This window comes from Hyposmocoma kahamanoa, unplaced genomic scaffold, assembly GCF_003589595.1.
Source record: "Hyposmocoma kahamanoa isolate Upper Pololo Valley unplaced genomic scaffold, ASM358959v1 99879, whole genome shotgun sequence".
Classification (NCBI taxonomy): domain Eukaryota; kingdom Metazoa; phylum Arthropoda; class Insecta; order Lepidoptera; family Cosmopterigidae; genus Hyposmocoma; species Hyposmocoma kahamanoa.
In genome coordinates, this window is record NW_020656077.1 from 3303777 (window position 1) to 3375865 (window position 72089).

General features: G+C 36.5%; 6 protein-coding genes across 10 annotated transcripts; 3 read left to right on the forward strand and 3 right to left on the reverse strand.

The window, feature by feature from the left end:
• Positions 1-2886: 2886 nt before the first annotated feature.
• LOC113239504 (gustatory and odorant receptor 24) lies at positions 2887-6529 on the forward strand. Its single transcript, XM_026476540.1, has 5 exons — positions 2887-3423; positions 3491-3748; positions 4453-4731; positions 5141-5302; positions 6341-6529. Exons 1-5 carry the CDS (start codon positions 2887-2889, stop codon positions 6527-6529), a joined length of 1425 nt encoding a protein of 474 aa, XP_026332325.1.
• A 9466-nt stretch (positions 6530-15995) lies between these two features.
• Positions 15996-19118, forward strand: LOC113239418 (hsp90 co-chaperone Cdc37). Its single transcript, XM_026476420.1, has 5 exons — positions 15996-16143; positions 16307-16867; positions 17463-17578; positions 18112-18301; positions 18592-19118. Exons 1-5 carry the CDS (start codon positions 16111-16113, stop codon positions 18826-18828), a joined length of 1137 nt encoding a protein of 378 aa, XP_026332205.1. The 5' UTR covers positions 15996-16110; the 3' UTR covers positions 18829-19118.
• Positions 19119-20930: 1812 nt separating this feature from the next.
• On the reverse strand, positions 20931-32424 carry LOC113239350 (regulator of gene activity). 5 transcript variants are annotated; one of them, XM_026476316.1, is made up of 9 exons: positions 32377-32424; positions 25562-25667; positions 23391-23672; positions 23130-23313; positions 22852-23052; positions 22567-22771; positions 22327-22491; positions 21271-21406; positions 20931-21064 (listed from the first exon to the last, which is right to left on the reverse strand). In XM_026476316.1, the coding sequence occupies exons 3-9, from the start codon at positions 23667-23669 to the stop codon at positions 20990-20992; spliced, it is 1245 nt and encodes a 414-aa protein (XP_026332101.1). In that variant the 5' UTR covers positions 23670-23672; positions 25562-25667; positions 32377-32424; the 3' UTR covers positions 20931-20989. The 5 variants fall into 5 exon arrangements, with proteins under 5 accessions (XP_026332101.1, XP_026332098.1, XP_026332099.1 ...); XM_026476313.1 differs by having other exon boundaries at positions 20933-21064; positions 21265-21406; XM_026476314.1 differs by lacking the exon at positions 32377-32424 and adding an exon at positions 26840-27134 and having other exon boundaries at positions 20933-21064; positions 21265-21406.
• Positions 30880-38229, forward strand: LOC113239352 (V-type proton ATPase subunit E). Its single transcript, XM_026476318.1, has 5 exons — positions 30880-31020; positions 31187-31362; positions 33648-33816; positions 36901-37095; positions 37204-38229. Exons 1-5 carry the CDS (start codon positions 30988-30990, stop codon positions 37309-37311), a joined length of 681 nt encoding a protein of 226 aa, XP_026332103.1. The 5' UTR covers positions 30880-30987; the 3' UTR covers positions 37312-38229.
• A 4261-nt stretch (positions 38230-42490) lies between these two features.
• Positions 42491-57762, reverse strand: LOC113239364 (glutamate [NMDA] receptor subunit 1). Its single transcript, XM_026476342.1, has 16 exons — positions 57607-57762; positions 57167-57289; positions 56821-57092; positions 55977-56129; positions 54445-54618; positions 53674-53935; positions 52674-52775; positions 52195-52306; positions 51923-52090; positions 51287-51411; positions 50268-50502; positions 49016-49164; positions 47708-47865; positions 45424-45596; positions 44393-44646; positions 42491-43511 (listed from the first exon to the last, which is right to left on the reverse strand). The coding sequence occupies exons 1-16, from the start codon at positions 57760-57762 to the stop codon at positions 43332-43334; spliced, it is 2796 nt and encodes a 931-aa protein (XP_026332127.1). The 3' UTR covers positions 42491-43331.
• Positions 57763-67493: 9731 nt separating this feature from the next.
• On the reverse strand, positions 67494-71228 carry LOC113239491 (antifreeze protein Maxi-like). Its single transcript, XM_026476522.1, has 5 exons — positions 70782-71228; positions 70110-70236; positions 69682-69847; positions 68885-69078; positions 67494-68129 (listed from the first exon to the last, which is right to left on the reverse strand). Exons 1-5 carry the CDS (start codon positions 70797-70799, stop codon positions 67957-67959), a joined length of 678 nt encoding a protein of 225 aa, XP_026332307.1. The 5' UTR covers positions 70800-71228; the 3' UTR covers positions 67494-67956.
• Between the last annotated feature and the right edge of the window lie 861 nt (positions 71229-72089).

The window sequence follows — 72089 nt, forward strand, 5'->3', positions numbered from 1 at the left end:
GTGTGCGTGAAGTGGCAGAGTTACCCGTAGGTTACCCATCACTTTCTCGTACTATTACGTTACGCAGTCAGAGCGGCAACATAGCGAGAATTCTAACGCGAATTTGTTATCTATATTAATAGAATCCTAATATTTACACAATGTTCATTAGGTATTTATATCGATATAGTGCAACTACCTTCATCGGAACTAATTGCAGATAAATTAAACTCTAAACGTATGATTTAAGTTTTTGTCTACTTACATTATTTTTCTTAATACGCAGTGAATGGTGACGGTTGTATAGATTTTAGTGCGCTTTACTATTAAGTTTTGAAGTAAGATCTTAAATTTTCTCTGTAAGTGAATTTATATTCTTAAGAGAAATAAATACTCTTTAACAACATATAATATAGTATTTTTTATTAATTCACTAACTAGAATAATGTTGAAGATTTATTTTGTACTCTGTCAAAAGCGTCAATTATAAGAATTAATTTCTTTTATCTTTTAACATAATATCTTAAATTAAAGGAACATCATGTAATTTTACATTTAAGTTCATGAAAATAAATTATAATAGGTACGTATATTTTACTGTCGGTATTTGTATTTCAAGTTGATCCAGCTCATAATCGAATAATGGCAGAAACTTTTAATTACTCTTTCCCTTCATAGATCGGCTCTCAAGGACCGCTTAGATGGCCGGCGAGATCTTCAGACCTGGTACTATTACATTTCTTTTTCTGGAGATACGTGAAATATTTAATAAGCGCGACGTAACTTGACAATGTGGACGAGTTACAAAGGGAAATTGTGGCGTATTATTTCGAATATTCATCATAATAAGATAAGAAAATCTACGAACAACGAACTATGATAATGTTGAGCATTTGCATACAAACGTATGAATCACATTTTGAAAATTTGATAAATTAATTGCAAATACCGTACATACATTGGCAGTTCCAAGTTTTTTTTAAATAATAATAAGAAGCATTGTATTTGAACGGTGTTCTGTTTATTTAAGATACTATGTTTTAAACGAATTTGTAATAGTGCTGCTGGAGCTGGTGGCGTTCTGTTAACTGTAAAATAGCCTGTGTAGCAATAATATAGCTTGGTTCAAGGGTAGTAATAGCCCCCTCAGCCCCCGCAGCCTCCATACGTCTTACTTAGCAAGTTTTAGCAGTTGAAAAGACGAAAGTCCGGTTTATAGGAATTTATTCAGTACAACAACAATATTAATATCTTAAAATGTAAACGGCGTCCAAGAGATTTAAGTAAGTGGTAAACGGTTCAAAAATAAGAAAGGAGATGTTTTAGAGTGACGTTGGGAAGAAACAAAATCAGAATGCGAGATAAAATGGAACAATTCAAATTTTTTAATTTAAATATGAGCAGAAGAAGAAAAAACGATACGATACGAATGGAAAGAGGCGATACAAAAAGGCAAAAAGGTGGGATGACGGTGTAAGGAGGTCACACCGTCACAATTCTTATAATTAAAACTTTCGAAAGGCATCTTAAAAATTTAGGTTATCACATTTTCACATTGTTATCACATTTGGTCGGTTCTATTCCCAAGTGAGGCAAGCAACTTCTTAAAAACTTTGAATGCAGTATTACTTACTTCTAAAAATAAAATAATGTCTCCGTGAAGCAAACTAGATAAATGTACAATATTTAAAGTACTTTCCCTCCGTGTCGCATAACCGTGAGGCATCCTATATATCCTATATATATTATTATTATAAATGTAGGTCAATGTTATAAATTTATAAATATAATATTATAGGCTCTAAAATATGACTTTTTTATTATGGCAATAGTATAAATTCGGCCAATACTTGAAAATTCCTCGAGGAAATCTCAGTTAAGTAAAGTCAATCTTAAGCCACAGCTCCTGTTACAGTGCCTACCCTCGACCTTGCATACACTCATCCTTCAAGATATTTCAGTTGTTTTTTTTTTATTACATTGCTAAACATCCTCACGATTGTTAGATATAAATTACCCATATGTATGTAAAATCCACAATTTTAACAACGAGTTGTGCATTTTCGTAAGTATGTCATGTTTCTGCAATTTTCGCCTCTAATCGTTCCGAATATTACCCATGTATTTACCGCTTTTAGTAAACAATCTCTTCACAGCGTCTTCCTTCGCCGCAAAGTTTCTATGACGTCATACACAAGTTTATTGGAGAACGATATACTGCTGCTTCTGAAACTATAACTTCGGTTCAATCACTAATTGTATGCCCTAAATTCATATTGTCCACTACAGAAAACACCCTGGTGTTTTATTTATGGCTCACCTTAAGCTTTATGGACCATAAAAAGCCGTTCCTTAACGTTCGTTTCCTGGAACAAGTACCTAACGCCCTAGTTTATGTATTGTTGAGCAGGTGTCCCTATAAAAATTAAATGTCATATTTTATTTCTACTGTGGTGGTGCTCTTGCGATAAACTTTTTATAACTTCCAGATTTTATATTTTCGTAATTTTACAAAGACATGTCGTGTATTACAGTTAAGACTCTTTTGAAAATCGAAACATTGTTAAGTAGCATCATATTATATGGAACGCAGCTACATAGACGCCTACGTACGCTCATGGAAGTAAAATATTGAAATTCAGGTGAATTATAATGAGTCAAGGTAACAAATTCAAGGTGAAGAACGTATTAAAAGTTTATACTCCAAAGGCGACTAAATGATCATGTGCCTGCAATCAATTTGTCACGTCGAAATTGATGAAGTGTCAATTGACGTTATACGCCCGTTTTAACAGTAAATACAGCCTAATGACTTATTCCTTTCTGCATATTACTGAGCCAACAGTCATAGCTGTAACACGAAACCGTTAAGTCGAACGTAACGAGTCTATAGACTTTGTCGCCAAAATGTCTTACTTCACAGCTAATACCCTATTCCCTACATCAGTCGCCCCAATACCCAACGGCTTCGCAGCACAAATGCACGACAAGTCGAAACAGAAAAATATTTTTCTTGACGTCAGCCCTATGCGTACACCTTATCTGAAACCCTCTTCGACGAACGTAATTGATCCTATGAAGAATAACTTCATGACTCACACCATCTCAAAGGACGTCATCTACGAAAACATCAAGCCAGTGTTTATCTTACTTCGTATACTGGGCGTTTTGCCTTTGTCGAAGCCATCAGCAGCATTAAACCAGTTCAATTTATTATCTGCCGCCATGCTTTATTCCGTCATTGTCTTCAGCTCATTAATTGGCTACGTCATATACCTGTCCCTCTACAAAGTTCAAATCTTGCGCACTACTGATGGAAAATTCGAGGAAGCTGTGATCGAGTATCTTTTCACTGTGTATTTGTTTCCAATGATAGCGATTCCCATAATGTGGTTCGAGACGAACAAAATAGCTGGCGTGCTTAACAGCTGGATCGATTTCGAGGTAATATAAAAAGATATTCTTTGACTCAAATTGTAAAATGTACTAATGATGTATCGCTTAATTTCAGATTGCTTACAAGCAGCTGACTGGTCGTATGCTCATAATAAGGCTGTACAGAAAAGCGCTTATAATTGCGGTCGTTATCCCGGTTTTATCAACTACTTCGGTCATAATAACCCACGTGACCATGGTTCATTTCCAACTCATGCAGATCATCCCTTACGTTTTCTTAGAAATACTGACGTACATTTTAGGAGGTTATTGGTATTTGCTCTGCGAAACATTGAGTGTTTGCGCCAATATTGTGGCTGAGGATTTCCAAATAGTAAGTACAAAATACATAATAAGCGCTTCTGCATTTAACCTACAGCAATCCTGCTGTGATCCTTAACTATTATTTATACACAAAGCTTCATTTCGGACAAATATCCATATCGTGTTAGTAAAATATTTCTTACAAACTATGTTAATAACGAAAAGTATTTTTTTGACATAAATTACACCTACAAGCGCAGTGCTATAATACTCGTCATACCAGTGTATACGATTCATATGGGTCCATTCAGTATAGGGCCGTTCGTCCCGCTCGGCCACCACCTGGGTTCACCCTGTGCATCAGAGGCAATAAATACACTTCCGGAGTATACGGTATGAAAGCCGTCAATGCGCGCCACAGCGAACAATACAGAGGCACCACCAACGTACCGTACTGGACGCGCTGGGCGTGATACGATCTGTTTGTACTTGCCAAAATGCTTTAAAAATCATGAGCTTTAAGTCTTAATAAAACTGCACCTTACAACCTACGCCCTACGCGCTCCTTGTCAACACCAGTGCCCCAGGCACTTGATTGGACTGCGAAACTCAAGTCGGCTAGTAATACTTCAAAGACACTTATGCCCTGTATTGAAATTTAGCAACACGCTTTTCTTCACATTGTACATGAGTTCGTCAGTTTTTACGTTTTTTTCCTATTAGTACAGATTGAAAAGTTATTATATAATGTAATTCTGCCTTCAATGCATATAGGCACTTCGTAATATTGGACCTGCTGGAAAAGTAGCCGATTACCGTGCATTGTGGCTGCGATTAAGCAAACTAGCTCGAGACACCGGAATTGCGAATTGCTACACGTTTACATTCGTCAATCTCTACTTATTCCTGATCATCACTCTTTCTATCTACGGCCTACTCAGTCAGATCTCCGAAGGTTTTGGCACCAAAGATATTGGATTAGCGATGACAGCATTTTGCAGCATTTTCCTCTTATTTTTCATATGTGACGAAGCTCATTACGCTTCTCATAATGTAAGTTATCCTCAGTAGTTAACAGTGTTTTCTGAAAATCTATACCTGCATTTATTTACATCCATAATTTTACGGCAGAGCTATTATATATTGTCACTGTTCGTTCGAAACTCTTTAGTAACAAATGAGCCGAGATAATAACAGTCATTTAATAACACGTTTTTACCAATATCATGATTGATACTATAAATATCCCACATTTTTTTTGTACTAAAACTATAATAAAGAAACTTAATGTATTTTTACTTAATAACTTATTATTAACTTAATGTAATTTATAATCTATAAACACTATATCGATCAGATATTTTTCCAACTCTGAACTGTCAGACCTTTGGGAAAATTTCAATTTTGAACACAGATATTGCAATAGAACTAGAAACTCAATAACCAAGTTCTACAATTGCAGGTGAGAACGAACTTTCAGAAGAAATTGTTGATGGTAGAGCTGACGTGGATGAACGCTGATGCGCAAACAGAAGTGAACATGTTCCTTCGAGCAACTGAAATGAACCCTTCTCAGATCAGCCTGGGTGGTTTCTTTAACGTCAATCGCAACCTCTTCAAATCCGTACGTACCTGACTTGTTCTGTTATAGAACTTTATATTCTAGCATTATTCAATATCGAATCGAAGCTTATGTGACAGTCAGCCCCTCATGCCCTTTCACCAGCATGCTGGAAGACCAGTAAATAGACCAATAGTAGTATTAGAGCTCCTTGTGAAAGAGTTCGTCCAAGGTAGTACTGCCACCTTACCTATTTCTGCCGCCAAGCAGTAATGTCAATATTAGTGTGTTTCTGTTTTAAAGGGTAAGGGTTATGTCTCAGGGTATCGGGCGCAGTGGCAGTGCCCCTCAGATCTTTGCGAGTGAAAGCTTTGAGTGGCACTGCCACTGTTATGGACAGGCATGCAGCTTACCATCAGGCGCACGACTTGCTCGTCCCATCACTAGAAATCTTAAAAAAAAACCTTTTCAACGCCACATAAGCAACAATAGGTGTAACTAAATGCTGAGTCTGAAAAATGTAAAAACACAGTCACAGTTTTTCTAAAATAAAGCCCATGCCATAATGGCCGTAAATGTTTTCAACAGAAAACCTACTCCGAAGTCAAACCTACATATGTGCTTAAAAGGGTGCATAGGCAGCCGATGTAGAAAGTATATATATACGGTATAGTCTTTAAGTATGTATACCCATGCGATTATTCCGTCAATATAAGGGATATCAAAAACCTTTAAACTGATATCGAAAGTACGTTATCTAATGAGTAAAACGACATCAATAAGTTATTTTAAATAAAGTTAGTAGTATCAAAAATTAATAATAAATTAGTAGTAATAAAAATATTTAATATTATATTCACGGAATAATCGCCTGGGCACACTTAATGATTACACCCCGTAGACCTAAGTAAACCACATTTGTCAAACGTATGTAGTTCATGAGTGTCCGCCGCAGAAAAAAGATTTGACTATCTACCAATTATCGACCACATTCGTGGGTTGGCTTGTGGATCGAACGTCGCCTTCACTGACAATCACGAAAAATAAATAAACGATTAAGTACCAATCGAAAACATGACTAATTACCCGCACTGCTTTCAGCTACTAGCGACAATGGTGACCTATCTAGTGGTACTACTCCAATTCCAGATCAGCATCCCAGAAGAGGGTCGAGAACAATCGGATGAGACCTTCTCTAATGCAACGGAACCAGTCACAGAGACGACAACCACTTTTACCACTCTCACCTCTATGCTAACCACAATTGTGAAGAAGAAAAAGAAACATTAAGTTCAATTTGTACCACACGTTACTTTTTGATATACTTTTTGGCGGTTGATAAAATTTTGCTCTAATTTGACTGAAAATCCGCATGTGGGATTTTCTATGGGTGTTAATAATAGTTTGCAGGTCCAAAATTTACGTTTCGCCATTTTTCAATATGGCTGCCATTAACGAGCTATGATAATATTTTAAAACAAAGTCTATGTGCCGAGGCAGTAGGCCGAGGTCGGGCAGAAGGCGAAGCCCGACGCTCCCCCACACCACCGTAGATTCGTAAGTAATATATACAGGCTCTATTACAAGTACAAGATCGCACAATTATTGAAAATGTAAAGCATACTTCCCGATGTAGTGGAAATGAGATACATATTGCGTTGTTGTATCTCGACCGTCTCTCTGTTAGATCGCAAAAAGAAGTATTTAGGGGAAAAATCACACCAAATTTCTCATCACAAATAAGGACATTTCATTTTACATTTCAATTGTACAAATTACGTGGTCGTCCTTCCCAGTGGACTATTCAACTTTTGGTGGCCAAATTCGAGTCGACCGGTTCAGTGAAATCTTAGCCAACACCAGTTCGTCAACGAAACGCAAGATCTGCCGAAAACATCGATGCTGTTTGTGAGTGTTCTGGAGAACCCTAGGCAGTCTATTACGCGCATCGTTGCCTGAAAAATTTCATTGAAAGTTTAATTGAAAAATAAACAACAGATTTGACAAAAGCAGTCTCAACAACATGGCCGTTATTAATTGTCAATATCTACGCACCTTGATAGAAAACCCTTTATTAGGTGATATTTAACTTGTAGTAGGCACTCAGTTCTTCTCCTGCGTAGTAAGTTTCCCATTTCAGCTAAATATAACGCTATCCTCGTAAAAATAACGTACAGATTCTGAATGTAACAAACTAATCGGATTTATTAAAGTACTGGGCCCGTGAGATCTCAGCGCCCTTTCATATCCAAAATATTTACAAACAAGATTCGAACCCCAAGGATTGGCAGATATTTTGCTTAATGTTCAACACCCTACTACGTGGACCCAATTTAATCCTTTTAATCTAAACCTAGTATTTCCTTAAGTTAATCCTAACGTATTTTATTCCTTTGTTTCCTTTGTCGAATAGTTAACTACTTCCATTAACGACTTAGGTACCTAATACTTTCTCACGTGTTAAGCTGTTAAGTCATACAAAATATCCTTTTAAATAAAATAGAATGGAATAGAAATCATTTATCTGTAAAAGACACAGTACACAAACATTACTAAAAAAATGCACAACAGTTTGCAACTACAAAACTAGAAGCAAAAGTGAAAGCACAGCATGAGTAAATACAAACTATTTAACAATTTACAAGAATAAAGCTAAAGAAAAAAAAATAATATTAAAAAAAAACAGTAGAAAACTTAAATAAATAATTAAGAGGGAGCAGAGGAAATATTCCTAATCTTCGATTTAATTTTAGAGGGGTATATCCACTTTAAAGTTAAAAATAAAATATTGTATGAGTAACCACACAATATATTCAAGCATAGACATTAATCAGAAACATAAAACAATAAAGTTTCTTCGATAGATAAAAATCACGAAACGACCTCTAATTTTCAAATTTTTTCGATTTATTCTCGAATTGCTACAGGTTATTAGGACAAAAATTAGATAATTAATTATATTTATGCATGATCGACAACTGTCACTACGGATTTTTTTAATCCCTTTAGTTTTAGAGTTATTCCGCTAAAACGAATTTGGTACTTTTAATGCGCAAAATTCAACATCTCCTGTCGCATGTCACGCGAACTTCAGGCATATATTTGTTTCACAAATTTGGGCGGAGCCAACGTCAAAACTTTTTTGGCATGAGAGCTCTTAACGAATAATTATTAACAAAACTGGCAGCGTGTGCGCTGTGCCGTGACAGAATCCGTCATCCACACAGCCTACTATCGTCTCACTGAAGGTGCTACGAGGCTGCTATATAGTGGTTTCGATAACAGTAATGCGCATATCACATAGCAGATGTTTGCTTTCCATTTCCGACTTTTACATTCATTTACCTTTTTTATGAGAAAAGAGAATCCGCTTTAGTACGAACTGAGAACGAACCTTGATAACGCAGAAATAGAAAACTATTAGACCGCAAGTTTGGGGCATCAGTTGTCGTTTGGAACATAGACGCTACGCCGCCGCTAAACTTACTGACTTGTATGTGCAGCGGAAGCTTGTCCTGCGCGCAAGCGTACATTGCAAACGCCTTGAACTTGAACGCCCCGCTGAACGCACGACCTTTGCGAATTATGTCCGTTAAGGGTGGCCATATATGGCCTACTCGAGCAGTTAGTCAATGATCAACATACACGGACCGCTCTTGCAGTCATAGTCAACAGCTTGAGGCTGCCATTGATAACTACTGGAGTAATTGATACCAACTGCAGCAGTTGGTCTCAACTGCTCAACAAGTCACAATTTCAATTTCATTCAAAACAGTACTAACTTGGATTTTGGGGAAAATGTACTATACTACTGCTACTTTTTCTCAGACGACGAAGGCGGCGGCGTAGAAATTGCTGCTGCGAAAATGCGCGCGTGAAGTGGAATGAAGAGCGCGGGCGGAGGAAACTGTGCGAGAGCAGTCGACAGCTCGAGCAGTCAGTGTATGCCTGGCGACTGCTTGACTGCACGATGCGATTTCACCGCGCTGCAAATCGCCCGAAACAATCGCAACTGCTCGAGCGGTTTGGTGTATGTACATAGAAGACTGTAGTTCGCAATGTGGTCGCAGCTTGAAGCATTCGATACTAGCTGCTTCAAGCTGCCCGTGTATGGCCGGCCTAAGGCGTTTTCGACGCAGCGTTTGAATATTGGAGTGTTTTCGCATTTCGACGTTCATAAACAAGTGGAATTTCACTCAGTGTAACAAGATTTGCCAGTGGTAGAAGTTGCGTGTGGTTATAAGTATAGAATGGGAAGATATTGACATGTATTTAGAAGAAAACGCTTTTTAGATATGATTAGTTTAATTACAGAACTGACTGCACGATATGGCTTGTTTTATTTAATGAATGTTGATTTAATACTGATGATTTTAAATCCATGTCTCTGGCCGTGTGTTTGCACTTCTCTTATTATCATTTCGAACGACATTATGACAAGATACTTTTACTATACTACGCTCTAGCGAAAAATAGTTGCGCGCACGCTGCACGTCCCGTCCACGCTCAATGCGATCCGTCCCGTGCCGTACGCCCCACAGATGCGAATTTGCGACCTAATGCCGGGTGCACGAGTCTTTCACTTGCGTTTTTCGCTTGCTTGCGTGACTCGTTTTGCGCATACGCAAAGATCTGTCATGTGTGCGCAGGTAGGACTGTTCACGACTCGCTCGCTTGCGCCGGTCGCTTGCTTTGCGTTGGATTCCTTTGCGTTGCGTGTGTTTGATGTCTAGCATGTTTGATATTTTCACGCAAGCAACAGAGAACGTTTGCGGAGGACAGCACCACTGGCCAATCACAGAGCAGCAGCGTCCACGCGTCCAATAAAACCAAAACAGAGACAAGGCGAAGCGCATGCGCGCAAGTCTCTCCGCAACGCAAAGCGGAAGACTCGTGAACGCCTTTGCGCGGAAGGCAGATTTCTATGCTATGACCCAACGCTAACGTAAGCAGACGAAAAACGCAAGTGAAATACTCTTGCATAAGCGTGCGTGTCGCGGGCCGGCGAGTGCCAGAACCAAATTTGCTTAAAGTACTGAGGGCCTACCACAACCTCTTAAATTGGCGTCATACTACGAACTGAGTGATTGAATAGTCACAGTACAAGGCTGCCAATAAAACATCATAGTTTTAACATTGTAATAAGCTTACTTTAAACGCGTCATGGTACAAAAAGTCAATGTAAGGTTACAGTAATATTGTTTTATGAGGTTGTGGTAGGCCCCAAGTACTTTAAGCAAATAAATAAAAACGAATGTTTGTAAAAGATTAATGAATCAAAAAGTTATAGGATTTCCCATTGACCAGGTCAATGCTACAGAAATTACTCGAGTGTAAACTCAATAAATAGGCAAATACAATATGCACATATATTATAACATCTTATCAGAAGCGTTTACTGTGTGTACATACAAACAAAAAGGATGGTAATTACTTAGCCTGGTGTTGCGAGGAGGACAAGCGAAGTTGTAATAAAAGTTCCGGGCAATCAATTTGCCCCGAAATCAAACGGTATAGAGAAACTTGATCGGCAATCCAGCGACGACGTTGAAGGGTGCAATTTCAAAAGAATTTAGTCTGTTTTCGCATCTCTTCAATCAGCTTCCGTTGGTGGACCGTGACGAAAAAAATAAATCGCTTTTGTACAGTTTCTATGTGATTTATTCCATTTCGGTGCAGATGTTCACAAACGGGAGATGCATATTCTAAATTAGTACGAATTAGGGCGTAATAATACATTTTTAACATAGTGATACTTTTAAAGGACTTACAATCCCTTAGATTAGTGAGATTTATTAATGATTATGTGAACGTGATCATTAAACGAAAGTGAGCTGTCAAATGTCTCTGATATGGGTGACCTCAATAAGAATAGGAAAATGGAACTCTTTTTTGTAAATTTAATATGCCTACACTAAACTTTTTGATATTTTAGGGTAATATTAATATTTTAGGGTAACAAGTTTTGCTATCTCTAGTCCAGACTGAAGAGACCTTTTTGTAGCAAAGTTGTGACATATAAACCATCAATGGTTCTGTACATTTTTAAGTAACCTGCACAAAAGATAAATTTGGAATGTTTGATTCCACTACCGAGGTCATTAATAAAAATAAGGAAAGAAGAGGACCAAAGTGGAAACCCTGGGTAACCCCCGAGGACGCGAGAAAAGGGTATGATTCGTAACTACCAACCATCACTTTTAAAAACTTATTTACTTACTTAATTACTTTTGTGTTGCGTAGACCGAAGCAATCCAATTTCTTAAGAAGTAGTGCATGGTCCAGTCGATCAAAAGCCTTGCTAAAGTCCGTGTATCTAGCATCGACTTGTCGACTTTCATCTACGCCTTGACAGAGATCCAAGGTATAACAAGCCTAAACGATGGTAGTGGACATATTAGAACGAAAACTATCTTACGGATTAGGAAATCAAGACGGACAAGGTGATAATTTAAAACCAATTATAGCGTCCTAAAATCTATGAAATTGTTCAAGAATAAGAACTTTTGACGTTGATCTTGACATGTATAACACATATGTGTCAATTTAATTTATTACGATTGCTGACACTTTGTATGTGCCACGAATTTTTTATTGTTCCCTGTTGTGTTTTCTGTTACTTATTTGTTTTTGGTATTGTTTTTATTTGTTGACTTTTACTTTGTTTTGTTTACTTTGGCAGTTATTTAGCCATGCTGAAAAGACTCAAAAAGATAGTCCTCAGGAGTCAAGTGCGGTAAATTGTACTGCGTCTACGTGATTATATTGTCCGCGAGAATGAAAATAATGGACCCCTCCTAAATCATCGAAAACTTTTTATTGATTTACTTCATCTCTAGCAAATGCAGTCTAATGAAGTCACTTTGTACGTTGTCGTAAAGATAAATAAATTATTTTTTTTTTAATTGTTTCTCTGCACATTTCTCACTAGTTTGGTATTACTTTTACTTTAATTTGATGTATTTGCTTAAACAAAATTTATTTACTTAAAAGCGAGACTTATAAAAATAGTTTATGAAATACGTAAATTAGTGAGTGGATGTCGTTACAAGTTTATATTATGTAGAATTTTGTGAAGTGCCACAGGGATCATCTTAGAAAAATAGTAGTTATAATCCACATTATACTTGGGGATAATTAAAATCGCCAAAAAGGAGTACTTTATCATTGTCAACAGATGATAATGTGTTATACTTAAGGAATCCAAATATTTATCTAGAGAAGTTGCTGTAATAGAAGGAGAGATACATACTGCGTAGCTTAGCACAGCACAAAAATTAAGATACAAACACCCAAAGTTTTTCAACGCTACTCTCGAGATGTGGAAGACGGGTTGAGTTTAATTTATTAGAAACGCCCATCATTACGCCACCGCCATCAACTTTAACGCTTGTCCATTAGTCGCGATCTCTGGGATAATTTAAAACTTCAGCATCTAAGACACTATCCTTCAGCCAGGATACGAGCTTAGCCTAAAGTTCCCGATTCTTCAGTGACAGGTGTTCGGCAATGTAGATGCGTTGTTTGCCCCCACTGATACCCAGTGTAGCGGAGTTGAGTTTATCATCGTTGCCTTGTTATACTTAAGGCATTCAGCCAGCAGCTCGTCGCGTTTCCTAGGAGAGCACTGCTTTACAACCACCACTGATCGTGATCGTGATCAGTTTCTACTGTACTGTACTTCAGATCGTTGCTACTGTAATAAGTACATTAGAATAATATATTTTGTTTGAAAAAAAACAAATATCATTTGTAATTTAATTAGCAATTCTTTTAATTACCTACTTATATTTACAAGATGAACTATTGCGACACTTGCACATGGAAAAAGTATTCTTCTTAACACAGAAGCACTTCCTATTATCATAGATATTGCTTTGTCCACCTACATTCAACAAATTCTATTCATTTCCTCATGCACGTTCGGCGTTGTATAGAATACCTAGACGAAGTGTATATTATAATGCAGTTTATTTCATACATTGACTGACTGTTTTAAGCATCGCATTATTACATTGCCGATAACATACACGTTATTATCGGCAATGTATTTAACAAATGTTATAAAGTCTTTCACACGCTTTGATTATAGGAGCGTTAAGTGGCTTTTCCACCGGCGAGGCGACACGAGAATTGAAATTCTTATGGCAAACTGTCAATTCTCTCCTGGCGCATTTCCGGTGGAAATGGTCTGTATTGGATTGACGAGGACAGACGAGGCGAGAATTGCTGTCTACATAGTGTACTCTGCAACGGAAACACGATTTCTCGCGTAAGCTCGCGTTGGTTACTGATATCAATCACGAGATTATGGTGTACAATACACGTTGACACATTTTCGAATATAATGTAAATATTAGATATTTTAACCTTTTGTTACGTTCCGAAATATGTAATTATGACATAGTGTTAAAAAAATTATACATTTATTTCAGAGAAAAGTAAACAAACTACAATCAGTTAAAAATATACACTCCCGTTGATTCTTATATATGCATCAATATCATTTCATGAATATTTTTACAATACATTTTCATTATAATGTATATTTATAATTACGATTTATAATTAAAATATATTATAATTAGGATTGTGGTTTATCATAATTATGTAGCCACTTATTACAAGTTCAGAATTTCTTCGATTTTGTCGTTTTAATGGTATCGTTTTGAAAAATATGAATACACAATGTAGTTGCAATACAGGTAATGCATACATACTAGCGCCAGTTGTAAACTTTTTTGTGTGTATTTTGAAAGCTCGGGCGGCAACAAAGTCAGTTTTATTCTGTAAACTACCCTCAAATTTTTGTGTTGATAATCACAAGTGATCGGTAACTGGGTAAGGCCGTAAAATTGGGCTCACGTAATAAAAACATACGTAAATGTTTTAACATAATAGTGTTCTAAAGGCAGGTCTACAACAAAAACATCTATATTTTTAATTTGCAAATTACTTATTTGAAAATCTGCTAAATTTTAGGTGAATTTTTGTTATTAATTAGTATTCAATAAATCACATAACGTCGCCTTAGAATGGAAACCTCGCATACCTCGCGTACTGATTTTTCTTGAAGAAAAATTTATAAACTTCTTGCTCAAATATACAAAGAACATAATATCTGAAAGAGGTTTAATTAAAATGCTATAAATATTATTGCGTTTACTACATTTTCCACCACATTTTTATCTTCGTCTTGAAAAATTACGTAAAAATCACATTTGTTCTACACTTATGTTTGTTAGACATTTTGTTCTAGAATCATTGCGATCGCACTCTAAAAATATTTTATTTCAATTCAGAAACACAGTTTAACAGATGATTATAAATTCGAACTACTGGCAGAAGTGTCTTGTGTATTTTAACAGTAAAGTGTTCACGGTGAAAATAATCATTTTCAATCTTTTTAGAAAAAAAATCTGCTGGACGCTTAAACAAGACGAAAAAATGTCATTTTTGATGGCCTTACCAACCTAAGCTGTCCAATTCAGTGTCTTTATGGTGCAGCACAAATGAGATGAATCTTTAGTATTATCTTGATAAATTATTCTAATTGCAGACACAATTTATTTTTTAAATAGAAGGTTATTGAAACCATTATTACTTGGTATAGATAATAAATTATGTAAAAAAAACTACTTTTTCGAAAATGTCTCAGACCAAGAGTGTATGAGTGTAACTATAGTTTTCACTGATTGTACTTTGTTTGCTTTTGTCTGATATGTAAGTATGTGTATTTTTTTTTAAAAGGTTAAATACTTTTCAACGCGACCCAAGGTATATCCTACTTACTTATTTTTGAAATATCTAACATTTACATAATTATATTCGAAAATGTGTCAACATTTACATTTGTACGTAGGATTTAAGATTTAAAAAAATGATGACTTCATCTGATTCTTCTTATGTTAAGTAATATATTTCATAACAATAATAATAACTTAAGGAACATGTTACTTCAGAACCGAACAGCATTTAATCGAATCGTCACTGTACACAAGACCACAACGCGAGCTCGCGCGAGCTATTAATGCCAATTTTTACAAGAAATAGTCCTCTATTCTCGTCTCGTCTCGCCTCACCGGTGGAAAACCACCTTTATAACGAAAGAATTACATAATTACCTACTACGTTTAGTTAGATGATTAAGTTCACTGAAAGGTCAATATTTTTTTTCTATAATGGGGTCACAGCTTACAAAACTGCAAAGAGGCTTAAATACACCACCAACCTCAGTAATTATTTCCTTTGTATTTTACGGGCCAAAGGCAAAACTGCTTTCCAAAGAAGTTTCAGTTTGTCTCAAATTACATAATTCTGGTAATGACTGCAATGTTTTTGAATTAATCCCATTAGAAAATCATAGATTATATTAATACATAAAGTGCATAAAGCAAAAAATTAATATCGTGATACTAGGCGGAAATCTAGTATCCAAGCTTCATAATTCAAATTAAAAAATAATTAAAGCGTTCCATTGCACAAAATAATCGATTCTATGTTTTTCTTGTAAATGTACGTGCAGTGGTCTATTATATTATCGAAGCCCCACACTCACGATAAATTTTATACAAAAGATATCATGGTGGATTATCTCTTTCTCCTTTTTAACTACGGGTTAAACTAAGATGGAGACATAGAATGTCACACCGTTGCTAGTGAGTTAAGGGTTTCGTGCTAATATCGACGCTTTACAAAAATGTTTGTCTTATCTGAAATGGAACGAAAGGAACGTTAGCTTTATTTTATCTGTGCGTTTGTAAATCGTGATTCGTGAACGTTCCGGAGAATTTTCGTGGAATAGGAAATCATTATTTATTGTGAAAACAACAAGTGTCGCGTATGCAACTACGTTTTCCAGCTTTGCAACAATGGTGGATTACAGCAAGTGGAAGGATATTGAGGTTTATCTTTTAAAATTAAATTATTTCTGCTATGCGGCTCTAAATATTCTGTACTTACCCACTCCCGAATGAGATCCATCTTTGTATCCACGCTGTTTTGTATAAACGTAATGGCCGTGATCAATAATTTCACGAACATAAATGCTATGTTCTGAATTTTCAGATTTCAGACGACGAAGACGAAACCCATCCAAACATTGATACACCATCGCTGTTTCGATGGCGTCACCAAGCCCGCGTCGAACGCATGGAAGAACGTCGTCGTGAGAAAGAAAATCTTGAAAACCGCAAGAAAGACAACTTCCAAAAGCTGTCTGAAACCAGGAAGAAACTCGCCGAAGCTGGCTCCACCGACCTTACCGAGCTGAAAAAAGCTATTGCACAACTGGAGAAAGAAGAGAAAGAAATACTCAAGAAAGAAGATGAATTGAAAAAGAAAGAAAAGCAGACACCATGGAATGTTGACACTATCAGCGAGCCTGGTTTCACAAAGACTGTGATAAATACAAAGGCTCCAAGGCCCAGGGAAGAGAACTTGACTGAAGAGCAGAAGGAGGAAAAGATGAAAAAATTCATTAAGGAGAACGAAAAACTCCTGAAACAGTTTGGTATGCTGCGAAGGTATGACGACTCCCAGAGATTCCTGCAGCAGCATAGTCACCTGGTATGCGAAGAGACTGCCAACTACTTGGTCATTTGGTGCATCAACTTGGAGATGGAAGGGGTATGTTTTCTTGAGGACTGGAGAAGAGTAGTTTGGTACATTTAGTGCGCAAATACTTTGCTCCATTCCATTGCAGTACTCATAAATAATTGTAGCTTTTCTGCATTCAAGCAAGTGGGTACAGCCATAGTCAGTAATGAGAACAAGAAGCCCCAGGTTTTTATTTGGGGAATTACAGCCAAGTTAACCTGCATTCAATCACACTATTCATGTGCAAGTGTGATAAAAAATAATGCTTATGGGCCATTGACTTACAATTATATGGACGTCGGGTCCGCGCTAAAAAGTGTCCGCACTTGTAAGGCGCTAAAATCGTATACAGAGCGCGATACTGTGATGACATAACAATTTAAATTTCGAATAGGTTGACTTGGGACATTTTTTTCGTGGTTTTTGTATTAGACCCGTCGTCCATTTATTTGTAAGTCAATGTTATGGGCAATACAAATTTCAACCTTCGCAATACTATATGACAAGACATGGGCTCTGTGGCAGATTATATTACCATCTTGCTTGAGCCCTACTTGCAAGTAAGGTTTTATATAGTCAAACTTATGCTCTTTTTATAAAAATTTTAATGTTCTGTTGTTGACAGAAACATGATCTAATGAGTCACGTGGCTCACCAGACTATCTGCATGCAGTATATCCTAGAGCTCTCCAAGCAACTTGATGTTGACCCCAGAGCTTGCGTGGGTGCTTTCATTTCCAGGTCAGTATTAAAGCCGTATTTCTATCTCACAAATTACTTCAACCAATATCATTAACACAGTTGATATCTGTATCTAGTATACATTTTAAAATTTGCCAAGTTAGTTTAAGCATCATGAATATAGCAAGCAAGCATAGCAGCTAGACAAAAAAAAGTGATTGAGGACCTAAATTCCTCTTTCAGAAACCCTCTTCAAGACACCTTATATTGTATACCTTGCAGTAAACTTGAGAAATTTGCCCTCGGTGCGGTATTATTGAGAATCAATAACTGTTCATAATTATAATAATAACACTCAACATAGCCCCGCCTAAAGAAACCCCATGTCGCGGGTGCCATGGACACAAACATTGACAACCACAAATTACACCCAAACTCACAAGAGAAATAAATGTAGGCCAAACAAATATTCCTGCCAGGCTGGGAATCGAACCTGGGACCTCTGCGTGACAGTCAAATGGTAACCGTTCCATGGAGGCAGTTGATTTCACAGTTCATTGTATTTAATATACTAATATTTCTCTAATCCACAGGATTCAGGTATCTGAAAAAACCTACAAGGATTCCTTTGATGATGAGCTAGAGCAGTTCAAAGAGAGGATCAAAAAGAGGGCTCATGAAAAGCTGCAAGAGGCCATACGTGAGCAAGAGGAGGAAGAAAGAAAGGCCAGACTGGGACCTGGTGGTCTGGATCCTGTAGAAGTCTATGAAGAATTGCCTGATGTGTGTTTTACTAATTTTCATATTAAACCATAGCCACCCTAGCTTCAGTTTCAAATCCCAGATCAGATCTACTGCATTTGTCTTTCGTAAATAGAGATTAAATCGACATAGTATTATAACTTCAATAATATTTAAAACTGAATTTACATTTAAACCATGTTAAGGAATATTAAAGGGTTTTGATTTCATTTCATTTCCTTTGAAACGAAAGATAAGCACAATGTGGCATTATCATTATTAACTGTTATCTAGCTAGTGAAACAGTGATAACTAACAATTCATCATTACAGGAACTCAAAAAGTGCTTCGACGCTCAAGATGTGCCCATGCTACAAGCCACTATTGCAAAGATGCCAGAACAAGAAGCCATCTACTACATGAAAAGGTGTGTTGATGCTGGTCTCTGGGTGCCAGGAAAGAATGATGACGAGCCTACAATGATGGAAAATGCAGGTGCTGCTGCCACAGGGGCTGCTTCCAACGACCCCACCCCAGCCACCAACAGCACCACTGACAATGTTGATTGAATTGTCGTGAATACGGAATGCAAATCAACATTAACATTTTTACAAATCTATGTCAACAAGTATCGTAAAGTATCTTTTTTTTTAATCAACTTTTTGGCAACATTAAGTCGTATGTCAAGTGTAGTAACGAATGTATGTTTTAATGTGTATGTACCTACAGTTCTCATATTCGTATAATTTATTAGTTAAAGGTGATTGATTGCCCATATAAAAACCATGAGAAAAATGTACCCTGACAAAGTTACCTATGTGTAGGGACAGATTATGAAATCATTCTTGATATTAAGATTTTTTAGAATAAAAAGTTTATACTTATAACTTGGTATCTCTTATTAATATAAGTCTAGAAGAACCCTGCCTTTTATCTAAAGCGCACGCCACAACGCGAGCGAAGCTAGGTTAGCTTTAGCTCACGTAACCGCGGCATGTTTTCATACATCTATTCACACCGCGAACTAAGCTAACCGAGCTAAGGTCGCATAGTTTATTGCATGCAGCTACGTGAGCTGACTTCGCTCGCGGTGTGGCCTAACTTGGTCAGTCATCGCCACGTTGCTTGCAAACAGCACGCTACATAAGGGCACTTCGACACGAATTTCATCGCGCGGTCGAAGAGCGGAGTCAGCGTTGCCACCGCGCAGCGACCGGTGTGCGTCTAACTGTCACGGCAAAATACGTTCTATTCGTTTAGCTTTTACGTTTTAATTTAAATGAGCGTTCCGAACACGCGGGATACCCTGGCCTGAATTTAGTCTGCGCGGCGGCCGGGCGGTAATTTTATTGAGAGGAATTTAGATGTTGCATAACAAATAGAAATCAGATTCGCCATTAATGTACATGATGGCGTGGTAACTGGTCGGTCGCCGCGCGAAAATTTTCTTTCGTGCGCTCGCTCGCTCACGCTAACTGAGCAGCAAACCTATTCGCACTCGCTAGTAATTTCTTTATATTAGGAATTTGGTTATTACATTTTGTTTATTTTGAATCTCCATTCAAAACAAACGTGGTAAGATCCAGTCAATAATACAAATGACCTGTTAAATTATAAAAAAAGGCAACAACCCACTTCATGGCGTAATAACGCTGTTTGTTAGTGTAGTTTATTTTAATTTTAGCTATCCAGAATAATTTTTTTCTTCTCTTAATAATCTTAACGTGGTTTCTTAGAATGGCAGCAATTCCAGGTATTGATTTTAATAGAATACCTATAATGGCGTCAAACTGGATATTTTTAGACGACCTCCGTGGTCGAGTGGCTTGCACACCGGTTTTCAGGAGATCCTGGGTTCGATCCCCAGCCGGGTCAGTGTAGAAGCTAACTTTTCTATATTGTTTCGGGTCTGGATGTTCGTGGTACCGTCGTTGTTTCCGATTTCCATAACACAAGTGCTTTGGCTACTTACTTTGGGATCAGAACGATGTATGTGTTGTTTAATATTTATTAGAGTTAACGAAATGCGGACTAGTAGGATTTAGTCCTGTTAATTAACTATCTGTATATGTAATTAAATCGTAAAAAAGGCGAAAGAAATTTTAAAATTCAACACTTCCTATTGAGGACACGCAGCTAGGTCCAAAACAACAATAATTAGTTATACGATCTATGCGTTTGTATACTCTCATCTCCACAATAGCTGAACCAATTAGGATGTGCTTTTCGGTGATATAATTGGTATAAGTTTAGGCTGGCATTTAGAAATAAAACAAGTCTGAACAAAAAGCATGCGCTGACCAAATGGTTGAATATGTGAAAATAGATGTACAGTCCACAGCACATCAACAGTTTTGTTCTTCAGAGTAACGGGAGCAAAATCCGTCAATGCTTGATATGCAGCCATCTGTACTTAACCTAGTTTTTATATTTAAGTTACAATAACGTCCTTTAAGATTGAACTGAGAAATTAGAAGATTATGTTATGTGTACTAAAAGTAATCATTTTGTTATTTAGAAAATTTCATGAGGAAAAATTGTTACCCTTTATAACATGTTATTTGGTTACATAGTTTAGGAGGAAGGATAATAATGCAGGTGATATATTGTTTGTCTGTATGAAAATCGCGAGCACAGCTAGTAATAAAATAAAATGCAAAAATAAATTTTTTAAACTTGTACTTTTATATAACAAAACTACAATAGGAAGGGAGAATCAGGATAAGCACGCTACGTCAGCACGTGAGGCGGCAGTTGCGGTCGGGCCTCAAGCTTGCTGTAGTCCAGATGGAACTCCTTGGTGACCTGGAAATGTTGTTTCAGCATTACATCTCACTATGTCACATATAAAAGGAATGTCCTATCAAGCGTGTTTATGAGAATCATTACCAGTTGTAGTTAGATCAAATTAGCCGACAAGACTATTAGGGTTTTAAAAGTATTATTGAATATCAGCAATGCCTTTCATTAAATTCTTATCTAAAAAAAATAAGGAGTCGTCCGACCTTTACCTTGCGCCAATTGTGAGCGTCGAAAAAGTAGTAGGTGCCGCGCTCGTAAGTAGGGGTCTTCTCCAAGGTTGGCATGCCCGGGGCTTGAGAGATCCACACCTTCTCCTCCATATGATATCGCCATTCCCGGTTGTATCTGTTAAAATTATGTAAATTATTAGAAGATATGTAACAAACAGCAAGAAATGTTTAGTCTTAAGAGAATAATCTTATTCCGGCGCCAATGGCGTTGGATCATATTGGCCCGATTTACAACGGGCATGATTTTGTTTTACGCCGATTGCACAATTTCAACGTTTGAGATTTTCAACGCAGCCAAGTAATACGTGCGTCAAGTCAAAACGGGTCAATTTGACCCTGCGTCATCCCTGGCGTGGTATTTTTGTGACCGACATTATTGGTTTATTTACTGTTTCTAATTAATTAATCTTATTCCTGCTGCTTGTTGCGTGCTGACAGACATCAATTTAATCATTTGGCACTAATACGGGACCTTTCCAAAGCATTTCTTGAACAATGTCAATATGTACATTCAAAATGGACAAAAAAGCATCTCATACATGTAATGCACGCCAGATTTACATATACTACCTATATACCCGGATGATACGGTAAGTTACTGCAATAGTTGCAGCAATTGCATGTCTCTGATTGAGGACGTAGAAGACTAATAATAAGTTTGAGTGACCTTTCTTTTAGCATATTATATATTTAGTATATCTATTAATTCCTATTATTATTCAGAATAAATAATATTAAAAATAAAAGAAATATCAAAGTTATGTTTTCAATGCTGATTTTGCATGTTATTGAGAATGTTAATTAAATATTTATTTATACAATTTATTGTTATTTCTATTTCAGTATATGTCTTGAGAACCCTTACTTAATCCGTATTTGTTAAAATTTAGACAACTACTTTACTTTCTCGATGAAATTCGGTTCACAATGACCCGGTGTCATCGTCAGCGTAATTATTTTCGTCTTTGGCGCCAGGTTATAAACAATTTTGTTTTGTAATAATTAGGCGTTGTTTTCACATGATCGGAGACTTACAGTTCATGCGCAGCTGCGATCTGCAGTACGTCGCCCACGAAGCAGTAGAACAGGTAGAAGAGCAGATCTTCCTTATATCGACCAAGTCGTAATGGAGCCAATTTTTCTCTAATGGAACCGTTTATCAGATACTCCGGCGGTACATGATAATCCATGTCTTGAGGTCTGCAAATAAGCATTAATTGATTAATAAATATTGTAATTTATATATAGATAACTAACAGAAAATGTTTAAGTTACCTGCAAGGCGTATCCGCCCACGGCCCAGAGAAAGTGAGATAAAGGTTGTCAGGCGAGTTTAAGTTCAACCCTAGCGCGGTCAAGTCCTGGCCCAGTGCTAGCGATACCAAGCTGGGATCAGATTCCGCCGCGCGGATAAACGTCAGGAGTCCGACTATACCAAACTGATTTGGTATCATGGTCTCTGGTATATTCGTCACTTTTCCTAAAATTAAAACGATCCATTAAAAACATTGTCGTTACCATAGTGATGTTGCGATGTTTAGGAACGGAGCTTATGCTCACCATCAGGCGATGTCTGTATGCCTTTCCTGGGCTGTTGCTTCTCGCTACTGTGCGATTCCGCCGAATAGGCTGGCGGTACAGGAGGCGGCGGCTGCGGAGGCGGCGCGCCACTCGTATTCGACGTACCGGGCAGCGCAGGAAAGTCTTCAGAAGACATCGTAAACTCCGATTGCTCCGATGTAGGCTGCTTCACCATACCCACTTAAAAATAAACGTCGTATAGTACTGGGAACATGAAATCGTAACCTATGTTGTGTCCAAATGCGTTATATTCTCACCGTAGGGTTTAGAGCCAGGCGGCGGTGGCGCGGTTGTCGGGGCCTGGTCGCCAGCCCCGCGCGCCGTCAATGACGGAAACTCGCTGAGATCAAGCAGCGGGGGCGTCGACGTGTCGCCGCCCTCGCCAAACACCGAATGATAGTTGCTGCCAGTGTTGAATCGAGAGAGATTTCCCATATTCGACTGAAATAGTGATTATATTGAGTGATGTAGAATACTTATACAAATATTTTTAATTTTGCAAAAACTGCGATACTTACATAACTGACCATAGAATTAGAATTGGGCTGCGAGAGCGGCGTAGGCATCGGCACCCTGCGGTCAGCGAACGCGCGTTGCCCGAACAGCGTTGATCGCGATGCCATGGACGGCGGTGCGCCGCCAGGCATTGCGGTGCTACCCCGGCCGGGCGACAGTGCGCCCACGAACGTAGGAGTCACATGCCCTGACACGCCTCCCACCAGCCCGGAGCCTACGCGACTACCCACACCGCCGCTGGCTAGGCTTCTAGGCGCTTGCTGGAAATTCAAGTTTGCCATAACCTGCAAAGTGACAAAACAAAACAATACAACTCCTGTATATTTAGACAACTTAGGTTACCAGTGTGCTATAAATAAGCACTTTATTTTCAATAATGAGCAAATGAAAGTAAATGAATTCAAGAAAATAAAACCTATATATAATTCGCAATGCACAATTTTAAAACACATGTACTTGGCGCAAATTGATATCTATGAGAATGGTGATCAATGTCAATGCACACTATAAATACTCAGTGGTAAACCATCGTGAAAATGTCTGGTCTGCCCACTTTAAATTTATATTGATATTCAAAACTTTAATGCTATTCAATTAATGCAATTCTTTATCTACCCACAAAACTAGTAACTACATTTTGTTATGTTATAATACAAATTTATGACAAATATTTGATTACTTTTTTATGTCTTTAGAGCTTAAATGAAATTTTAATGAAATGGTACATTGGATAGCATTTTATTGCCACCGAATGAAGGTAACTTACAATAACTAGCCTTGAGCTTGAACCTTGACCATCCTTAACTTTTGAAATTACATTAAGTCAAATTTGCAACTGAAAGTATTTACTTTTTTAAATTTATTGCATGACCTGGATACAAAGTCCTTCAGTCCAAAACATTTTAACACTAACAAAAACAGAACAAAGGCTTAAAACTTAGAATAAATTCAAATTAAGTAATTATTTACAGAAATTGGATAAAGCATTTACTTAAAGTTGCTATGAAAAGGGTATTCCTCACTATCCTAGTTATTGTATTAATTGATCAAGTTAGCCAATGAAGTTCAATAAAACTATACAATTGAATTTATTGGGAAGTGAATGTAATACATCATTAGAATAACTAATTCTTATTTTACTTCAGTTATTAGTACAAACTATGCGAGTCTACCACAGACATATATTTAAATAGACGTCGCAAATGTACCTACTTTGTGTGCCCTATGTAAGCTATAAAGGCTTAGTTGCCACTGTTACGCTTCACAAAGCACCCATCCATTATCATAACTAAACATCACTTGAAAATGCGAAAAATGCTTAATTGTGCCATTAGAAACTGCAAAAACACCACAGCTGTGAGAAGATAGATAAACAGGGACTTCTCCTTCTTATCAGAATATGCATAATTTATTTTAAAATCAATTATTTTTTAATTTTGAATGAATATCGAGAAAACATATGCAAACAAGTGTATGCCGCATGATTAGTAATATATTGCGGGCTTTCATTTAGTATGCTACACTTGAGTTCCTTATTTAGTAGCCCATGAATATTGAATGAGAGATATTTTTGTACAATGCATTCAGATTCGTGGTATGGCCTCTTGTCATGTTTTTGATCAAATTTTACAATTAGTGATGTTCACTTGAGGCAACACAGTTCTCGATTTGGATCGATTTTGGAAAAAAAGGGATAATAATTTTTATGATCTTAGAAAATACTATAAACATGTTCTACAAAATCTGTTGTTTCTTTTTGTTTTTTAGTTTTCTGGAGCCACTCCTTTTTTCAAAATACTAAAGGACTTAATTATCTTATTATCTTATTATCTTATTCTAGTATTATTTTACTATATTAATATTTTACGGCTTCTTGTAATCAACAAATGCTTGAAAAATCTTTATTCTAAATATGTGTTCCCATCACTATGTAGCACTTGTGACGCCATCAGAGGTAGAAAAAATGGAGCACACTTGGTTTTCATACAGATTGCAGTATTTGTGGCGTATATTTTTAGATATATGTCTATGGGGTCTATAGATTGCAAATGGATCATTGTGATAAATGAAAATGTTTGTATCTAATGCAATAAAACCTACAAATTATCTATAATAAATACATATTAATAATAAAAAATATATAAGCACTTGCTACACAAACATAGATACTAACATTTCAATGAGTCATATAAACACTTTTTCAGTTTTCTCCGGACAAGACAATTTGACAACAAAGGTTCAATTTCTTGAGTGGACATTGAAGCTTGCATGAGTAAAACCTAAATAACAGATAATATTATTCACTTGTTACTCTATAGCACCACATTTTCTCCCCAGCACTTCTGGATGTGTACATTCTTCATTCACACACAGGAGTTCTAGGTTTAAATGAGAATAAAGAATAGGTAGAAATATTTAAACGTTGGGTGGTAAGTTATGTAAGGTATAAGGAAGGTCTGAAAGATGGTATTAATATTTGGTTTACCTAGGTATATGCTAAAACCATACAAAACAGCGACATGTAAAAATTGAAGTGCAATAAATTAAAACAAAAATTATCATGAAAATAAAAAATTAGCAGTCCAACCATAATTCGTAAAAACAAAACCCCTTTCAGAGCATTTACTGCCAGATCATATAAATGTTACATTGAGGGTAGTCAGTATGTGAAAATACTATTCTAAATCAAAATAATATTACAATCATCTTTACCAAGTAAGTTTTCACCTCCAAAAGGTAATGGTGTAATTGGAAAGACTCAATTATTACTTTGATGTTCAGATGAACACACAGAAAGCTTTGTTATAGAATTGCTTATTACTACTTACATCAAATGGTACCTGATGGAAAGGTGTATGCCTAACTCTTTTTCGTGTGTTAGCCACTTTGAATAACAATAATTTGCCTCACTATAGGAAATACTACTTTATAATATCAGTTTATTGACTAATACAGTACATTAAACATGTGCAGTCTCAAGAACTGCACTCTATGCACTGGTTATTGATTGATTGCTCTCTGATAGAGAATGATCTGTGCTTGTGTCATTAACTCACACCTGTTTTTCGAATGAACTGACTCAAAAATCTGAACTATCATAAATAATTAAAATACTGCAAAAGGAAAGTCTGACAATGCAAATATGTAAAACATTCGCAAAGCGAAAACGTCGCTAACACGCTTGCATGTTAAACGGGATTTTCAAGATTCAATTTATGAACTCATTCAATACGTGATCTAAACTCGCCTAAGGCTTTCGTTATAGGTATTCCCGTAGAATTTGCCGACGATACGCGTAACAACCTTAGCAGCTTAGCAGTGAAACATGTATCATTATGAACAGGGTATCAAGCGACATTCTGAAAATTGTTTTAGCCGTCAGCTTGTCAAACAATGGCGACCCTGGATGATGTTATAATTTCACTTTGTAAAATAATATAAATATACCAACCTAATGTGTCGACGTCAGTCCTTGATCCACTATTTTATTAAGCGTATGGTTGGCTCATAATCAAATATTCCGAACAGAAAATAATAAATTCACTCCAATGGAATAAACAAAAGTTTGTTGACTGTTCAATTTTCGAGGCGAATAAGACACATGAATTTTTTTACACCGGCTATAAACTTCCGTATTTTAGTCCTTACAAGAAACACTGCTATGAAACGCTGAAAACTTTATACATATTTACGTCAATAATAAATATTTTAACAATTTCACTCAGTTTTGTCGAACGCCACATTACCCTAAACAACTGGCGGCCATATTGTTGAAAGCGGAAACTACTATTAATCGCCAGAAAAACTAATATTTTGGAAAAAATACAAAAGTTTAATTAGTTACTACAGAAGCATTTGAAAATTAGTTTAAAGATTAATTTTATCTTTATCTATCATTTTTATTTTCATTTAATGCATTTTGAATATCTACCTAAGATACTCAGACATTGATTTGGCTTTCATGACTACCAGAAACTAATGTTACCATAATATGTACATTATCCAACAAAATAGGGAAAATTGATAAGTGATCACATGTTCGATTACGTTTTCTTTGTCTATGGATTTATTAAAACGAAAAAATTCCATGAACGCAACAAATATGTACAATGTGCCTGATTACCACTAACTGATATATAATTAATATTATACGTTTATGATATTGTATATGACTGAAAAGGCATTTTTGAATACGGTCGGAGTTCTTTATTCTAAAAGACAGTTGTCCATTCTAAATCATGAGTAATACTTAGGGCGCACTATAAGTTTCCGGAACTGGCCACTTACATTAATAATATTTAAAAATTACAAAATTTGAAAATGGGATTCCTTGGCTGTAGAATACAGTTTGTTTCATGTGACTGTCACTTGTTTTTACATTGTGGCGTCATTTTAGAAATTGGTTGTCTACATCACCATAGATTTAACTCATGAAAATTTTCGTAGTTTCGTAGTTTTCTACGACTTCAGGTGTAATTTAACAGCTCAGCAGAGCTTCGCTCGGCTTCAAACTGCTTTTGGCGATGAAGCACCACGCAAGAAGACTATTTATAGCTAGTTTGAAGAATTCAAACGCGGTCGTGTGAATCTCAGTGACGAATTTCGTGATAGTCGCCCGTCCACTGCTGTGAACAACAAAAACCTCGATGCTGTGCGCTGTTGGATCAAAACAGACAGACATGTGACATACTATAAGATTCGGGCATCTCTAGTATGGCGTGAGTCAAATACAATCAATACTACACATACATTTGGGTGTGAAAAATTGTGCTCTCAGTGGATGCCACACAATTTGACTGAGGCTCGAAAAGCGTATCGCGTCACTTGGTGCAATGCCATGCTTACCAGATTCAACGAAGGGGCGTCAAATTTGGTGTGGGACATAGTAACAGGTGACGAAACATGGATTTATAGTTACAATCCCAAAACAAAGCAGCAATCGAGCGTATGGGACTTTCGAGATGAGCCGAAACAAACCAAAGTGGCGCGCGTGCAAAGTGCCTCTAAGCGGACGATTGCTTCTTTTTTTTCAATAAAACTGGACACGTGGCTACTATTGCTTTGGAGAATCGTTGTACCGTGAATAGTAATTGGTACACGATCGTTTGTTTGCCGGTAGTTATTAACAAACTCCGTTAAAAATAACCGTAAACGCCGTATCATTTTGCACCACGATAATACCAGTTCTCACACGGCCAGACAGACAAATGAATTTTTGAAGGTGAATAACGTTGACCTTATGAGCCACCCCGCGTACAGTCTCGACCTGGCATATTGTGACTTTTATTTATTTCCAAAAATTAAGAACCAGTTACGCGGTCAACGATTTTTATCACCTGAAGAGGTTGTCGAAGAGTATGAAAAATATGTTTCAGAGATTGTTACGATGGAGCAGTATAAATGTTTTCATAATCGGTTCATTCGCATGAAAAAGGGCATTAACGCTAACGGAAAATATTTTGAGAAACAATAAATTCATTTCTGACCTTTTATAGTATTATTTTCTTATTCATTCCGGAAATTTATAGTGCGCCTCACGTAGAAATAAGTCAGCGCATCCATACAATCCTCTCAGCTCTCAATAAATTAATAACGACGACTGCACAATGTGCGATACATCTGTATATGTGTACTGCACATTATTTTTATTCACTGTAAATTTTAAAGTGAAATAAATTCATTTAAAAAAGGTTAAGCCAATTTAAGTTTTTCAACGAATGTTCAAAGTGCATCTAGAAGTTTTTGTCGTTTAAGTTATACTTGAAAATGCGGGAGATGTCGTCTGCAAACAACGTATATGATGATCATGATGTGTATATAATAATAATCATCATCATTTATTTTGGACTATATTTCCAAAGTGCTAGTAACAAAATACTTAAAAATTAGTGTTAGTAACAACTGGGAAAGTACATTTTAATATTTATTAAAATTAATGAGATTCCCATGTAGGTTGAGGCGTAGCTAATATATGATGTGTACATCTGTTTAGGTCAGTTACATAAGGACAGTGTTAACACAATGTATCCCAGTATGTTAACGCAGGGAATTGAGTAGTTTATATACGCTTATCTGATTTATATGTAATTGTTTCCCTCGTATTCGTGCATCATTCTCGATTTGTACATCTTGAGTTTCATTTTTTTAAATAGGATTAGGTATAATCAGAGTATCTAAAGGTATCAACTCTAACACTACTATCATAAAGTTTTTTTAGGATAATTTCATAGCAAACTTAAAAGCAAATTCATAGCAAAGTAAAATGCCTACTGCACAATTATTTTTATAATTAGTATGTTAGTGCCTCTTGTATGTATGTGTACACAACCAATATTGTTGATTTTTACTAAATGCATATGTTGCTTTTTGCCTAGTACATTATAATTTTCATAAATTTAATTCAATTTATTAGACATTGCTTTTTCGAAAACTTTTGAAAATGCTCAAAGCTAAAAGCGCATGGGTCGATATATACTAAGATCACTTTTATCACCTTTCTGAAGCTCATCCACTGTGAAATATCTGTCTGAGTCCAATACGTATTGGTATGGGATTGTGGTACGATTTATTTTGTCCTATCTTAGCGAAAAAATATTTAATTTGTTTGCCACTTCCATATAGGAGTCAACAGCTTGCTACATTGAAGGTATAATCTCATATTGTTTTCTATTTATTTTCTTAGTTTTACTTTTTATTGTTTTCTACGTAGCAATTGTATTTTTTATACTAGCATTGTTCGTGTTAATTACAAATGGACGCAACATATTTTTTTGGTCACATGAATTTCTAGAATGTTTTGTTAACCAATAAAATTTTATTGTTTTGCGATTTCATTGTTATAGTTTATAGAAGTGTAAATGTACAAAGCTGGTTATGTTAAATGTTATTAAATATTCTATAGTTTATATTTGTGTAATTTTGTCCTTTGTACTGGTACACGGCCAGTTAATTTACCGGAGTTTCTGTTTAAATCTACAAATATTCTTAACAGAGGTTATTCGTTTAGTTTGTTTATTTCTTGTTCGCGATGTCCAATTTTTGAGTTTATTTTTAGAATAATCTGTATTGTACAGTATGTTTTTTAACAGGGACAGTATAGGGGAATCCAAAATACACCTTACCTGAACCTAGAAAACTGAAGTTGGATTTTAAATGTAACTATAGTTGGACTTTCGTTAAAACAAACCTTTGCTTATCTATCTATCTGGAATCAAACAAGGGTAATTAATTAATATTTAGGGCTTTAACCACTCTATGTCACTCCTTGTATGTATATGTAGACGTAATTGTATTTACTTATTTGAACACCCTATTCCGATCACTGATTTAGGAGAACCATCTTAGAATTCTAAAAAAATTAAAAATCACCAGGCGCACGACTTGTCCGTCCCGTCACTTGATATTACAAAAAAAAAATCTCTATGGTACTTTTTTGTAGGGAGTTCGTTTATAAAAAAAGGCAACTTTGTGATCATATGATTGTTCAATGAAGTGGCTGCACTGATAGGCGTCGACTTACTTCTTTCAGTCAGTTTCTGAATTTCTGGCTCATTGTCGGTTGTTTTACGTGTTAGTGGTGCTAAATAATAATTATCAGCCATGGCGCTCAGCGACGCAGATGTTCAAAAACAGGTACGTTTAAAAGTTTCCATTAGTTCTGTCACGGTGATTGATCCATGTTGGAGCATCGCCCAATTCCAACATTGGAGTCTCGTGGCGAACGAACAAGAGAAAATGGAAGGTTTGAAATTGAACCGCGATAAACTTGTGTTGAAATGCTCTAACTTTATGTCTTCAGATCAAGCACATGATGGCCTTCATCGAACAAGAGGCCAATGAAAAGGCTGAAGAAATCGATGCAAAGGCTGAGGAGGAGTTCAACATCGAGAAGGGCCGTCTGGTGCAACAGCAGCGGCTCAAGATCATGGAGTACTATGAGAAGAAAGAGAAGCAGGTTGAGCTCCAGAAAAAGATGTAAGTCTTACTAGAAGTACATTCTTTGTCTGAGTGATATTGTAGTTCGTTACTCGCTGTGAGCGTTTTCACGCGCCACAAGCTCATACACTAAGTTATGTCACATGATGCCACCTGCAAAGCTGGGCTATGTTACACACCCAATATCTATCTAACCCATTATGTATATAATCATATTGTAGTTGCAAAAGTGTAAGTTTGATGCACGCAAATTAGGCTTAAGGTTTTACCTTTACAACACTTTTTTATTATAGCGCACTTTGTATTCAGTCGTCTACTTATTCTTCCAACTGAGTTACTTTTAATAATACTAATGTTTCCTTTATTCATTTGCTCTAGTCCCTTATTACTTGCATTTATGTCTTATGCAGTTTAATTTTGACTTACATAAAACAAGTCACATGATTTCCTACTGATGCTTATTGTCATCATTCTAGATTACTCTATCCTAACTTTATTTTAATATTTTAGAACTGCATTTAGTACTCTATATCACAATATACCATGCTACAAAATGCTGTCTAATACATGGTCTCGTATTAGAAAATTCCCTGCACTGTAGGTGACCAGACATACTGTTAATTCGAGGTTATACTCCGAATACCTATATCTGCAAAAAATTATTAACACAAATTTTATTAGACTATTTGATCAATTGCATACCACAATGTTGATAGAGGGATACACGGTAGATAATAATAATTTCTAGAGCTTTCATTTTATAATCTGTAAATATTTGAAAATATTGTTCTAAACTCTCGTACTCAACGCTTTATGCAAAAAACTTATGCTTAGACTCCATGTAATTCCGAACTTATCTGCAGATTCAAGAACCCAGTCTTATACACTACTTGACACTCACACATGAAGTTGCTTATTTCATAACAAATCAGTCTCATAATGTTAAAGATATCCAATATTTTATAACGAAGACTTAAGGTTATGAAATATTTATAATTTATATTATTTTGTCTATGAGTTTTTAAATTAACAATACTGAAAACTGCATAATACCTTTTCTTATAGGAGTTGTAGTAGCAAATTCATTATCACTGGGCACTATTGAAAATTATATAAATCTTAAGCAAAATTTAAAAATAGATATGATTAATCCATATTTAAGTCATTTTTTTTAAACACTAGCTGTATGCAAACATTAACCACTAATCAGTAAGGCTATGTTTTATATACATTCTTATTTAACAATGCCTTTTTATAAATATGCGAGATAAAGGGTACCTTAAAATATTGTGCGCTAGACTCAGGCTCAAATGATTTTTTCTAAATTAGATTTTCTCAATTAGAATTGTTAAGTTATTTTAAGGCATTGATTGCTTAGGTTAATTAATTTTAATTGAAGGTAGTGTAATGGAAAAGAACATTCATCAATATGAATATATTTTACTGACAGAACCTATGGTATTTCATACAAAATCCCCTTACCTACTTAACCAAAATGCATAATATAGCATACAGTAATATAATGAATATTGAAAATAATATCACATTCTTAACAGAACTATGCCATTTAATTCACAACATATCCTTTGTTGCTCTTTATTATATGAATTTGAAATGAATTTGCATTGAAATGAATTGGAACTTTGACTATTAGCCTAACAATGCATCATGCATTGTTTATATAACCTAAATTTCTTGATGCTTACACTCATTGATAACATGATCTGTCTAAATGTAATTAGCTTAAAGTTTCTTTTAAATATAGTATTATTAGTAATTGCATGTTATGCGCGACTTGATAAGAAGGATAGATTCTGTATCTGTATATATAAAGCATATACTATGTTATGTAATCCAAAGGTGCGTCCTCAAACTGTTACGTAAAGCAACCCTTTTACTGTATGTAGATGATATAAGCTTATTATTATTCTTTGCTTATAAGAACAAGCAAAGAATATTTTTTTGTTGGACTATGTACTATGTAAGTGCATTTTATGAAAGCTGTTTATTGGAACAAAACATAACATAAAGTAGGACAACAGCATGATATAGGCTTAATTTTCGCTTCAGTGAGAAGTGTTGAGTTTAAATCATGAGTATACCTCTACAGGAAGACGTGCTGTTTTCCAAACTTAAATGTTAACCAAACGTCAAATACTTTTTGTTAATTTTTTTAAATATTTTTGTTTATTGTGTTTATACGTATATTTCATAGTAGATTTTATAATGCAAATACAAGATGTAAGTCACTTCAATCATCAATAGTTTGTACAAAATTATAAAAATAAGACACAAAATTTCAATTATTTAAATAAAATCTGCAGTCAATCATCGAACATGCTGAACCAAGCTCGTCTGAAGGTGCTGAAAGTACGTGAAGACCACGTACGCAATGTGTTAGACGAAGCCCGCAAGCTCCTGGCTGAAGTGCCCAAAAACAGCAACCTCTACTCCGACCTCCTGGTCACCCTCATTGTTCAAGCCCTCTTCCAGGTAAACATATGAATTTATTTATTTGATTATAAACGAGCAGCTTTCGCTGGTATGTCTACATCACACAGTGTTGAAATTTATACCGTTGTTTTAGTTCACTTTTTTAGCACTAATTCACTCTTTCGTAGCCAGTTGTCGAGCTTGTTTTTGTAGGCATTAACAGAGACAGCAGAAACAACATCTTCCGGTAGAATGTTCCAATTGTGCATCACTCTGTTGCTGAAAAAATTGTGTGCAGCAGGAGTTTTGGAAGGTGCACGAACTAGTTTCAGATGGTGGCCACATGACGGTTTAAAGTTTTCATTTCTTTTAAAGATGTTTTGTATTGCTGGTAGATTGTACAGACTCATCAGAATTTTATGTCTCGATGAGGTCACCACGAAGGCGTCTTTCTTCCAGATTAGTGAGGCGTAATACGTGTAGTATCTCATAGGATTTGCGTCGAAGAGCCTGTGGCATTTTAGTTGCCTTCCTCTGAACGTTTTTAAGGAGGTTATATTTTTTTTGGAAATAAGGGCTCCACACTTGATATCCATATTCCAGCAGTGGCCGTATATAGGTCTTACAGATTTCGAGGAACATGTCTACTGTCATTGTTTGGAACGATCTGTGTATGACATAGATATAGGAGTTAGCTTTCTTGGCTATTGTAGTGATATGCTCACCCCACTTTAAATTGAATGCGATATTGACTCCAAGATCTTTTTGAATTTTGACTGCCGCTAAGGTATTTCCTTGCAAGTTATATGTGACTTTGGGGTTATTGTTACCAAGCTGCAAAATGCTACATTTTAATGCATTCAATTTGATAATCCAATCCTTGGTCCAGTCTTGTATAAGATTTAGATCTTTTTGAAGTTTCCAGAGTTTATAAGTGGATTTGCAAAAAAAACTTTCCATCATCAGCAAAAAAGGCACAATTAGAATCCATGAGCTCAACTAGATCTGTTACATATATTCCAAATAGATGGGGAGCGAGTACTGATCCCTGCGGTATCCCGCTCAGTACCACCTTTAGTTGCGACAGGAAGTTACCGACACGTACCTGGAATGTTCTGTTTTTAAGATAATAATTATCTATCCATTTAAGTAGAGTCCCACGTACACCGAAGTGATCTAGCTTCATTAAGAGGTGCTGATGCGGAACTTTATCAAAAGCGCGTTCAAAGTCCAAGTACACTACATCCACCGGGTTCTTATTATCAAGTTCTTTGCTCCATGCATTCACACATGTTAACAAATTGTAACAGTTGATCTTTTTCGTACAAATCCATGTTGTTTGGTTGACATTATACATTCCCGATTCAAAAACTGATTTAGTCGATCACAAATAATTGTTTCCATAATTTTGACCACAATACTGGTGAGACTTATGGGACGAAAATTTCCAGGCTGAGTCTTGTCTCCTTTTTTATAAATAGGAGTAACTGTAGCATGCTTCCAATCTTGAGGCAAATATCCCGTTTTGAAAGATTTATTCATTAGTTCTGTCAAAGTGGGAGTTTTGCTTTGAAAATGATTTTTCATAAGTTTACGGTCTAGTCTGAACAAAGTGAAGCTCGGTATGCTACATGTTGAGATCTTTACCGTTTAACCATGTTTCCGTGAGAATAACAAAAGTTGTTTTTTTTTTGAGTTTATATAGAGTAATAACAGATCAAATTTAGGCGGTAAAGAGAACAAATTGGTGTACATAAATGTAAGGTCTGTGTACGGATTTCTGTTATAGTTGATTAGTTTTTTTGGTTTACAATTTTAAGTACACCGTTCACATATCTAATTGTGAGGTTAGATTCCCCCTTCTCTACTCTAGTTTTAAGATTTCCTTTTTGGCCTTACTTTTGTTCTTAAGTATCCAGACCGCATCTTGGCGGGAAGAAAGTACCACCTTTATAGGTCTGGTTTTGCCAACTTCACGACGTCCCAAGCGTTCACAGTCATCACTTTATGCGAGCAGTCGCCTCCACTGTTCATATCCAATAAAAGCTTCTTTACATTTGATTCATCGTGTGTCTTTCGGTCGCTGCCATTTTCAGAGATACATTCTTTAACACCCACCAAAATCACATTGCTGGCTCTGCACTCACGTTCCAGGATTTCCTCCATTATAACATTGATGTCAGATGGGGATGTGTTAACTACTGATACCTCCGGCGAGGCAACATTGGTGGTTTTTAATAGCAACTTTTTTACATCATCGAGCTCTTCGCGCAGTCCATCGTAGGCATAGGCACTTGGAATAGGGCCTCTCGACATGCGGGACATAATTACAGGAGTATGCGCTTCCCTTTTAGCCCTGTGACATGCGTTTCACTACTCGTTAAGTTACTGCATTGCAAACAGATATTCCTTTTGCAACTATCACACTGCACTGTGCTTTCATTGTTGTATTCATTCTCGCATTGAAAGCACTTCATATTTTGCTCGAAATACGACACTGGCACGAAATAAGTCGTTACGATTTTTCTCACTTGATTTACACTTCACTAACACGACTTTAACGTTATCCAAAATTTTGTGCTCAATTTAATGTTCATATACAAATAACACAAAAAACACGTGATTTTGCTTAATTACTTTTTTGGCGATTTTTTAAAAATAGACGCAAATTCCAACACTGCTTCTCTTTCTGAGGGTAGACACAGAAAAAACAATAATCATAAAATAAAAACATTATATTTCAGAATTTTGTATAACTATGTGATCCTCGCGCCGAGAATGTATTTAAGTATCCTGTTTTCCCAAAAACAGAAAATAAATAACTTAAGATATGGAAATGTGGAATCCTCTATACATTTCCTTTAACATGACATTATTTAAAATATATATATATATATATATATATATATATATATATATATATATATATTAATTCACTTACTTTCTATTGTAAAACGTGAATAGTAGCCATATATATATATATATGCCACTGAATGTGACTGAGAAATATAATGTGTAGTAGTAATATGTGAATCCTTGACACAATTAACTTTGCGAGCATACAAAATGTCAAATCATTATGGAATATTAAATTGTCACAGTGATTGATTGATTTCGTACTGATAAAAGCGATCACGTGTACAGTTGGTCGAGCCTACAGTAACGCTGCGCGTGCGACAAGCCGACCAGGCCTTGGTCGAGCGTCTCTTGGACCGAGCAGCGTCCGAGTACCAGAACAAAATCAAGAAGGACGTACAAATAAAGATCGATAACGAGAACTACCTGGCGGCGGACACCTGCGGGGGCGTTGAGCTCATTGCCGCCAAAGGGCGCATCAAGGTATGGCACTATTTAATGAGTTTATTCCAAATTAGAATATCTTGTCGTGTCAAGGTTGTGTCGCGTTAACGCTAAGCAAATAAGGCAAGATATATTGTCGCGTTCCAGATCTCCAACACCCTGGAGTCACGCCTAGAGCTGATTGCTCAGCAGCTGCTCCCCGAAATCCGTACAGCGCTCTTCGGTCGCAACCCTAACCGTAAATTCACCGACTAATCGAGCGGCGTTCTGCGCACACGCTTGTTACTACTAACAATTTACTTATTTAAAGTTTCATTATTTGTAGAACTAAAATATTGTATGTAAGATGTTTTTTTCTTTGCCTAATTAATTATATTTACTATTGTAATGCGTATAATTTTATCGCTATATATTTTAGAATATTTATTGATTAACGGTCCCGTTATTCGCCAGAAAGTATGTATCAAACGCGTAATCATGTTAGTTGCTGGTTTCTGGGTATCGTCACTCTATCTCTAACTGTCTTAGTTTCGCCAGTTGTATAAGGTCGATGTTGTACTTTTAAAAATAAAATATTACTACAATTCATTCAAGTAGCACAATTTTCTGTATATTTTAGAGAGTAGTTTATAGGGTTTGAAAACAGTTAAATTTGTGAATGTTATGAATTACTAAGTAATCAAAATAGCCGTTAATCATAATCAATGCTATATATACTGTTAAAATTTCGCGTTGCATTGTACTCACGTTAGAAAACGGGAATAAACGCGAAAACAACCTGTTCTGGTCACGGGCTGACTGGTGATGCGGTGTTACGTCTCTATCTCAGTGGTGGAATCTTCACCCACCCTTGCTATGTAGTTTTCAAAATACTGCCACACAGAACACTAAGTCCCCATTCTGTACCGCAGCCGTATTCTGACCGCGGTGTCGAGTGCAACCAGGCCGAAACGTTAGAATAATGGGTAGGTATGAAAATATCTATTGTTTAAATCGCGTTTATTTTCGTTCTCAAATGTTAGTACAGTGCTGTTAGAAGCTCGCTGCTCTATTTTTAGGCTTCAGTATTATACAAGACAGAGTTTCGTGGCACTTTGAACATGTGTTGGACGAGGAAGTTGTAGTCTGTTGATGATTAATGTTTGAAACTATGTAGCTGTGCATGGATGGGTCAACGGCTGTTGGACGTGAGGGAGGCGCGCGCGCGCAGCATCCCGCGCTCTCGCCACCTAAATCCACGGATTTGGCTGGCCGCAGCGCGGTCCGCGCGCCACCCTCACACCTCAACACACATTCCACCCTTGTCTTCCCTCCATCTAATTAATGTTTTGACTCGCTTATCACATTTACATCGCTTATCACAATTTACGGAGCACCATAGCTCTTTAAGTAATGTACAATATGTATACCCGTTATGGCACTGTTAAAATTCTTATGTAAATATATAGATGAGTTAAAAATCCGTTTTTGATTTTGTGCTTTCACCCTTTTCTTGATGTTCATGGACTGCTGCTGCTCACGCTCACATGAGACTGATTTTCGTTCGACAGTTTGACCTTTTAAAGTTTAGCTATGCGAATTTTATATGTATGAAATAAAAAAAACGTTTGTGGAATAACGATATCAATATTTATTTCTATAAAATAATACCTTATATCTGTCTTTGTCTTGAAAATCGCCGTAACAAAAATCTTGCCATTATTTCCAGCTAAATGATAAACATTTCCCATATAAAAATAAGTGGTATTGGCTGTCAGCGAACAAAGTGTCTAGATATCTACATATTTAAATTGTCAATAGATATAATATGTATATAATATCGAGGACATTCGACGAGATATAATGACGTGTAAATCTAATCTAAACCTCTACTAAAGTTACATTAATGCAAAAGTTACGTAATGTTTAAATTGTATAGATTTATAAGTTTTAACAATATTGTCTAGTGTCTCATGTACTTTATATACGCGGTGTAAACAAACAATAAAACTGCATACATTTAAAACCTTGTTTAAACCATATTCAACCACTAAAATTAGAGGTAATTATTCTCACTTTTCGATTAACTTGTTATTTAATGTGAACATGTGTATAAAGCAGTTAAAAGTCCACGTGATATTTATTTATGTAAAATTCTAAATTGTTAATTTATCAAAAAATAAGAGTTACATTTTTAATCGACTTAAAAAATGGAGTTTCTCAATTCGACGCTATTACTCCTACATTTGGACGTAGTTGAACAAAAAGGATCCAATGCACATCCAGTCACTTTCGAGATATGGCAGTTTGAAGTTTAAAGTGTTTCTCACCCTTGTTTTATTTTCAAAACTTATAATGTCACGTAATTCCACAGATATTTATTTATGTTTATATGTTAGGCTTTTTTTTTTGGTGATCTAAGAGATTATATAAAGTATAATGAACCGTTTGGTACTACATATAACTCATTTTTTGATAATTTTGTGGATTGGATTCTTTTTGCCCAACTATGTCCATTTGCAAACCGATTCTTTTATTTTTGTTGGAAAGGGGGTGCCTCAGTAGTGGACCCATTCAAATTTGAAACAGATATTCCACCTATAAGGGTGGCACATTATTGGAAATCCGGTGTATTGGATTTCGCTCATTTGCTGTCAACCGACTACAATAAAGCCTAGCAAATATTTGTAACTCCGCAGACTTGTGAAATCTCTTACTTGTGTAAAATTTAAATAAAATATCTATAATAAGTTTGCGTTCAGCATGTTGATAGGCAGCGGAAGAATTATTTAGTACTGATTGACCGCCTGTTCCTGACACGACCCTTCATGGAAGAATGGCATAAGTGGAGTTACGTCAAAAATGTTTATTGCTCCATTAAATACCGAAAAATATAATCCACATCCTCTCCAATTTTTGTAACTCTATCGTCTAATATTGTCGATAGAGTTCCAAGAATTGGAGAGAATGTGGGCTATATTTTTATTTATATATTTTATTTATCTAATGGAGCAATAAACCACACAGGAAAAGTGTTAAAGCATTTGTAACCAATGCTCTAAGGCGCGATTTTTTATTATTTTGGCTACGAGACATGGCCTATTTTACGTCACGTAAATGGTTTTTTATAGTGTAATGTAAGTTTACAACTCGATAATTAGTAGGTAGTACATGTTTTCGTCCTTATGGACAGGCCAAGGTGTCAAATTGGCCATACCAGTTAGATTGTAATTTTATTTTAAATTGATATTTTTCGCGGGAAATCTTTATTATATATTTAGGGTAACTATTTTCAAAACCTTGATTGTGCTATTTACGTAATAGTACCAATCTTTTTTTTATTTCATGAGCTCAAATTGAAGTCGAAGATTCGACTTCAGAGGAATTTTCAATTCTTTCAAAATTTAAGTAGAGTTGATAATTCGTTGCTATTTATGGTTAGATGTGTTGTTCCATATACCTACAGAAATGGGCAAGGGTAAAAAAAACAATCCACCTGGCTGGGTTTTAATCCATTTCTGCCCAAAATCGTCGGCATAAACGGCAAATACGGAATTTGGTATAATTCCATACTTATTACAAATTTCGATGTAAAAAATCTTGCAATCCGATGGATATGCAGCCACGAGCACGTCAAGCTTGACGCTTTGTACTTTGAACCGTTCTTGTCGTAAGCGGCATAGAGTTGGATTTATATCTTGAGTGTCAAGCATGACGTGCTGTTTGATTGATGTGCACGTGATTTATTTCAATGCGAATTTCAAACGAATCCCTTCAAAAGGCAAATCGAATCGTCTAGATCCGAAAGGTATAAAAATTTTGTAATAATATCATTCAATTTGAACAAAACTGTACTTCGAAAGAGTTATTACTATTACTTACCCTCGAATTTAGGCGTTAATGGGTTTTAACCCAATTTATACCCGGCCGCGGTGGTAACAATCCCGGTCGTTTGCCCATCTCTGTCCATATAATGACAAGTCCTGGCTAATTTTCAAATATTTAGGAAGTCAAATAATTAAAATTGTTATAAAATATTTCATCCTATTGTTATATTATAACAGAGTATTATACCGTACTGTAATATCTTAATCACATTTTGTGGACTCATTTCATATTTAAGGTGATAGCCACCAAGAGGTAAATAATTAATTATAAAATTTATAAATGACTCGGTAACTATGTTAATATATTTTAGTAGAGTAGTTATATAATGCTAAAAACTATTTATATTAATTAAGAGAGTAATAAGTTGTTATTGTTATCGAATAGTTGCAAGCTTGATAAAACTGACTAATTAAATACGTGTAATATTTTATGAGTAGATATTGCTTTAGTGTTATCTAGGAACTTTAGCTATGTCGATTGTAGGAAATTAAACGATCGCACGAGCCAATCCAGTGTAACATGCAAAACGCACGCAAGAGAGGATGTGCGTACTACTTTTGTTACAAACAAAGGTAGTTTCCGTATCTATATCATATACCTAAAAGGGACACTGGAATAATTTACAAACCTTCCAGACTCAGATTGCAAGCCAAAAAAGCAGCTCAGCGGTTGTTTTTAAAATATAACTTTGATACATTGGTAAATTGAAAATTGATTGTTTTCATGAAGATTGATTCTTTTGTTATAAATGTCACAAAATCATTGAAATAATATTTTATTACAATACCAAAGAAAACAGAAAGCTTTTTCATGTAAATAGATTCAGATAAGGATGTACATTTTTCGCGTTTTTTTTTAAAAATAGGTACATGAAATCAGCATCCGCTTATGGGTAAAAAAACCTGCATTGGCAACATCCCTGGTCTCCACATCCTTGGCATTGTTTCGTACCTAACTCCTGCTCAGTGTGATCGTTACCTTACTGCTAAATAGTAATTTATAAATTTGTACGATTTCCACCCTATGGATACAGAGTGTTTTACTGATCACGGAATAATTTTTAAGAGGTACCTATTATTTTATATATAGGTTGCATATTTTTATCAGTACCTAAGTATGTTCCATATAAAGTGCTCATACTCGATCAAAATCCTATCAATCTGATTATATTTTCACGATTGGTTCAGTGTAGCATAAGTTCAGCAGGTATTTCATTTCAGAATCATCTTTAAAACATGATCAAATGTTTGTCTTATCACAATAAAGTGAAACTAATATTTTTAAAGAAAGGGAAATTCTTCCAGTCCAACCTTGACTTAAGAAAGTTTAAAGTTTGATGCACACTCAAGAGCCAAAGTCTGAAACTCTAGGAAATGAAACTATTTTTCCAGATTTAAATCGCGTATATTTGTTTTATCAAACAAATCAACGTTTCCAGGTCCTATGGTCACGGTTAGAGTTAACCTGCAAAAGGGCCCGAGACGTCGGTTTGTTTGAAAAAACAAATATACGCGATTTAAATCTGGAAACATAGTTTATTTCCTATGTGTAACAATCGCGGAAACCTAAGAACTCGATCTGAAACTCTATTTATCCCTTTAGCTTTAGATGTGATGTAATCGTTGTTTTATTGGCTGTGCAACATTTTAAACAATTTAGAAGCCAGACAGGTTTTTCAACTTAATTATCGCACTTGATTGAAACAGGCAAAAAAATTATCACGTGACCAAAGAAACATCTGTAATACTTACCACATTTGTGTTGGGTAAGTGAAGGTTCAAATCTCATTTGCAAATAACTATCGCAACTACATCTATCGATATCTAATCTAGCTAACTAACCCCACGTATAGTGGTCTATTCAATACAAAAACTATCGAATTATCTACGCCACGGCGATTCGGCGACCTTAGTATAAGTTTTCAAATATGTAAACTTAACTATCGCGGTTTGCGTTAAGATTTTAATTTAAACCTTATAAATATAATAATGAAGATCCAAATAAAGATCTTAACGCAAACGCGGTACTTTTCAAGGATGACAAATTTATACTCAGGTCTCAGTATCTAAACCATTACCTACAGAAATATACATAATTGCTTAAAATGTGGTGTTATAAGTTTGTGTAGGCCTTCGATATTAAAATTTATCTACGGCATATTTTGGCACTTGTTTATCGTTTTATAGGCAGTGCTAACAAAAATTCCATACAATTATCTGAGCCTTCACGTATCGCTTCTCACAGGAGTATGTTAAAGAATTTGCCCTTTCGAGAACCAGCCATTCCAGAATAGGCCTCTATGATAGTAATCATTAGTCGACTAAGTCGCCCCTGTGAGAGGCACACGTAATTCATGTTCAATATGCGTTACAAAAATGTTATGTTAGCTTTTGCTTGAGCGTTTATGCTTAGACGACAAGGTGAGATACGTCGGGGGTGTAAGCCGGGAGGTAGCGGGGGACTCGGGGCTCGTCTCTTCGACGCGCGCCGCGGTCCACAGCTAGGCTGATGCTCCCTGCCTCTTTGACTCCATTCGACTTGGCACGCCGCTGCGAGGGCAGGATCGAAGCACGCATCGATTTCCGCTTCTGCAACCATTAAACTGCCTGTGGTCAAAGTCGCACGAGCATTTATAGTGCTACCACGAAGTTTTCCACCCATGACCATAAGGCTCAATTTACATTGCGGCGGAACGAAAGCGCCAATTTCGGTTCGCTGGAATGCATTCGCGGGAATGCTCCAACACTCGCGACTGCGCCTTGAGGCTGTAGAGTTTGATACTGATTTTACGCTCGTATCTAGTTTGTACGTTACACAATTAACCCTATAGTTCATTACGCTATGTACAATTTCGTTACGAAAATTTGCTTCCATTCCGTTCCGTCGCAATATAAATTGAGCCTTATGGAACATACGTTCCAATCGTCGTAAGTATATCGTGGAATCTCATGCGTCTCATTGTTATTTTATTGGATAAGTTATCTATTTGTGTGACTCTTGTGTAAGTAGTTTTCTTTGAAGGCTACTACGAGTTTAGGTTCTTACATTAGGGATGTTTGTTAGACATTGCCGTCTAAATACGCATGCATGTGGTGATGCTAGGAGAACGGTACGGTTTCCAGGCACAAATAGGGGAAAGGCGGACGGGACAAGGGGCGATAATGTCGCTAGTTTCGTGGTAGCACCTGTTAACTCAATAAGCCGGGTGAGTCTACTTACGACAACGATATCTATCACCGCGTCCAGCTAGTTGCTGATGGTGATCCATAAGCAGCGGGGACTAACGTGATTGATATTAACATTCTAGATGAAAATGAAGCGTTTATTTGCTACATTCATAAATTGGTCCTTGAATAGGTATATTTATATGGGTGTGAATGTGTAGTGATTGCAAATGGTCGAAATCTTTTGCCCTTTATAGTTTGCTCTCGTATTTGAAGTAGTCCGAGTCGGCATTCGCCCTGTTTACCTCTACTGCGCCTCGCCACCGGTCCGCTGCATGGCGCGCAATCTCCATTCGCTTCTGTTTCTTGATCTGGTGCCGCTTGTACACGACTTCAATGACAATCAACACAATCCCGCCGATGATGCCGGCGAGTACTAGAATGAACACGCCGGCCATGTTCTTTAACCCCAGAGTGTTGGGTGTCTTTTCATTCTCCTCACAGTTTAGCAGATTGTTTCGTAAAATCCACAAGTTGTCCAGAGATTCCATTATACCACCTAAAAGATGTAGAATGTTATTAACAATAGTTTAAATTATAATGTATACATGGAACATAATCAATTAAATATAGCAAGCTACGCGGTTTCTTCGGCATGTCCCTAAATATACGAAAAATAGTCACGTAGGTACCTAGATAAATTATGTTTTCGCGTGTTGGAAATGGGACACAATTATGCAGAAAAGATTCAGCGTAATCGAATTCCTTAAACGTGACTTATTAACAATGGTCGGAAAAAGGTGTTCTACATATCGCACTTGACAACTAACATAAAAAAAATTGTGTTATATTTTATCTCAAAATTGCGTTATATTAATAATTTATCTCCAAAATTTCGCTATATTTGTATGTCATTCGTATACGATTTCATTTCAAAATGACAGGATAACGCTGTCGCTTTGAAATTAAATAGGTAATATTAATATAACTTAGAGCAATTTTGAGATAATACTATGTTAGTTGTCATGTGCGATATATAAGATACATGTATAGATATGGCTACAAGGAGCGAAATAAAAGTTGTTAAAACCACCTAATATTAATTAGAATTTGCGAATACCGATTTCCGGAGATGGTTTTACTGCATCGTAAGACAAAACACTAACCTAGGAAGTCGAAGTTGGATTTTAAAGTTAATTTTTCTGTTTACAACACCTAAGAATCATACTAATGGAATGCAGAACTACCTAACACTATGTAAATATCAAGGAACAGAAATAAGGAAATCCTAAATCTGTGTAGCAAATTGAGCGAATGATAGCTATAGTTAGCTTACTTTCGTGGAAGTCAAGAATCGCGAGCGTGACAAGGTCCGCCCAGGGTGATCCCTTCTGCAAGCCAATGCCATAGCCGGAGCGGCCAAATAATTCCCCCGCTGTTACCAGCTCGCAATCCTGCGCAGCCTCGAACTCCAGTCGCGAAGAGTCCCAGATGAATGCCATCAATTTGCTGTGAGTAAAATTTTATTACCAGGCTTATAGCATAGTACAATAAGACAAATATGGTAACCCCGTACAAACGTAGTAGCGCGCAGTGGTGCCAGGGGGTCTACTCTCGATCTCCGTCCGACATCCGTCCGAAACAATTACTGCCAAATAAGCAATACTTGACGAAATGAAAAGATGGGTGATGCGAATAAAGCTTCATACTGGATACTTACATGGCTTTCAATTTTGTCGAATATTACTTATTTCACAGTAATTGTTTCGGACGGATATCAGACGGAGATCGAGAGTGGAGCCCTGATAAGGCGATTTTTCGTTTTTTAGGCTACCTCGAGGGGTCGCGCGGCGACTAAAAATGTGTTCGGCGATTCGACGATATTTACGCTATGTTTGAAATAGGAAAAGGCGATTTTATATAAATATATATTTTAATAAAATGTCTGGGGAATTACAAATTTGATTGGGGATTTTGTGGGGAATGGAGTTGTAAAATAACTAATTTGGGGGTTGGAGTAATTCTACGTGAATGGAGTGACCATGCCTACTTGTCTTATTATATAGATAGTTTGTATTCACAGAAGCTAGACAAGAGTGGCGAACTGTAGTCTCTGTTCTCCAATCAGCCATTATTATTATTTTTTTGCCGTAAACGGTACTTTAATGCTTTGTTTGGTAAACAACAAAAGACTTGTCCAAACATATTTACGTATATCTATGACTGCGGTCACAACCTAGCTGATCGATCGACCATAGAATAAAACTTATTGGTACAGGATTTTACCGAATGTATTCTATTTCAATCTGTGATTGTATTCTTATAGAGTGGTTTTTATACAAAAAAAAAACAAGAATTGCATAATGTTTCGGGTCGCATTGAATGTCCGCAGTTTATATTGATCGTTTATGAAACATTTATAAGAAAATTTTAGCGATTTTGAAACAATTTTATTATATAATAAAAATATATAATAAAAACTTTTTGTAAATTGTCAAAATATGCGTATTTAATCGATCACAAACAAGTATCAAAGTGAATGAGACGCTATTTAACCCTTTTCTGAACCGTAAAAGCGTTTACCGTAAAATTAAATATTACAGTATGATAGTACCCACAGGGTACCCCGTTTCGCTACATGTGTATCAAAAAAAACTACGGGCTTTACGGTGCGATTTCCAAATGCTTTCTATGTCAAAGTCAAATAATCTTTATTTTATAGCAAATTACACTTGAAATCGTCATACTGATTAAACTCTATTGCTCATTCGTAAGGCAGATTCCCCTGAGGAGAATGATCAAGAAAGCCTAGGGGATGCTCTTTGCAAATATACATTTGAATACATTTATCATAATAATATTTAATCTAAAAATCTTAGATCGAGAATACCTGAAAGAGCTAAACGGTGAGCCAAATGTACCTTCGTTGCCGCCTACTGCTTTTATAAGGCTCTAGATAGACAGACTGCATTTGAACTGCACTCCGACTGCAACTTTGTGTTTGAATGCAGTTCAAAAGCAGTTGGTCCGACTGCATTTGAACTGCACGGCGACCGTGGAGCCCGATTGCAGTCGGTGTGCAATTGGCGTGCAATCCAACGAAACGGTTGAATGCAGTTCAAATACAGTTGGACCAACTGCATTCAAACTGCAAATTTGCATTTGGAGTGCAGTTGAAATGCAGTCTGTCTGTCTAAAGCCTAAATCAACAACGTACTGACAAAATTTAACATTTTATATTGAATCAATGTTAGCACCACGACCAGAAAAGTACCGACAATATTTAAGCAAAACATGAAAGGTTTAACCATGAATAAATTGCGTTTCCCTTTGAACGATTCAAAAAGTATATATATAAATATAGAACAAAACTATATTTTTAAAAACTATCTTTTGTTTGCGTGTTTCTCCCCTTTATTTTTTTCCATGCCACACGGTCGTTTAATTTTTTATTTTTCATCAATATCAGTCGGTAACTTGGGGAAAAAGGGTTTTCACTGTTAGGTATGTAACCCGAAACGTTTAGATCTAAAAAGTCTATTTTAATGGCTAGAAATACTTTAGTTACGCGAGCAACTTTGACTAAAGGTCGATAAAATACCGTGCGTTATATTTGTTACCCATTCTTGACGTCCTCGATGGCTTGCTCAGCGTTATCGTAGTTATTCGCCTCCATGGTGCGGTACATGTTGGAAAGTTCCACCTGCCGTCTGAAGTACATGTCCACAGCGGAACCCTTCACCGTCGCGCAGGTCAGGTTTTCCATCGTGTTCCGTAACTACACACAAATTATTTGTTACACAGGTAATATATACCTACGTACGCGAAATGCAATTTTGTATTAATCTCAACAGCGACTTATTTAATGTATTAAAGGAGTAGGATTCGCTCTGGGCCTTTTGGAGGGAAAAGTGTCGTTTTTATTTTGACTTTCAATTATTTTGTGAAATCTAGTTTAAAGTGGAATAGGATAGTGCTATTGTGCCTTATTCGAAGATTAAAACGCGAAATTATACGAATCTCGAACTAAAATACCCGTATCGGCCCGTTCTAAGGAATTCCGAGTCAATCCAAGCACGCCGCCTCAAATTGCCTATCCTCTTTGTGGTGGCCATATTTACAGAAATATAATTAAACGCATTGACTTACAAATAAATGGACGACGGGTCTAATACAAAAACCACGAAAAAAATGTCCCAAGTCAACCTATTCGAAATTTAAATTGTTATGTCATCGCAGTATCGCGCTGTCCGTAGAACAAATGAAGACTAAAGCGGAGTGTCGCGCTCTGTATACGATTTTAGCGCCTTACAAGTGCGGACACTTTTTAGCGCGGACCCGACGTCCATATAATTGTAAGTCAATGATTAAACGTTTATGTTTTCGGCTGAAGGACTTTGTTTCCGTGGCCAGCAATAATTTAAAAAAAATTAAAGGAGTAGGGTATAAAATTGAAAGTCCTAGAAACATGAAAACTTGAGGGTATGTTATTTTTATTTAGTGTAGCGTACTAAGAACGGATATTTCAAAATTCAACATCAAAGAGGGTGAAAAAGGGTAAAAATGTTTCAAATTTACCCCTAAAAAGGGGCGAGATGGGTTGTTAAAGTTTGTATGAGAATTTTTAACACGTAGGTATTGCTATTTGCTTCAAACTTGATTAAGATATATTAAATATAAAATAAATAAATACGTGACAGTGTGTTTTACAAAACAAACCCCTAAATGGGGGTAAGTTAGACTTAAGTATTTTTAAAAAACCTTTTCTATAGAAGATCGTATTCCTTACATTTGTAAACTTGGTTTACATATATTAGGCTTTCGTAACACTTATCCAGGGTGCCCGCGACCATTGTGTTCTATTGTATAATTCACTTTGTTCGTGCGTGAGGCAGTAATAATAAAGTTGAAACGTTTTTTATACATACTCTTGCATCGTTGATACCGGTAAGTTTGGTCTTTGGTCGCTCCAACACGAGGAAAGCTGCCAGATTAGCAGTGTAGGAGGCAACAATGATCATTGCGAATCCAGCCCATACCATGCCCAAAACGCGAGCTGAGAAACTGCGGGGAGTTCCTAAAAACATAAATAATTACGCTGATTACTTACAGACCTAGACACTAGCGTCTTTTGAGTGTCAGCGTCTTGCCAACGCACGCACAGCGGCCAGAGCGTCGTCGACGAGACGACGTCGGCGTCAGCCGCGCGGCAGCGGCGGCGGCGCAACGCCAGCACGGCGTAACTGTACCCGACGTTCGGCACCATTCCACAGTCGTCCAGTGCTGCCTAGCGAAGCCCGATTGTGAATGATTTCAATATTCGACACGTTAGTAATGTCATTCGAATGCCAAATTAGTTACCTACTAATTTTCGTATTCGAATGATTTGAACGATCATTCATTACTAATTAGTAGTATTAATCCATAGATTCCATAGAGCATTTCTGCTCGTGATCATCTAGTCCTCTCTGATATATGATAAACACTGTAAATGTGACGGGGACAGGGATATTTTGTGGTATGGACATGATGAATTAGGTGTTCCTATATAATAATCATTCGAGTCGTGCACCCAACCGACTATAAGGCATTTGGTATTGATAAATCATTCAACTAGAGTCGGATGATTGTGTTTGGATTCGACTTATTCGAATGATTTACCCATTCGAATGATTAGTGTTAGTATCATTCAAAGTCGCGCATTGCAATTGCTGGCGTTGCGCCGCCGCCGTGCAGACGTCGCCGTCGTGTCAAGTTAATGCTATACGTGCGTTGGCAAGACGTTGTCGCTCGAAGGACGCTAGTGTGGGGTGTCTCTTAAACAGATTATACTTATTTATTAAATACGTATGTATTATAATAAATACGTGTATAGTATCCAAAACTACTTGCCATTCTGACGCAGAGGCGTGGCAGACTAGTATGCCAATCGGGTCTCTGTCTCGGGTTCGATTCCCGAACTGAGAGAAGTATTTGTATGGCCTACGTTTAAATCTTTCGTGAGTTTGGGTGTAATTTGTGGTTGTATATGTGTGTGTCCACGGCACCCATGACAGTAGGGTTTCCCTAGTGCGAGGCCATGAGTCTGTGTTATTTATTATATTTATTTTATAGTCCAACAAATTAAGAAAGTGAAGCAAGTAAAATTTAATGAAAATTTCATTAGATACGACAACTGACCTTCTCCAATACCGCTATTCAACAGCACTCCCCAAGCAAACCAAATCGCACTAGAAAGATTTAGCGCATCCTCTTCAGTACCATCGATGTTAGCAAGCTTGAATCTTCCAAATGGGGAGAACCTGTCCAATAAGTACAAGACCAGCGCCACGACATGGACTGAAACCATCACCAGTATCCAGAGAGTGTTGGAAAATGGTTGCAAGAATGATACTAGAGTGGAAGATCGCGATGGCTGCGAAAAAAAAAAACAATTATTTTCTCTTTTTATTTACTTTTTTATTTTCGGCACTCGCAAAAAAGGCTAAGAATTTTCTTATTTCCTCTACGATCGGTCAAGAGACGGGGCAAACAAATCGTGCACCCGGTGGTATGCGATACGTCTGTCTATAACAGTTGCAGAGCTTTAAATCACAAAGATCTGAGAGGTACCGCCACTACGCCCGTCACCCTAAGACGTAAGTTGAAAAGTCCCATGTGACTGCGATTTCACCAGCATCTTATCCTTCAAATCGCAGTAATGCTCACATCATACACATGCGCACAAACACACACACACACTCATACATACACAATAACATACTCACGCACTTGCACGTATATTCTTCCCAGTATAAGGCGCTACGTACTACTTAAGAACATATTGATGTAATTTTATCTGAGTTGGGAGGCCTGGAGACCTAAAATACAAATCTTTGATTTAGTTTAGGCTCCAGCTTTGTTGACAAATGTACTTTGTTCTGTAAAATATTTACTAAGTTATTCATAAGTACCTTGTACTGAGGAAGGAGAAATAAACGATTTTTATTTTTTATTTTTATTATTATTCCTGCTTGGCTGCAGAAATAGATAAGGTAAAGTGGCAGTACTTCCCTGGACGAAATCATTCACAAGGAACTCCACTGCTGCTAAAAAAGGAGCTCTACTCTACTACTCAATTTCACAAGACATAAAAACGATATAATATGTTTTCGTTAGTCGTATTTAGATTCCTATGAAAAGTTGTAGGTAACTATCACCTTTTTTTCCAGAATCGTAATGCCTTGATACTTAAACGGTTTGCTGAATTCTATAAATTCTGCCCTTTCTGGGTTGATTGTCAATGGTGCTACGATCATGTCTGCTCGTTCATAGACCAATTCCCCTGCAAACATAAAAATATTATTGTAATATCACTCGAAATTTGATTTGGCACTGAGTAGGTACTTATAAGCATTGCGTATGGGAGCGATTAACGTTAAAATTTTGAATATTTCCACTTTTATTGTTTAAAAAGTTATTGATGCCGTTTTACTCATTGGGTAACGTACTTGCGATATTAATTTAAAGGTTTTTGATATCTCTTATATTTACGGAATTATCACCCGGATGGGAACACTTGATTATTACTCCATGTATATCGATGGGTCCTACATATAAGGGCCAAACGAACCATTTGATAATTTCGACTTTTTAGTGGGAAATGCTTCATTTCATTATAATCTATAAAGTAGCGTAAAATCAAAGTCAAACATATTAAAAGAGAACTCGAAAAATCTTGAAAATATACCAGATAGAAAGTTTGGAAGCCTCTTCCGTAAAATTGTGATTTTGCGCTTTGACCCTTATACTTTGGACCCATCGATATAGACGAGTACTCTTAAAGACAGTATTACCTATAAGTCCAGTCCATTCTTTCTTCGATCCAGGCATAGATAGATTCCGAACGACGAAGTTCCCAAACTGACCATCAGGTGACAGAGCCAATGAGTACGTAAAGTTGATAGCTTTCGATAAATGCCTCAAGAGGTCCATACAGAATCCTTTGCAGCAGTACAACGTATCTTTAAAATCAAACTTCAGTTAATCGAAAGTTTACGTCGTTATATTTTATTGTAATCACCTACTTAAGTTTAATTTTGCATTTAAGTGATTGTTGATTACTTACCAGTCGCGTCACTTGTGTTGTAATGAGGACAGGGAATCTCATTCGGTGTACATTCAGCTTCTATTTCAACTTTCCGCGCATAGACGAAAGGTGTTTCTTCTATCGTTAGCACCTGCAGAAACGAAATCACAATGGTTTTATTGTTACAACAATTAGGAGGGTTATGTTTTTCAAGTGTATGTATGTATGTATGTATATCCCACAGACATATATATGTCTATGGTATATCCATTTCTTTTTCACGCTGTACAGCCTAAACCGCTTGATGGACTTTAACATATGATGTGTCATTAGATTCCTCTTGATTGTGGGAGTGTCATAGGCTATAAAAAAATTATCAAATTAGTGAGGGGTAATATTTATTTTTTATTTTTCCAACTAAATATTTTTGCTGTCGGGCTTTTGTCTTTGTAAATAATTTTTACACTTGTTATATCTCCATATGTCAATGATAAAGCCTTGTTTTTATTGAATCATACCTTTAGGTGCGTTGGTATCATAAACCCTTCTGGTTTCGAAGGACTCCGACCCATCCAAATGATCTCGCTTTCTTTTAGTTCTAATCTCATTTTTTGAGTATCCTAAAAGCAAATTGACAAAAACTATTACGATATTTTGATTGAATAGTCTGGTCCTCTATTTTAACAGGAAACAGTGCAACATGATCTAGGTAGTAGTGGTGTAGTGTTAGCAATGGGGGCGTCGGAGAGCGCAACCGAGCCCTAACTAGTCAAAATTTTTTTTTAACTTAAATCTAGAAAATAAATGCCACTATTTGAGAAAACGATATCCTGAACAACACAAAGGTGTCGACGACAGGCGAACTTTTATTGACTTCAGGGTATTTTTTATAATATGTAGTGTCGGGACGAACAAGTCGTGCGCCTGATAGTAAGCTACACGCCTGTCCATGACAGTTGCAGTGCGACTCAGAGCTACAAAACCGCAAAGACCTGAGGGGCACTGCCACTGCGCCAGTTTCCCTGGAACATAAGTTGACAAGTCCCATGTGCTTGTAATTTTACCAGCACCCTTAACCCTTCAAAACTGGAACGCAGTAATGCTGACATCGTTGCTTGGCGGCAGAAATAGGTAAGGTGGCAGTGCTTCCCTGGACGAACTCTTTCACAAGGAGCCTTACTGCTACTGAAGTGCTGCGTAACATTTCTACTGCATGACATTTCGAGATAATTTACTACTTTCTGAAATGCTGTAGTTGCTTCCCACTACTGTGAGATGTCGTAATAAGCTACCAAGGCTCATTGGTCTTTTACAAGCTGCATTTTCGTTATCGCGAATCGAAGTAAAGCACTTGCCTGTTGTTCAGTTGAGCTATGTTACCCATGCCGTGAGTGTTGGATGTGAATGTCATAAAAAATGTTAGCGCCATTACAACGGAGGAAAGTTGTAAACGACCTTTTGTACCTATTATAGGAGTTAGCGGTCCCGCTTTATGATAGACGTGTAGAATTTTCGTACCTTAGAATAGAAGTATTTTCCTACAGCCACATGTTCTCCTTGAGCTCTAACGTTCACCATGTCGTATTCAGCATGGACCCTGTCTCCATGGTCATCGAAAGCCACGTGGCCTGTGGCCCCATTCTCCAAGCTCTGCTTTCGGATGTAATCAAACAGCAGCCTTCCTGTTGTCCAAATGGATCCAGAGTTATCACAGTCTGAAGGTGGTGCGTGGATCTCCTCAGAAGTGTTCATATCACGGATTGCAGACGCCAGAACGTAACTGTAAACAAATGCTTAGTCAAATATGACATAGATTTGTGCAGTACCAGTGTAGGCTCGATTCGACGAACATTTACTAAGCAATACTTTAAATAATGATCTACAGAGATAGATAGATAATGAGAGCATTATTTTGTTTCCTGTCTATAAGATGTGCGTGTTGTTGATTTTGCTATGTAGGGTCCAATATTTTTCCTTCTTTACCCTTTCCTTTTTTTCCCCTGTATTGGCAAGTGTACCTGTTCTCAATGTGTAAAATAATATTATGTTGTCTACATTTCAATAACAATGTTTTAGTTTCTGCTGACTAAAAATTTAACTTATTTTTTGTGCTACTTCTGGAGATTTGTGATTATTATTTTCACCTGTACATGACATATGCCTATTGTTAAAAATTCGCTGTAATTCTTCCAAAAATAAATAAATATTTGGGTAAAGTAGTGTAGGTACCACGTGTTCGATCATACTAGTTAAAATGAAATTTGTTACTCCCTTGTTCATCAGTCTTACATAGAATCTTGAATATGAGCGTGTTCATTAGTTGCGTTGACGAGACGTAATCCCAGAAGTCCTTCTGGTGCATTAGCAGCGTCCAAGGCTTGTTCAGTGACCATCCATACGTAACCAGCCGTGGTCATGTTCAAGAAAGTCGCGTCTCGAAAAATTATTTCCGCGTCTGTTTTACTGCAAGAAATCATAACGAAAAGAATAATTGTAACTTTTATCGAAAAAAAACCGACCACAAAAGTTCGTGGAATTACATCTATTTGCCAAGTTACCGTTAGGTTACCGGAAACTGCGCAAAACCGGATTTATTTACCCTAGTTTGCCACTAGGTGGAATATTTTCTTCAAATTTAAATGGGACCAAAACTGAGGTACCCTCTTTCCAACAAAAAAGAATTATCGAAATCAATTTACAGAGTATTCGCGTAACATACAAACAAAAAAATATATAGTAGAATTGAGAAGCTCCCCCTTTTTTGAAGTCGGTTAAAAAGCACTAAATTATTTAGTCATATTAATTATTATAAGGGCGTTAAAACCAAAAATAAACATTTGTAACAAACGCATAGAAAAATTGGTAAGGTCTGCTGACTCGATCTATTGCTCCGAGTTCTGATTCTGAGATTCTTCTGAATCAGAATCAAATTCAAATTCAAAATAATCTTTGTTTCATAGGTAAGCATTATTACACTTGAAATCGCCACAATGGTTAAACTCTACCGCTCATTCGTAAGGCAGAGATTCCCCTGAGAAAAATGAGCAAGAAACTCTAGGGGTTGCTCTTTATAAATAACATTTACAATATTTTTTTATTTTATTTGAAACATCAGAGATCGAGACTACCTCCATGAGCTAAACGGGTTACTACCACGGATTTTTGTCATCCAAGTACGCAGAAGTTGTATAATAACCGTTTTTCTTCGACTCTTATAAGATCTAAGGAAATTTTCCTTGTGTTCGATCTTTGTATTAATAACAAATTAGTGGAGTAATTTTACCAACAATAAATTAATATCGCACTGCTATTACAATAGTGTAGCGTATCAAAATATGTGAAATTCAAGATTATACTATATTAAGATATTGCTAGACATAAAATTTTAATCTCTACGGGTCAATAAAACCTTCATTAGAATATTGTAAGAAACAATTGAAAGATATCTACTTAACTCAAAATGAGACAAACTTTTTATGACCTTATTCTGGATAAAACAGTACTCAGAAATACGATATAATTTTTTTTTTCCTTTTTTTTAAATATAATTGACAAGTAGGAAATTGTTTAGATGTCTGTAATAAACTTTAACCTATACATAAATTTGAATAATCTTTAACGAGAAGTGAGTAATTCGTTTTCCATCAATTCTGAAAAAAATAAACTTTTTGAGTTAATACACTTTTGCATTAACAGTGTGTTATCACGTTAGTAAAACAATAATATTAATTACAATCAATACTACTTTATTAATTTACTATTTTTTTTTTAATAATTATATATGAAAATGCTACTTTGAAGAATGTATTCAAAAATTTTACCTGGCATACATTAAAAAAACTCTTGCTTGTGCGTTTTTCACCTCCATAAGTTTGTTAGTAAACGAATCCAGTCCAGGTTCGAATTCAATTACTTGTTCCACTACAACCTTACGGTCTACATCTTCATCGACGCTTTGCGAAGTAGTTTGGAACCTACAAAATATCCGAATATCACACGGTTTTACTCGGTTTTACATTCAAGCATAGAATAAAATGCTTCGAATTTGAATATTTTACATTTTATCCGTCGTAGCACTAACAAATATAGGTAATAAATACCGCTTATTCCCAGTCGTCACCATTGATTTTGTGCCCACTGGCGACAAATGGGAAAAAAACCACATGTTACCAGATGAAAACAAACGGGATAAAAAAATCGCAGTTGTTGCCAGTGGTGATTTCTATTGGCGACAAATGGGAAAAAGCCCATAGAAGAAAGGCATAAATGGAATTATGTCAAAGGCGTTTAGATTCTGAAAAAAATAACCCACATCCTCTCCAACTCTTGTAACTCTATCGGCTAATATTATAGACAGAGTTACAAGAATTGGAGCGGATGTGGGTTATATTTTTCTGTATCTAATGGAGCTAAACATTTTTGACGTAACTCCACTTATGCCATTCTTCCATTAGGGGTGTGTATATGTAACCAAGTGGTGACAAATGGGATAAATAGATCGTTAGTGGCGAGATTATTTTTTTTGGCTGATATTGTGATAAGTCGCAAAGAACAACTTATCGTACTTTTCTTAAAACCATTACATTGATTTGTAAATAAATCGAACTTTCGTTTCTGGTTATTCATGAAATCGATTTTTTCTGTACATTTTCATAGTTAACGTACCTGCCGAGGATAGCCCGGCCGTCGGTGTCGGAACTGTGGATTATGATGACCTTCATATAATTGAAATATTTCAACACGTCCACCCATACATCTGCCTGATGCGAATAGGGAGGTACAGTACGCAAAAATGACACGTGTATGTTCTTATCGGAAAAAGCAGAATCCCGTGACGATATACCGATGACTGGGATGTGATAGAAACCGCTTGTGTAGGAAACTGCAGCTGGAGACAGATCCCCAGTCAATGGATGAGATACAACGACCGCATATACCTAAAATGTTAATACATTAAAGAAACCTTGAAGGAAACGCTTGGTTGTACTTAATGCGGAACTGATCTACTTACCCTGTGCGCTATAAGGTCCTTGCAAACGTTCAAAGCTGTCTTTATCGGATTAGGGTCCATGAGAATAGAATAGTCGTGATAAGTCACTCCTTTTGGTACGTATTTATCTTTGAAGTTGAGGTTCTAAAAATAAATCATTTACTATTAACCAAGAGTATCAACATCGACTAATATTGTAGACAGAGTTACAAGAATCGGAGAGGATGTGGTTTATATTTTTCTGTATCTAGTGGAGCAATAAAAATTTTTGACGCAGCTCCACTTATGCCATTCTTCCATGAGGAGTGCGATATGTATGTCCTACTTGCTTTGGGTTCCTCAAAAAAAGCAAACAAATTATATTATTATATTACTCATAGTATTCGTCAATCGGTCATAATTACATGCATTAATATTACTAAGGCATTAAATCATTAATGACGGCGTCAAAAATGTCTTACAGAAATGGTATCCTTGAAGAAAGCAACTGACTCGTTGCTAGAGAGGACGCCACCGACATTATAGTAGGTAGGGTTGGAGAACCTTCGCCGGTCGATTTCGGCCGCGACGAGCTGACTGCTGGCCACCGCAGCCAGCACCACGGCGTAAGACCACATCCTCTCTACACACAATACACAAATAAACTTGATATTAATCGTTAAATGGGATCAGTAACAAATCGCCACAATTGTTAGAGTAAAACAATTCAAAGAGAGGTAGGCACAGAGAAATGCGCCTCAAATTCATTGCACGATATTGATAACTATGCTTTTAAAATAAAGTATGCTCTCTTGCTATAAATTACAACTGCCTCTGTGGCCGAACAGTTACCACGCTGGTCCGCCACGTAGAGGTCCCGGGTTCGATTCCCGGGCCGGGAGAAATATTTGTACCTAAGCCCTATATTTATTTCTCTCGTGAGCTTGCGTGTAATTTGTGGTGTTCATTGTGTGTATCCATGGCACCCATGACACAGGGTTTCCCTATTGCGGGGCTACGAGTGTGTACGTCATAAAAGTTATTTAATTGAGCTCATAATTTCCTAATGTATATATTACGGAACACGGGATAACAATTAGGTTGTCTTATTTGATACGATCGCAATTAGGCGCCGTCGCAAATCGAGACATCTACATCAAAACGTTAATTCAGAAAGGCGAGTACTCGCCGGTGAGGGAGGTATTCGTAATGTAATGCTCGAAAACGAATCTTCAACGTTACCTAGATTAGGTACAGGTGGTACAGGTGAAAGTTTGCGGCGAGCGCTCTTACGTTGAAATAAAAATCTAAATTTTTCTGCATGATTATGTTAAAATAAAATAAAGGATTTTGATCCTCTCACGTAGTATAAAGCTATGTGGCATTTGCCTGGTTTGTTGTTAGCCTTTGTCCTACGAATATAAAGACGTCTACATTATTTTAGTGAATAATATAATTATTCTGACTATCCTTCACATATTAATGACATATTGCTTCAAAAAAGCTGTGGTAGCCTAATAGTTGACTCGAAACTCGATTTACAACAAACATTTATTTAGTAATTATTATAGCTTTTTTATTTTATTTTACCTAAAATTGTTTGTCTTTTAACAACTTGTCATTCTTCTTTCATTATCGATATTGTACCTACTTGAAAAGTCTATGTGAAGTCTTTGGTTTCACGCTACTTAAAAACTCTATGGAGTCTTTGATATAGGTAACAGTTGGACAGACCTACTGGTAATCGTAAATCCTATTTGTTCTGTTAACAGAAAAAATGGGAAGAAAAGTACCAGTAATCCTGTCAACAGAACTGTGCAACAGTACTAGTGGAAATAGAGGGTTTAACCTACCGCTTTGAGCTGAACTTTGAGTTTCTCGGAATTCATGTGCGAATTTAATTTGAAATTGACCATGAGTTTTTCGGTGCAGAAAAACATCGCGATCGCAGATTTCACTATACGTAAAAGAAAGTTCATAACTCTCGAAAAACTGAAGTCTCCAACCCGCATTAGGCCACCGTGGCGGACCACGGCCTATACCCTCTCCTGAGAGGAGACCCGTGCCCATAACTGGGACGTACCTATAAATGGGTTGATGTTGTTTGTTGTATTGCCTCATTAATCATTGCTCAATCAAGTTTTAGCTAATTTGGTCTGTTAGATCAGAAAGTATCAAGTTGTTACTGTCAAAACGCTCAACTGTAAAATCGCGATTTTACAGATGTTTGCAGACAACCACTTTTTTTGTAATATCAAGTGACGGGACGAGCAAGTCGTGCGCCTGATGGTAAGCTACACGTCGGTCTATAACAGTTGCAGTTGCAGAGCTTTAAATCGCAAAGATCTAAGGGGCACTGCCACTGCGCCAGTTTCCCTGAAACATAAGTTGACAAGTCCCAAGTGCTTGTAATTTTACCAGCACCCTAGAGCGCAGTAATGCTGACATCGTTGCTTGGCGGCAGAAATAGGTAAGGTGGCAGTGCTTCCCTGGACGAACTCTTTCACAAGGAGCCTTACTGCTACTGCAGTGTTGCGCAGGTAGCAGCTGATTGTGCTATTGTAGTTCAATGTACTCCTCCTTCCTCCATACTACTGCATGACATTTCAAGATAATTTACTTCTTTCTGAAATGCTGTTGTTGCTTCACCGTCACCCTGAGATATAAGTTGACAAGTCCCATGTGCCTATAATTTCACCAATACCTTATCCTTCAAAACCGAATCGCTCTAAACCGGAACACAGTAATGCTAACATTACTACTTGGCGCCAGAAATATGTAAGATGGCAGTACTTCCCTAGACGTACTCTTTCACAAGGGGCTCTACTGCTGCTTACTCTTTGCTGTCTTCGAAATTTCATCGAAATGTCTCTAATAATAATATAATATTCAAATGGGGACTAAAAGTGCGATACTACGTCTAAGACTAGACAACAGTATAAGATAAGATATTTAAAGAAATGTATCTTATTAATGCGAAATGAAAAATAAACATGTTCGCTTTCTATTGACATGGTCGGGCTTCATCTGCAATTAAGTTAGTGGCGCGTGGTATTTAATCGATACCACAGTTAAGGCACCGATCACACTGCGGTTGAAAGTTTTTATGAGTGCGGTTTTATGAGAGATTGTCGGCACATTTGACGCTTGAATCGTACTTGAGGGGTTTGACCTTTATAAGCTTTGCCGAGTTTATAGCGCGCCGCCCCGGTCGTATTACGGGATGCATATTGTATGAAGATACGTAATGTAAAGTTTTGCCCCAGCGTGCTATTATTACATTCCCGATTTTGGAACGCGTTTGTGAATATATTGTACAGTCTAAAATGCAAATTCATTTTTTCGTGCCAATTTTACACTGGGTGTAGTATTAGCAAGTAATGCATGTACCTCAACTTTTAATAATCTCAGTACAGAATACTAAAAAAACCGACCAAAAAAATTCGTGGAATTACATCTATTTGCCAAGTTTTATTGAAATCCGTTACCGGAAACCGGATTCATCACCTACTATGCCATCCTTAGAGGTGGAATATTGTCTTCAAATTTAAATGGGACCAATACTAAGGTACCCTCTTTCCAACATAATAATCATCAAAGTCGGTTCACAAATATGTCGGAGTTATCGCGTAACATACATAAAAAACAGTCTAATGGAGAAACTCCTCCTTTTTTGAAATCGGTTAAAAATAATAATGACCAATGATCGGAATACGGTGTTACAAATGAGTTTTTCACGCCCTCTGTGGTCGAGTGATCTCTGAGGGAAATCCGGCCCGCGTTCAATCCCCGGTCGGGTCATTGTAGAAAAACTAACTTCTCTGTATTGTGTCGGGTCTGGGTGTTTGTGGTACCTTCGTTGTTTCCGATTTCCATAAGACAAGTGTTTTGGCTACTTGCTTTGGGATCAGAGCAAATGTGATATTGTCTAATATTAAGTTACTTTAATATTTAGTAACGAGTTTAGATACGTGTACGTATACGCGACGAGTGATATGGAGTGGTTAAAATCACCAAATGTTAATTAATTATTTTATTAGAAATCGGAATTTACGGAAATAGTTTTATTGCAGTATTACTTCAAACAAAGTATTGCTCGTAATTTATGAAAAAAAAAAGTTAATTTGGTGAAAGATTACTTTATCTATTACATTTATCATGGCGTCTCTAGAATTACTTTGAAATCCAACTTCAGCTTCCTCAGTCAGTAGTTTATCTGACTATGCAGCAAAACTAAAATAATTAAACAAAATAAAAAGTTACTAAATAAATTTAGTGTTTTTAACGGTAACCAATCATATCTATAGTAGTCCGAAATGACATTTTCTAGAAATAATGTTTGCTCGAATTTTACAATCTCGAAAGTAATTTTGAGAGGAAAATGTTTTTTCTTTTAAACCTAACTTAACTTAACCTAACCGAATCTAATCGCGTCTTTGCGATAAATATCCAACATATCCTGAAAGAACAACGGTTTCGTTATAATTCGGTTTTCGGTGTTAATGAAAATTCGAACAAACGTTATTTCGGAAAAAAAATTCGAGTTTGTGTCAGGTTACCAGTTTTAACCACTCTATGTCATTCCTATATCATATCTACTCATTTTTCCAAATGAATATCCTATTCCGGTAATTACTGATAATGACAACCATTGAAAACTTGCAACAATGAAATTTTTATTGTCTGTGCAAGAAATTTGCATATAATACTTAGTGGCTAGTCTAAGGGTCGTATTCCAGAACTCTACTCAATGCTCAAGTCAGGACTTGAGTATTGCAGTGAGCACTGAAAATCATACACAAGTCCTTGCCATTAGGGTCGTATTTCCAGTGCTTGTGTTTCCAGTGCAATCCTGACTTGAGCATTGAGTAGAGTTCTAGAATACGACACCAAGATATAATAATACTGACTGCACTCATGTTGCGCTCACTTTAATTCATATAAATAATAAAAAGAATTCTAAACCTTAGCGAGCGCATTATAAACCTTGTTGCAATGGGGTCAAGCTTCACTTAGCGTCTAAGTATTCAATCGACCCCGCCCTCACCCCTTTGATGAAATGATGCCAGAGGGAAACTAAACTTTAATGCATAGATATGTATACTCTTAGAATAATAACGCATAGAATGATAGTTTCATATCAAACGAACGGTCACAAGTGAGGCAAAAACCAAATTCATGTAGGCGTAAGCAACTTGTAACTACGCTCGTCGGCACGCACACAAATATACAAATAATAATGCCATGGAATAACATTTCCCTCAAAAGTGGGGAAATTGTATCTTGCTTAACTCATAATTAAGTTGAAGGTGCCTACAGATTTGCCCGACATTATCGATCAGGTGCCTACAGATGTGCTCGATTTTGTCGATCGTTACTGTCGATCGACAATGTCGATCAGGTGCCTACAGATATGCTCAGTTTTGTCGATGAAAAACGAATATAGCACTTATTTGTAAATCCAAGATGGTGGACACGATTTTTCAAAATATGCTATATGGGTATCCTTTTCGAGGTATTTGGGGATGCTCATTACGAATATGGCACTCATTTCTAAATCCAAGATGGCGGACACGAGTTTTCAAATAAATGCAATATGGGTATCATTTTCGAGGTACTTGGGGGTGCTCATTACGAATATGGCACTCATTTCTAAATCCAAGATGGCGAGCACGATTTTTTCAAAAAAATGCTATGTGGGTATCATTTTCGAGGTATTTGGGGATGCTCAATGTGAATATGGCACTATTTGTAAATCCAAGATGGCGGGCACGATTTTTCAAATAATGGCAAGTTGGGTATCGTTTTCGAGGTATTTGGGGGTGCACATTACGAATATTGCTTTTGTTTGAACTGTCGTGTTTGCCATCTTGGATTTAGAAATGAGTGCCATATTTGTATTGAACATTCCCAAACATCTCGAAAACGATACCCAACTTGCCATTATTCGAAAAATCGCGCCCACCATCTTGGATTTAGAAATAAGTGCCATATTCGAAACCTAAAACCGAAAATGCCATAAGCAAACATTAAAGAAAATAACTGTTAAAATAGATTAAAAAATCGCTTAATGCCCCCCTTTTAAGAAAATAAAATATTTCAATATAAAATATTTCGCTTGAGTTACGAAAAGAAAGACATATAATAAGCTATCAAAGTTGTACTGGTGGTGCCAACACTATAGTAGAAACAAATATATACTGTAAATTTAAATTAAATTTGCAATATGTGCTCCAATTCAAATAAAATTAAAATAAATAATTATTCAATAAAGCACGAACGCAGAGCCGTTAAAAGTATTATAAAATAATTAAGTGTCCCAATCACTTACAGGAGTTAACGAAAACATTTAATGTTTATTCAAGTAAATATTAGTTCAAGATGCGCAAATAAATCGAAATTACCAGGCACCACTAAAATTTACGTAATATAATTATTTTGATACAGAATAGCAAAATGAGGAGAAAAAAAAATTCGTTACTTTGCAACACTTTCGTATCTTGTTGCCGCGAAATTATTTTTCTGTTTTAGTGAATAATTACATAAAAATATGAGTTGAAACGCATTACTTACTTGTGAATGTGATGTTAGTGTCTATTTTATGTTTGTCTGTTCTATTTTTACACCCATTTACCGCACATTTCGTCATTTTTAGCAAACAATTTTGGAGCTGTTCGCGTTGCAATTTGACCTTGAGCACTAACAGCCCGCACGCTCCTGGGAGCCCGTTGGGAAGCCTTTAACTTGCCTCACTTAGCGTGTGCGGGCTAGGTTTCTATGCGTTATTATTCTAAGTGTATACTCTACATACTCTGGCTAGCTTACATAATCATGCGAATTGTACGAAATAGTATTATTCGTAGTATCGTTGCGTAATGCTGGTTCGTAAAGTCGAGTACCGTGTGTCTCGTACCTAAATAATAGGTACGAGATTTTAAAACTTAATTATGTAATTATTGCACACATTACTATATCTATGAGTATATTAAAATAATTAAACATATCCAATATATGTACTTATTTGTTAATTAGCCACGACAACGAACGAAAGTCAAACAAACGTTACGAAAAAAAAGATAGAATATAAATATGTCCGTGATTTTTCAACCAATCAGGAGGCATTGGAGCGGTTGTCTAGCGTCATATTCGATATTATAAATTGTTTTAAAATATTTCTTTTCTACCAAATGGTTACGTTTTCGTACATGTTTTAATAATTTGAATATGAATAATTTCACAAATATGGGATGTTATTCTATTCAGGAACACAGTGACGCGTTACCTTTTAATGCGTCACAAAACTCTTTTCTTTTTTTTAAACTCATTATAGCCCTGTGCTCAGAAATTTATCGAAAATTGTTCAGTTCTAGAGGATGAAGGTTCTAGCGAATACCATAGACAACAGAATTTTGATTCAGAAATAAAAAGAGCGCCTTTGCGATATGGTTTATTCTATAAATGGTTAATGCTCTAAGGGTTTTTTTCCATCCTCTAGGGGGTTTATGAAATTATAATTCACCTAGAGTACAGGAGTAGAAAAAGATACTTAATTATGTGAGTTTTCGGACTAAAAAGCATAAATTAAATCGCTCATTTAGTGCAACATTGACTTAATTGCAATTTTGGCATAATTGAATTAAGACTTAATTAATTACATATTAACATCCTTTATCCAAATTTGCCAAAATTACAATTACATCAATGTAGCACCAAATAAGCGAAATGTGAATACGTTTATTGCAGACCATTTGTTGACCGCGAGTTTAGAATTCTCGTCTTTGTATAGGGTACCTGCTAAATGTTATTCAACAAACAACAAACTATATAAAAATTTCAAAATTTATCGTAATTTATTGTGCATTGTTAAAATTACTTATTGGCGGAAAGTTTGAAACTTTTAAACTTTTTAAAACTATCATATACTGATAACTTACCGTAACGATCAGTTAATATTTAATTTTAATATCACTATCTAAGTAAATAAATACACAGCATAGTCTGAATTATTGTATGTACGTACGCTTAATTTTATTTAGAAACTTGAAACACTGTAACTACTATTGTTAATTACGCATAATTATGCTTATAATTTTAGATAAAGGTGTCGAAAAAATCTATAGAACTGCTTAACCATGTTATCTTAAGACAGTTTTGATTAGAAAACGCGTAGCATTTAAAATATGCTAAAAACTTTCATTGTTCTCTTCGTCTAGAGGAGTTAATGAAATTTGACTCGTACGTCGTAGCGTCCCTTGAAACCACTTATAGTTTCAGCCTCAACTATTATGCGTACATCTTTTATAGGCCTTAAGCGCGTTGACGATAAGCTTTACGTAACATTACGTAGCATGTAAAGACCGCGACCAAATTTAAATTAGGGGTTGAATAATTTCGGCACACCCATTTCCCTTCACCGTGTTTTTTGGTACGCTACATCAGTAATTAATTCATGCATAATATTTATTTTATTTTCTCTTACCTTAAGTTCAGTAATAGTTTTACAGGTAGTTTGTATCACTTTAGTTATCACATCGTAATTTTTTAAGAATAACTCGTATCATGTACGATGTACAGTTGTCTACAGAATACTACAGAGTGTGAAGCTGGGTGGGTACGTCAGATGGAGCCTCATCTTATGTTGCGTGGTGACCGCGCATGCGTACTTGGCTAACAATTTGGGTAAAGACAGAGCATTCTAAGTCATTATATAATGTTGACGCCCTAAAAGTTTACCTCTTTTTAGACACTACGACGACATATAGAAAATATAATTTCTCGATTGACGTGAAACCGTGGCAAGTTCTGTGTTCGTCACCGTTCTCATTGGTCGCGCTGCATTTTCACATCCTCCTCGTGTTCATTACGATCGAACTAGATATTTGGCGCCATAGTACAAACGAATTCAAGAGAATGTGCACTACTTGCTTAACCTAATACAATTAATTGAAATGACATCAGATTTGTATAAACTAATTCACGAGTTCACGTAATCTCAGTAACTAAATTGGTAGGTAATTAAAAATACATGTCGTCGGTGTTTTGTAGAAAAGGCAAAAGCGCCATTTAAAAAAAATCAAGGGAGTGTTTTAGGTTTTAACGAATGTTTTAAAATATTTACGTCCAGTATTAAAATAAAATTTTAGTATTAATTAAGTTTACGTTTTAAAACTGAATTTAAAACAGCACGTAAATATCTTAAAACAGTGGTTAAAACTAAAATAAGCTCCTCTGGAAAAATTATCGAAATGGCGCTTTCGCCTTTTCTACGTAACACCGATGATATTTAATTATACTATCATGAACACGTACCTAGTTATCAAATAGTCATGGTCATATTAACCGCCGCTTTTAAATGAGTATAAGTATTTTCAGTCTACAATCTTTTCAATTAACGCACACACTCTCAACACTATATACTAAATCTATGCACTCAACATAGCCCCGCACTAGGGAAACCCTGTATTGCGAGTGCCATGGACACACACAAAGATAACTGCAAATTACACCCAAACTCACTAGAGAATTAAATGTAGGTTACACAAATATTTCTCCCGACCCGGGAATCGGACCTGGGACCTCTGTGTGGTAGTCCGGCATGGTAGCCGTTCGGCCACAAAGGTATTAACTTTATTGTTATCTCAAATTGAATTTTTATCTTATTTAGTCTCTTTAATCATCAATAATAAATCCCAATTTCTTGAAACTATAATATACTATTATATACTAAATACCACAGAATGTTTCAATAATTGGATTATTTGGTATATAAAAATTAAAAAAAAAACGTACACAATATCATATCAAAAACGAAAACATTATGATATACGGATCACTTACGTAAAAGCAGTAGTACTAAACAAAAAAATTCTTATTCAACATTTTATTCATGATTAATCATAACTCGTATAAAAACTAAGTCCACTATAAATCATAATTAAATTACACGTTTCTGTTAACATTATGCTCAAATATTATAATCACACATAAATGAAGAGCTAAAAAAGAAGAAAATTGAGAAAATAAAACCACTTATTACGTACATATTCGCATTCAAATTATACACAATCTAATTATGGTAAAAGCAACTCTATATTTTATTTATATATAGTTTATTTATATGTTGGCCTGAATAATAGCTATACCTATATCCTTCACAATAATAATATTACCTGCCCCTCTCTTTCCTCAGTTATCTTCGCACTTTTTGAGAATAAATATTTGTAATAACTTGGTAAAGCCACTTACACAAATACATTCAAATTTCGAATATCTCTGAAAAACAAAACAATTCGATTCGACCTCAATTCTAATATCAGTTGAGATAAAGTTTTATTCGAAATAAAATGTCAATAGCAAACAATTTTGACAAATTTCACACGTTACTTGATATCGAACGATATGATAGTCGGGGCCGACTCTAGTTTGTCAATGAATTAAATAAAAAGTACGGTCACACATGACATGCGTGAGAAAAGTTTTTATTTGCCGCTATTTCGCCGGGTCGTAACATGCGGCTCCTGAACACATCCTAGAGAGCTTATATAATATGTGTGTATATATAAAGCAGTGTATGTAAATGTATATAATTATGCATTAAAACACTCGTGTGATGTTTTTATGAAACCAATACTCGTGTTTAAATGCCTTTCATTATGTAACAGTCACATAAACTACTATTTTAGTTTCGATGGCTCATAAAATATTCTTAGATGGTTTTCTATATTACTCATGGATCGAAATCTCAGCATGGCTAGGACAAAACATGTTTCGTGCATTATCTGAGTCTATATCTAGCTATGTTAGACACGCAAGTTCCTAGTAATTTTAAGAATCTAAGACCAAGCCCATGGGCCAGAGGCAGGTGACCACACTGGCCATGGAGCTGGCTTCCACGGCGCTGCGGGGCGAAGCGCGGCTGCAGCGAGGGAGGCCGCATGCTGCGCGGCCCCTGCTGCGCCTGCTGCCCCAGAGCTCTGCAGCACTGACAGCTTCAGAGCTTCGATATCTGAACAAAAGAAAGACGGTTATTTTATGCAACAATGAAGCACAGACCAAATCAAGAAAAATCATTGCTCTGAACTCTTTCGCTGTGATGGTATTACAAATTCTAAGCTCATTCGTCAAATAGGCATGTTATAAGTTTGAGAGTTATAAGTTTAGTACTGCAATCTAACCTATTTCTGCCGTCAAGAAGTAATGTAAGCATAACTGCGTTCCGGTTTGGTAGGGTGAGGGCTGGTGAAATTACCGGCGCATGGGACTTGTCAACTTATGTCTCAGGGTGACGGGTGCAGTGGCAGTGCCCCTATAATCTTTGCGATTTAAACTGCAACTAATAATAATAATAATAATAATAAAAATAACGCACACACTGTGTCGCGGGTGCCATGGACACACACATAGACAACCATAAATTACACCCAAACTCACGAGAGAAATAAATGTAGGCCATACAAATGTTTCTCCCGGCCCCGGAATCGAACCTAGGACCTCTGCGTGGCAGCCCGGCATGGTAACCGTTCGACCACCGAGGCAGTTGTCTTGGATAGGCGTGTCGCTTACCACCAGGCACACAACTCGTTCGACCCTTCACTTGGTATTATAAAAAAATAAGAATCATTACCAGTTATGTCTGTTTCCTCCATGGTATGGAACTTATTTGCAAAGGGTATTTTGTTTGAAAGTTGCAGTTTGAGGTCTGCAGTTTGATTAAAATGAAGATGACCGAGTTTTAACCTACAGTATGTGACTTAAAGTTACCAGCATTCTGCAGTCTAGTAGCTTGGTTATGCGCAGCGCGTTGTATAGCCCGGGCAGCAGCGGCTTCCCGCGCGGCTGCGACTTTCTGTGCGGCTGCAGCGCGGGCCTTTGCGCCCGCTAACTGCGCTTGGGCATGCACGGCGGCCTGTGCAGCAGCCAGCGCGTGCGCGCGCGCGTGCCGCGCTGCCTCCTCACTGGACAACGCGTAACATATTAAACGATTAACTCTTAGATAAGAGGCAGAATTAGTGGAATTCACAACGCTAAAAGCAAATGTGGCCTAATTATAATTGACGTAGGTGTACATCACGTACATACTTACTATTCGCATTATGCATTTTTCTACAAATAACACTGCTGATAACATCTTTTGTAATAGCAGGTATGCGTTTGAATTTGGCCCGCTACGCCGACTTTGAGTACGTGCCAAAAGCTAAGTGGGGAAATGGAAATAGTTCCAACTGATGAATGAGTAGTAGTAGAGTAGAGCGGACGGTACTATTTAGTTACATTATGAACTCGCTAAGCAAGACTTAGAAACGTTTTACTCTCGCGAAGTACTCATACTTTAATATCAAACACAGAGACGTGAATTGTTTCGCGTGACATTAGTGACTGGTGAGTGGTGAGCAGGATAACCAACAATAGGATAAGCACAACAACCGCCGAGCATTCTAGTATAAGTCACGCTTTATCATAGTAAGTTCCTAATTGAACATCGTACGAACTTTTGGGTATTTGGTCGTAGACCAGTTTTCGCCACATTTCTTTTGTAATAGCAAACTCATGAAAGTAACCTTTTATGGGCTGCATGAGCAGCAGCAGCCTCCTTAGCAGCGGCAATGCTTTGCTGCTCGAGAGCCGCGTGCTTCGCTGCAGCAACTTGGTCCTGGGCAGCCATGACAGCACGAGCTGCCGCTTTCGCCGCAGCCACTGCCCCTGCTACGTCTGAGCTGGAATCTGCTGTATATAATGAACATATACATGTATCATATACATTTTTTTATAATGCTAAGTGATGCAACGAACACGTCTTGTGTCTGGTGATAAGCGACACGCCTGTAACTCATAAAGAACTGAGGAGCATTGCCAGTGCGCACGCGCACCTGATACCCGACTTCTTCGCCCCGTCACTTGGTAACATTAAGAAAAATCAAATGTGTAATTAACCAACACTCTGAATATTTTTTGTCACACGAGCATATCAGAAGCGAGCACAACTTACCTTGATCAGGCGCCTGCCAAAGCACGTGGTCCTGAGCCAAAGCGGCCAGTGCCGCGTCCCAAGGCGTAGCGCTTCTCTTCTCTTGAGTTCCTCCATTGACAACGGTCATCAAGGCCAAAGTCAAGATCTGAATATGATTTAAGAAGATTAAAAACGGTTCCACAGAATTGTATTTGTTAGTGCTCCAGCTGGACAATATCGAGTACTATATCTATCGTATTATGTACTCCAAATGTTGTTTTGCAAGATGTACAGGACTTACTTCTTGTATGAGCTGCTCCATGACTTGCAAAAGAGCTGATGTTTATAAGCTTTGTGTAGGATAAATAAACATAACTAAGTCGTCATGAATTTAAGCGTGTGTATTTTCAATTTAAATTTTTATATACATATTAAATCTCATAAGCTGCCGACGGTTATTGTTTTTTTCCAAGGGGAGGTTAGCCATTCTGCCATCCACTAACTAAAACGCGGCAAAGTGACAAATGGTCAAATATCCGTTTTAAATAGAAAAAGACAGAGCACAGAATTCTCTCTTAAAACAGTTAATATACTGGGTTAAGATTTTTGATGGCATCTCAAAAATATAGACCACATTTTAGCTAACAGACGTTGCATTGTCTACCACAATAGACTTCGCGTCTTCGAAGAGCTAAGTTGTGATACACTTACCAATACTTTGTGAGCCATCTTGTTTATTTTTTGGTGGCTGTTTTCTGTTTGGATCTACCCACTACAGTGGTCCTTAACGGTGGACATCGGATGTTTTATATGTTAGTACACGGAAGATTAAGCTCGCAACAATAAGTGGTATTATAGAAAGGGATTGAACTAGCCATAGAAATAATTGCGCAGCTGACAAAAACTAGCTGTGTACTATCACTTCCCTTTCGATGGGATTATTGCAGAGCGTAGTACGACAAACTCACGATATAAGAGAGGCTTGGAAACAATATTATTACGTCATACCGTGTTTTCTTACGAGTTACTTGCATTGCCAGGTCAATAATAATTTGGGACACCGTAGACACATTTATGTATATTCCAATAACAATCCCGTTCTTCTACTACTAGATTGAACCTACGTAACAGATTAAGTCGTCTACGGATTTCTTTATATACGTTTACTATTCCTACAGATGCAACGCAATTGTATCTACTTGAGTTCTATAAGGCACATATTAAAATTCTATCTCCTTATACAATTACAAAATAATCCTATAATATTATGAGACTAAAAAGTGTTTTACCACTGTTTATGTCACAACGACTTGAATTTATTTTTCTTTCGTAGTTTTTTATTATCAACTCCTTTAAACACTAAAGTGGTATAATACCTACCCTATAAACCATGAAGGTATCGTAGTAATATCGAGTGGAAATTTTGCAATGCCGCTGTGAATTTTTGAATTATGTCGTGATTATACCTCTCTGTCTAGTATAACACAGGTTATCAAGCGCCTTAACAAAGCTGACGTCCTCCATTGATTCCTATTTACTCAAATACATGTGGCGATAGTTGCCGTAGCATCGTGATTACGTTGACGGGCTGAGATGGAATCTCTATCACTTTCGATAATTAATTAGCGACGTAGACAAACACTCAATCAGGCCAATGAATAGTATACCTAATTAGATTGACTTTACGTGCTCAGCAAATAATTGCAAGATAATATATCGATTTGTATAGATAGTAGGTAAACGTGGAACAATATACATCTACGATATATTACAAATATCGAAAGTATAAAGTTTTCAAATTACTCAGGAACCAATTAATAAAAAAAATAACAACTCGACAACGGTGACAGATTCATTTTTAAACCCACTTCAAAACAGGAGGAGTTCTCAATTCGACTGTATTTTATGTGTAACATTTGCGAATCGGTTTCGATGTTTCTTTTTTTTGTTGGATAGAGGGTACCTCAGTGGTGGTCCCATTAAAATCCCATTGAAGTCTATATTCTTGATCTAAGGGTG

Coding starts and splice junctions, on each gene's coding strand:
- LOC113239504 (XM_026476540.1), top strand. CDS start 2,887: ATGTCTTACTTCACAGCTAATACCCTATTCCCTACATCAGTCGCCCCA. Junction 3,424..3,490: donor ACAGCTGGATCGATTTCGAG/GTAATATAAAAA, acceptor GCTTAATTTCAG/ATTGCTTACAAGCAGCTGAC. Junction 5,303..6,340: donor ATCGCAACCTCTTCAAATCC/GTACGTACCTGA, acceptor CACTGCTTTCAG/CTACTAGCGACAATGGTGAC.
- LOC113239418 (XM_026476420.1), top strand. CDS start 16,111: ATGGTGGATTACAGCAAGTGGAAGGATATTGAG. Junction 16,868..17,462: donor TCAACTTGGAGATGGAAGGG/GTATGTTTTCTT, acceptor TGTTGTTGACAG/AAACATGATCTAATGAGTCA. Junction 18,302..18,591: donor TCTATGAAGAATTGCCTGAT/GTGTGTTTTACT, acceptor TCATCATTACAG/GAACTCAAAAAGTGCTTCGA.
- LOC113239350 (XM_026476313.1), bottom strand. CDS start 23,669: ATGGCAAACTTGAATTTCCAGCAAGCGCCTAGAAGCCTAGCCAGCGGC. Junction 23,053..23,129: donor GCCTGGCTCTAAACCCTACG/GTGAGAATATAA, acceptor TTTATTTTTAAG/TGGGTATGGTGAAGCAGCCT. Junction 21,065..21,264: donor ACAATTGGCGCAAGGTAAAG/GTCGGACGACTC, acceptor CAACATTTCCAG/GTCACCAAGGAGTTCCATCT.
- LOC113239352 (XM_026476318.1), top strand. CDS start 30,988: ATGGCGCTCAGCGACGCAGATGTTCAAAAACAG. Junction 31,021..31,186: donor ACGCAGATGTTCAAAAACAG/GTACGTTTAAAA, acceptor TTATGTCTTCAG/ATCAAGCACATGATGGCCTT. Junction 31,363..33,647: donor GTTGAGCTCCAGAAAAAGAT/GTAAGTCTTACT, acceptor TAAAATCTGCAG/TCAATCATCGAACATGCTGA.
- LOC113239364 (XM_026476342.1), bottom strand. CDS start 57,762: ATGTGGTCTTACGCCGTGGTGCTGGCTGCGGTGGCCAGCAGTCAGCTC. Junction 45,597..47,707: donor ATCGAGGACGTCAAGAATGG/GTAACAAATATA, acceptor TTTTACTCACAG/CAAATTGATGGCATTCATCT. Junction 44,647..45,423: donor GATTCTTGACTTCCACGAAA/GTAAGCTAACTA, acceptor TACATCTTTTAG/GTGGTATAATGGAATCTCTG.
- LOC113239491 (XM_026476522.1), bottom strand. Junction 69,079..69,681: donor GCTCATGCAGCCCATAAAAG/GTTACTTTCATG, acceptor CGCGTTGTCCAG/TGAGGAGGCAGCGCGGCACG. Junction 68,130..68,884: donor TACTAGACTGCAGAATGCTG/GTAACTTTAAGT, acceptor TCTTTTGTTCAG/ATATCGAAGCTCTGAAGCTG.